The sequence below is a fragment of the Lactuca serriola genome, chromosome 1 (assembly GCF_051521515.1).
Source record: "Lactuca serriola cultivar US96UC23 chromosome 1, Lser_US96UC23_V15, whole genome shotgun sequence".
Classification (NCBI taxonomy): Eukaryota; Viridiplantae; Streptophyta; class Magnoliopsida; order Asterales; family Asteraceae; genus Lactuca; species Lactuca serriola.
This window is the reverse complement of record NC_136408.1, coordinates 85038143-85110231: the sequence shown is the minus strand read 5'-3', so window position 1 is coordinate 85110231 and position 72089 is coordinate 85038143. Positions and strand designations below refer to the sequence as shown.

The 72089-nt window shown below is 39.2% G+C and overlaps 1 pseudogene; it reads right to left on the bottom strand.

Moving 5' to 3' along the window:
• Positions 1-26984: 26984 nt before the first annotated feature.
• LOC145058012 (G-type lectin S-receptor-like serine/threonine-protein kinase LECRK3) lies at positions 26985-43113 on the bottom strand (annotated as a pseudogene).
• Positions 43114-72089: the final 28976 nt, after the last annotated feature.

Here is a 72089-nt window from a genome sequence, read left to right as displayed (position 1 = left end):
TTGTATGGTATTTGTGGTTGGTATTTTGGGGGTATCTCACTAAGCTTTCGGGCTTACAGTTGTGGTTTCATGTTTTTCAGGTTCTTCAGGAGATCGTGACAAGCCGAAGGCGTGATCGTACCGCTCCTCATAATTTTGTGGTGTTATGATTCTGGGAATACGATAAATATTTTGTATTGAAAACCTTTTTGTAAAGAATTATTGGAATTGAGATGTTTTTGAAAAATTTAAAATTGCTTGTGTTTTTCGGTCGTTACAAGTTGGTATCAGAGCCTTGGTTTGAGTGAATTGGAGAAACACTCGTGTGACTCCAGTCTCAAATCGAGGAGAGTTTTTGAAAGAGTAATTAAAAACGGTTTTCAAAAATGAGTAAAGGAGGACGCGGAGGTACGATCAGCCGGAGCCAGTAAGTAACCCCAAAATACCATGCATGTTATTTGTTTTTGAGCTTTGATAGAACAGCATGCTAGTGTTAGGCTAGGGATCTTCAGGATTTCATGATATGTTGCCTGATTTGTGATGCCTGTAGCCTAGGGTCCCTTATGGGAGATTCTCAGTGTTTCTCTAGTGGTGAGGGTTGATTATTGTTATGCTTGTTCTCTAGGGTATTGTGGCAGTACTTCATACAAATGTGGGTAGGTGTGGAAGGTAGTATGGGCCCGTACTACTGAAAGCACAGGACCCATACGCGTATCAGGGAAACCATGATCTCTAGGGTGGGTTGAGTGAGAGTTGGATCCCAGGGTGTGGGAAGAGTCTGAGATTTTGTGTGGTGTTTCCTTTCAGTATGGAGATTCCGAGGCATGATGAGAGTGGATCCGGGTCAGGATCGGGAGCTGGAGAGAGGGTTCCGGGTGAATCGGTGTCGCCCGAGATTGTCGTTCAGATGAGCACGAGCGAGTTGGACGCGAGGATTCGTGAGATCCTGCGTGAGGAGATTGCGGAGTTGTTCCGGGCTGAGTTGCCAGAGCTATTTGGGTCGATTAAGACCGCCATGGTTGAGTATTTTGATGAGCATTATGCGGCTCTCACCGAGACAGCTACTGCGGCGGCTACAGCAGCTGTAGCAGCGGCAGGGGGAGGAGCTAGTCGGGGTTTTCAGTATCGGGACTTCGATAGGACGAAGCCTCCCACATTCGATGGAGTTCAGGACCCGATTGTTGCCATGAGGTGGTTGTCCGACGTGGAGGGATGTTTCTTCACGTGTTCATGCCCTGCTGATCATAGGGTGAGGTGTGCTCTGAACCTGTTGAGGCTCGGGGCGAAGGATTGGTGGAGATTGACCACGGGGTCATTTTCGGAGGCGCAGAGGGCTGCGGTTTCATGGGATCAGTTCAGAGGAATGTTCAGTACTCGTTATGTTCCGTAGGTTGAGAGGGAGAGATTGGCTCGGGAGTTCCTTGAGCTGAAGCAGGACTCAGAGTCGGTGACTGAGATCACCAGGATGTTCACTGAGAGGGCGATGTTTTGCCCAGAGTTCGCTTCAGAGCAGGCTCAGATGTCTCGATATCTGAGCATGCTCAAGAGGGATATCAGGCAGTTTGTGTCTGCGCAGAGGTGCGAGACCTTGTTGGAGTTGCAGGAGGCCGCTAGGCGGCGTGAGTTAGAGATTGAGTTGCAGATGCGTGAGTTGAGGCAGGCTCCGGTGCAGTCGCAGCCGGCGCCGAAACGGTCCAAGACCGTTGATGTTAGAATGGGGGATTCGAGCAGCCACACTTGTGGGAAGTGTGGGAAGGGTCACATCGGGTTTGTAGGACCGGTGGTGCATGCCGCAAGTGCGGAAGGGATGGGCACTATGCGAGGGATTGTCGGCAGTCAGCGTCAGTTCGGGATTTGAGGATCTGCTATCATTGTCATCAGGTTGGACATTTGAGGGCCAACTGTCCACAGTTTGCTGCTGGGTCGGTGCAGGCTCCAGCACCGGCCACTTTGAGGATCACAGGTGGAGGTCAGGGTGGAGCGGAGCCCCCAAGGGCTCAGGGTCGTGTTTTTCAGCTTGTTGCAGAGGAGGTCAGGGCAGTGCCAGAGACAGAGACAGCTGCGGGTATGTTTCTTTCTTGATGTCTTGTTATCTTGTGATTATTGTGGTGTAATGTTCATGAGCCGGTAATTGTTTGGTTTTCGTTGTGATATTCTTTGTTTTTCGGGTTGTGGTTTGGGTTATGGATTTGTGTTTCGGGTGTTCGTATTGGTATCCGTTGTTCCTTGAGGGTTTGATATGATTATGGTTAGTGTTTCGGTGCTTTCGTTGGTTATCATTCGTAAGGGTTGTTAGTGGAGATGCGGCATTGGGTTATACGTCAGGTAGCATCTTCGTTCGTGGAAGGGATAATTGGAGATCAGATTCTCCTTGAGCGGATTGATCAGTGAGGAGATGTCTTTTGCTAAGGGTTGTTTATGCTTGTGGAAGCGGCCCGTGTGTAAGTGGTCTTTTGGTGCAGGGTTGTTTTGGAAGGTCGTTGATGGCGGCTGGCGGGTGTTAGTCAGTTCTATAGTGGGGGAGAATTAGAGAATTCTCCGGGAGATCGATGAGTATCTGAGGGTGCTTAGCTGTTGGGATTCAGCAGTGTTCTGTCAGCCCTGAGTATAGGCTGATAGGAGCGAGTGTCGGGCATGCGGGGCGGGATACAGACCTAGGGCACTGGTTGTGGAGGCCTGGAAGCAGGCCGGGACCGAGTATGTCGATGTAGCTAGAGTTCGGAACCCCTAGAGGGATAGAACGGTATGCATGGGAGGAGTTCCGAGGGGGATAGCATGGATTGTTGATTGATAGTGAGCGGTCCGGATAGACTGAAGGCCGGAAGGCGTACCAGTTAGACCGAAGGCTCGAAGAATGGTCCAGCCAAACTGAAGGCTCTGAGAGCGGTCCAGATTGGCTGAAGGTTCTGAGAGAGTGGTCCAGATGGACCGAAGGCCTGATGAGGCGGTCCAGTCATGCTGAAGACTCTGTGGGTATTGTTGGATCAGTTTGAGATTGCGGATTGTGTATGTTGCAGTGTGATTGCATTGGAAGGTCTGGCCCCGGGTAGTGATTTTGATGAGTCGAGAGAATGCATGGGCTTGAGAGCCCCTGCAATGAGAGCCAGAGTATGTGAATCGCGGTTACGCAAAAAGGGTGGTGTCGCATTGGGCGAGCACCGTGGCACGCGTTGGAGTGGCAATGTGGCCAAGTGGATTCCTTGGAAAAGGAAGAGAGAAAGGTGTGTAACTCCGAAGGGAGTGCAAGTTCACGAAAGTGAAAGCTGCAGAGCAGAGTTATGATTAGAGTATTTCGAGTATGATTTTGGGCATCGTGCTCGTGGCAGTGAAGTAGGAGCTCATCCGGTTTGGGATGTCTGCTGAGGTTGCGGAAGGAATTCCGCAGGTGTAGAGGCCAGAGGCTTGAAAAGGATGCAGGGGGAGAGTCCTGGACTCTCAGTATGAATCTGTTCAGGGTATTGGTTATGTATTAGTGGTTCATCCTGGGGGATGTTTGAGGGTGTCATCAGTGTGTCGGGTTTTCCAAACCTGAGGATACTGGAGCTAGTTCAGCATGTGTATGTGTTTGTAAGAGGAGGACTCGTGGGAGTGCTCTGAGATAGAGAATGGGTTTTCCGTCGTCACGGAATGGATAGAGTGGGATTCGGATCAGGGATCCGATGGTTCATGGTTTTCTAGCCATTATGAGTCGAGTGATGGTTGGGGTTTGGAGCAGTGTTACATTATGGGTAATTCTCAGGGGTTAAGTGAAGTTATTAGAGGGTGAATCCGGTGCCCTATTTGAGACGGTGGCCAGGACACCGTGAGGGAGGGAAAGTGTGTTCGAGTTTCGTTTGGGTATGCCTTGTGGGACCTGGTCTAGTTGGGGCCAGGTGGCGCGTTGTGGGAAGTATCCTTGGAGTTGAGCTGCTATAGGCTTCGAGGGCGAAGCCTAATATAAGTGGGGGAGAATTGTAACATCCCGAAATAGCGAGAGTAGAGTTGAAGGGCCAAAAGTGTTAATTGGGAAAGAGTGACTCGGCGAGTCCATGGATGGACTCGGCGAGTAGAGTCGCGGCTTTACCGCGTGTTAAGTAGCCGACTCGGCGAGTCGATGAGATGGACTCGGCGAGTAGGCGCTGGGTGGAGAAAACCCTAATTCTCGGGGTTGAGCCCTATATAAGGAACATTATGTTCCTTCCCCAGCCTCTTTACTTCCCTCTTGAGTGCTAGAAACCCTAAATCGCAGAGGAGCTCCATTGTTGAGTGGATTGAAGCTTGGAGAAGTAATCTTTGAAGGAATTTGTGGGAATTGAAGGCTTGGGGCAAGGGGCTTTGCTTGGAATCAACTTCATTGCAGTTGGGGGCGTCCATTGGAGGTAATATCTCGTTCTTGGACTGATTGTATGTTGTTTCTTCATTTTGGGGTTTGTGGGATCATGTTTAAGGGTGTAAATGGATGTTTAGAGGGTAGATCTGAGGTTGCTACCTCAGATCTGGAAGGGAGGAGAATCAGAGAGCATGAAAGTCCCTGTGTTGGAGTGTTTAGTGAAGCTTGCAAGTCCCAAACCCTAGTTATGAGTGAATATGGCCTAGATCTCTATGGATTCACGTAAAGATTGCCACTTTACGTGATGGATGAGTTGTAGGAGGTTGGATCTATGTTTTGGATCATTTGCATGGCCTGGAATGCTTCTGAATGGATTCAGATCGGTGGTACTCGGCGAGTCACATGGGTGAACTCGACGAGTTGCTTGAAGATGAGCTGGGACTCGACGAGTTGGAAGAACAACTTGGCGAGTCGGATGATGATAGCCTTGAACTCGGCGAGTGGTATGAACAACTCGGGGAGTAGGTTGATGATAGCTTTAGACTCGGCGAGTCTGTTCTTGGACTCGGCGAGTCTTGTCGAAGAGTTCCGATATTCTCTGGTCGAGTCGAGAATCGGTGAGTCAAGGGATGACTCGGTGAGTTGTGTGCGAGTGGTCTCTGAGTTGTTGGACTCAGCGAGTCTCGGGGTGACTCGGCGAGTTAGGTCGCGGATGGAGTGAAGTCTGAGTATGGGAACTCAGCGAGTCATAGGGTTGACTCGGCGAGTAGGGTCAGTCAGGAGTTGACTTTGACCTTGTCTTTGTCCAAGGGTTGACCAATGGTGTCCAGGGGCATTTTGGTAATTATTGTTTGTTGTTTTGAGTTCAGCGCATTGGTGGTTGACCAGTGGTGGAGATCGTATCAGTGATCATAGTAGCTTGGATTATCTGTTCAGTCGGCAGCTTCGAGGTGAGTTATCCCCACTATATCAACAGGGTCTAAGGCACCAAGGCCGGCCCTTATCGGATTGAGATCCGGGTAGTTGTTTTTATGTTACTGTTTTATCATGTTGCATCCTGTGAGTTAGGATGGTATATGCTAGAGACCTGATTGAGATAGGTAACCAGAGAGATAGGGAGATGCTATGTTAGTGACCTGTTAGGTCGGTATCCTGGTTAGGATAGTGGCATGTTATGTGATTTGTTGATCTGCTTGTTATCTGTGAATTGTTAGATGATTGTATGTATATGTGCACATGGATGTTGGACTGGAGTTGGGTTGAGATGGGTCCTGCTGTGTGCAGTAGGCCAAGATACCCAGGGCGGACCGGTTGTCCCGTAGGCCCAGCGAGCGGTCCGGATAGGCTGTAGGTCCCGGTAGGGGCGGACCAGACGTGCCGAAGGCTCGGAGAGTGGACCAGACAGACTGAAGGCCCGATGCGGGCGGACCAGTCATACTGTAGACTCAGAGAGTGGACCATGTGGATTGAAGGCCCTGGAACGGGCGGACCAATCACACTGCAGACTCGATGGATGTGGATGGACTCATAGGGTGGACCATGTGGACTGTTGGCCGGTGCGGCGGACCAGTCACATAGTAGACCTGGAGAGCTTGGCTGTTCTATGATCGGATATGTTATGGCATGCTATGCGTGTATGGTATTTGTGGTTGGTATTTTGGGGGTATCTCACTAAGCTTCCGGGCTTACAGTTGTGGTTTCATGTTTTTCAGGTTCTTCAGGAGATCGTGGCAAGGCGAAGGCGTGATCGTACCGCTCCTCATAATTTTGTGGTGTTATGATTCTGGGAATACGATAAATATTTTTTATTGAAAACCTTTTTGTAAAGAATTATTGGAATTGAGATGTTTTTGAAAAATTTAAAATTGCTTGTGTTTTTCGGTCGTTACAATCTAGGAGGATCTTGGATTGCTTAGGGCCTAAGTTATTCAATTAGGGTTAAAGGTGAAACCCTAGTAGCTCATAGTATAAATTGATCCCTTGGGTGAGGGAAATCGGTATTCATGCAAGGCAAGAAACCCTAGATCCGATTTCTCGCCCTCCTCTCTCTCTCAAGAACATCCTCTTGCTATTTGGTGTTTGTAAGCCATTAGAGGAGTGAGAATTATGACTCTAAGCTCCAAGAAGAAGAAGTATCAAGCAAGTAATCCAAGGTATTGTTCTAGATCCGAATTCATATGATTAGATTCAATTTTTTACATTAGATCTAGTATTGTAAGTCTTGGATACAATGCATGTTCAATTAGAGAAACCTAGATCCAAGCATTAGGGTTTGCATGTGCACATAGGAAAGTTTTTTTGTCTCAAACCCATCAGTGGTATCAAAGCTTTGATTGATTTCTATTGAATTGATGCATTGATTGATTTCTTGTTGCTTGAAAAATTCGATTTTTGTGATTCTGCCTGATGAACTCGGCGAGTGCCACTGTGGACTCAGCGAGTTCGAGCGTCAGAAGGAGGTAGTTTCGGGATTTCTTGCTGTTTTACTTGAGGATACTTGCCTTAACTGTTTTGGGTCATTAAAATCCGATTTTAATCATATATATGAGTATATTCTTGACCAAGCAAAAGATAATTACCAATTAGTTAAATAATAATTTCCTTATATGATAATAATTGATTATTTGAATTGAATTGGTGAATTGTCTTGCAAGTAATATTGAATAAGATCAAATTGAGATAATCTAATTAGTTGATTTGCTATTTGATCCTTATGTTTTGAAAAGTTTAAAATTTGTCCTCAAGTTTTGAAATTTAAGTTTTGTGATTAAAAGTTTAAAAATTTAAATTTCAAACCCTAGAATTTTACAAGTTTAAAATTCAACACTATACTAATATATTATTACAAGCTTTATATATATATATATATATATATATATATATATATATATATATATATATATATATATATATGTATATATATATATATATGTGATTTAAAAATGCTAGTCTGACCGTTAGTAGGCCTCATTCACGAAGTCAGTCTATAAGGTGGGTATAAGGTTGCTGCCTATAAAATGACGCTTAATGGGTGTACACTCACACCCACCGCTTGCTTGACTGATGGAGGGTCGTTAGCCGAACGGGTAGGATAGGGCAAACCTCTTCTCATTAATAAGTATAATGAATCTATATAAAGTAACTAAACGTATTTTATAAAATTTCCAATCTTAGTTACTTTAGGAAAAGTGAATTGATGCAATCCCATGAAATTACACTTTGCATCCTTGTTAAGAAGTTAGTGGAGCATGTGTGGTTAACCGGCACACTAATTGGTTCTAAGCAAAGGTGGTAAGGGTGATTCATTCTTTGTCATAGTTTGATGGAGCGTGTGTGGTTTACCGGCACATCGAGTAGGTGATTGTAACAATGAAGGCACCATGTAGATTTGCATGGTTATTCACACCCGCTTTGTGATCCTCGGTATCCCAGTCACAAACTAGAGGGGAATATCGAGATTTAAACATGCCATTGAAAGGCTCAATGAATCTCAAATAAATCTAGGAATTCTCAATACATTTAAAACTTAAAGCTTATGTTTTTCATGGTGAAGAATTAGTGAATCGTCATTCACTTACCTCCAAATTATTTGCATGTTGGATCACGACATCCCTTTTCTAATGTGTAAATAATGTTGTTGGGTCCTAGCCCTAATTTTTCATTTTGGGTGTTGATTAGGGACTTAATTCTAATCAACCTTGTTCCTTTCTATTTGTAGATGTCTAACGCAAACAACGCTGCTGCTAGCTTATTCACGCTAATGAGCCTTTGTCAAAAAGTGACTTTCGATGGATCGAACTTTAGCGAATGGATAAGATACATTCGCACAATCGCGCGTTACGAGGACAAAGAGTATGTTCTCGATGAGAAGCTCGAGAAGATCAATCCAAAAACTGCTAATGGCTGTCTTTGAGACGCATGAGCGTGATGCAACGAAGGTTCATTGCATCATGATTGCCATAATGAACTCCGAATTCCAAAAGTCCTATGAGGACATGTATCCTTATGAGATGCATATAGACTTGATAGAGAAATATCACCAAAGCGCGAGGCAAGAGCACTATGAGATCATAACGAATATGATCACGGCTAAAATGGGAAGTGGAGAGTCTCTAACCGTGCACTTGCAAAAGATGCAAAGGTATGTCGATCGTCTTCGCAAGTTGAATGTCAACTTTGGGGAAGATTTGGCAATCGACACTGTTCTTCACTCCTTGACCTCATGCTACAACCAATTTAGGATGACCTACCACATGAACAAGGAAGAGGTCACCCTAAGCAAACTCCAAGGGCTCCTAAGGATTGCTGAGAGCAACCTCAAGGACAAGTCTGTTGCACCAACTCCCAATCCACCCGCTGTTCCTTTTTTGGTTGTTGGGAAGGGAAGGGGCAAGAAGAGGAAGGCTTCTTCGAAGAACCACCGCAAGGGAAAGCCCCAAGATGGTTCCTCTTCTAGTGGGACCAAGGTTGATCCTGCTAAGCCCAACCCAAACCCAAAGGAGGCAGAGTGTCATCATTGCCACAAAATAGGGCATTGGAAGAGAAGCTGCCTGGAATATCTGCAAGCCATCAAGGATGGGAAGATCAAGCCATCTTTTGCACGTATTTACACAATTAAATCTAATGATTCATCTCATGCTATTTCTTGGGTTCTTGATATAGGGTGTGGTTACCACATTTGTTCTGATTTGCAGGGACTAGGAAGAAATAAGGATGTGGAGCTTGGAAGAATAAATCTAATCATGGGGAACAGAAGAACGTCGCCTGTTACCAAGATTGGAGTGTATTCTTTAGTGCTTAGTAATGGATTGAATTTAGATTTAAATAATTGTTGCTACTCGCCAAATATGGCAAGAAACATCATTTCTTTTCATGGTTTATTTAGACAAGGATTTAGATATTCGGTTAATAATGAGAATGGTTCGATTTATGCTTATCTAAATGGTGTTTTATATTTTAAAGCAATGTCTTGTAATGGAATTTATGAAACTGTTTTGGTTGTAGATAACCTAGGAAATTATGTGTTGTGTATGGATTCTTCCAATAGTATGTATAAAGCATCCTTGTGGCATTGTCGTCTTGGACATGTCAACAAGAAGCGCGTAGCCCAACTCCAAAAGGATGGAGTGTTGGAGTCATTCGACCTTAGGGAATATGACACATGCGAATCTTGTTTACTTGGAAAGATGACCAAGTCACCCTTCACTAGCGCTTGTGAGAGGGTTGAGGGTTTATTGGATCTCATACACACCGACGTGTGTGGGCCCTTTAGATCCACCACAGAGGATGGAAACCGCTTCTACATGACTTTCACCGATGATTATAGTAGATATGGGTATATTTACTTAATCAAGCACAATTCAAACACGTTTGAAAAGTTCAAAGAGTTCAAACATGAAGTGGAGAATCAATTGGGCAGGAAAATCAAGATGATTCGATCTGATCGAGGAGGAGAGTACCTAAGTCTTGAATTCCACGACTATCTCAAGGAATGCGAAATATTTTCACAATTGACGCCACCTAGGACACCGCAGCTGAATGGTGTGGCAGAAAGGCGTAATCGAATCTTGTTAGACATGGTTCGTTCTATGATGAGTCGTGCTTCACTACCTATCTCATTCTGGGGGTATGCCTTAGAGACTGCCACCCATATCCTTAACCGAGTCCCTACAAAGAAGGTTGCCAAAACACCTCACGAGATGTGGACAGGGAAAGCTCCCTCGTTGGCACATATCAAGGTTTGGGGCTGTGAAGTTTTCGTAAGACAAGAAACTCACGACAAGGTTGAACCTCATAGTGAGCGGTGTATTTTCATCGGCTACCTGCAGAAATCCTTTGGATATCTCTTCTATAGACCGAGTGACAATGTTGTCTTCGTTGCGACTTGCGAGGAGAGGGGTTTTCCGAGAGCGAGAACTCATAAGCCAAGGAGACAGTGGCAGGCAAATCGATCTTGAAGAAATTCAAGAGTTGAGCGATGAAGGAACCTCTAACGCTGGCACTCAACCCGAGGAGGAAACTCCAGTTGAACCAATTGACGAATCCTTACCTCTTAGACGTTCCGAAGAGTTAGAGTTCAACCCCAGTTTTATGGTTTTCATATTACTACCGAAGGGGACACGTATATTAGTGATGGTACACTAATAAATTTAGATGAACCTAATAGCTATAAGGAAACCATGGCAGGCCCGGAGTCTGTAAAATAGAAAGAGGCGATGGATAGCAAGATTCAGTCCATGTATGACAGCCGAGTTTGGAATTTGGTTGAAAATGTGCCCGGACGTAAGACGATTGGGTGCAAATGGATCTTCAAGAAGAAGACCGACATGGATGGGAATGTACACACATATAAAGCACGACTGGTTGCGAAGGGCTTTACTCAAACTCCCGGAGTTGACTATGATGAGACCTTCTTGCCAGTTGCTAAGATAAAGTCTATTAGGGTGATGCTAGCCATTGCTGCATTTCATGATTATGAGATATGGCAGATGGATTTCAAGACCGCTTTCCACAATGGGAAGTTGACTGAGGATGTTTACATGGCTCAGCCAGAAGGTTTTGTCGATCTGAAGCATCCCAATAGAGTGTGCAAGCTTGAGAAGTCCATTTATGGACTTAAGCAAGCATCTCGCAGATGGAATCTTTGCTTCGATGATAAAGTCAAAGAGTTTGGATTTGTATGAAGTGAAGATGAATCATCTGTATATGTCAAAGCCAGTGGGAGTATAGTTAGCTTCCTCGTTTTGTATGTCGATGACATACTGCTCATAGGAAATGACGTCCCGACTTTGTAGAAGGTTAAGTCCTGGCTCGGGAAGTGCTTCACTATGAAGGGCCTCGGAGAGGCTTCCTAAATTTTGGGAATAAGGATAGTGAGAGAACGAAGTAAGAGACTAATAGGACTTAGTCAGAATACTTACTTGGATAAGATACTAAAATGTTTTAGTATGGAAAACTCGAAGAAGGAAGAACTATCGATACAGAGTAATGCCAAATTGAGTAAGACTCAAAGTCCGAGTACAAAAACCGAAATAGCTGAGATGAGCCGAGTACCTTACACTTCCGTAGTTGGCTCAATCATGTACGCTATGACTTGTACTCACCCTGATGTGGCCTTTGGTTTGAGCATGGTCAGCAGATATCAAGGGAACCCGAGCATAGCTCATTGGATTGCGGTCAAGAATATAATTAAGTACCTTTGGAGGACCAAGGAATGGTTTTTAGTCCTTGGAGGGAGTGATGACTTAAAGGTGTGAGGGTATAGTGACGCCAGCTTCCAGACCGACAAGGACAACTATCGTTTGCAGTCGGGTTGGGTCTTTACCCTTAATGGAGGAGCGGTGACTTGGAAAAGTTCCAAGCAAGAAACCGTAGCTGATTCAACGTGCGAATCAGAGTACATTGCAGCGAGCGAGGCGTCGAAGGAGGTGATGTGGTTGAACAACTTCATTGGTGATCTTGGAGTTGTGCCTACCATAAAGGAGCCTATGGAAATTTTCTGTGATAATGAAGGAGCGGTTGCCTTGACCAAGGAACCAAAGGATCATGGTAGATCTCGACATATCGACAGAAAATATCACTTTATTAGACACCGAGTAGAAGAAGGACACCTCGTAGTGAAGAGGGTATCGTTAGAGTATAACCCAGCAGATCCGCTTACGAAGGGACTGAGTAGGGTTAAGCATTTGCAGCACGCTAGGAGCATTGGGCTGAAAGACGATATTAGTTTAGATTAGGTAGTTTTGGAAACATGTAATAGATAAATGTAATTGACATTTGATGATTAAATAAAGGAGTATTATTTATGAGTAAAGCTACTGTCTTATGTTAATTGTTTAACTATTGTTTCATGTTGCATGTTTTGACTTCCTGAATAATTGAGTTATTAAGAATAATCGAATTATTCGAATGGTCCACAATCGTTCATATGTTGGAAGTAGGTATGAATGAAGATTGTCATGAATTGTTGTGTAGATTGTCTAAAAGGTATTAGACATAGCAAAGGTTTTCTGCAACATTCATGAGTGCTTATGAACAAGTTTTGAGCATTGGAATAAACCCGCGCTTGCTGGAATCACTTTATGGAATGTCAAATGTGACAAAAAGTTATCGCAAGACGATACTATCATATGGTCTTAAAACCAAGATATATGGTTTATTGTTTATTAATTGGTTGTGCATTGACCATGCGAAACCGCATCAGTAAATTGATGTCATAAAATGCATTGTTGTGTATGATTGATTAGTAAATAATAAATGCATATAAGTCAAAGTTTATCTGTTACTTTTATCCTAAGAGGATAAAAGCGATATCAGGGCCCCTCGATGATTTGATTTGACTTATGTGTCAGGCCCGGTCAGGACTGAATTGATGTGTTCAATTAAAGTTCTATGTCAAATGAATCTGAGATCAAGAAACCAACTGCTGGACAATAAGTTCCATGAGATTGTCCGCATAATATCTAAACAGAGGACTGTACGATCCCTTATCTAAAGGACAGGATACTTATAAGATCAGAGTTTGACAGCGTCTTTGAGAGCTACGATTTCTAATCGGATTGTGTTTGCGTATATAGTTACTAGACTTATCCAAGTGGGAGACTGTTGGATTAGTGTCTAAGGCTGTAACTATATTTGGTAAGTACTTGACCCGGTTGTGCATGGTCCTTTTAGGTTGCCTTCACCATAGCAACTTGACAAATTGATTTGTTAAGAGAGAAGAGATATTATTGTTAATATATTATGAGAATAATATATTAAAGAAATAATAATGATATTTGATTAATATAAATCATATATTAATTGACAATTAATTTGGTGACTTAAAGAGGTTAATTGAATAAAGGGGCATAAACTGTCAAATGTGTGATATTTGTGTTTTGGGCTATGTATCTTTATGGATATACTGGTGGACGGATTTTAGGGTTAGGAGATCATAAAATCGTCCAAGCCTAATATCTAGGAGAATCTTGGATTGCTTAGGGCCTAAGTTATTCAATTAGGGTTAAAGGTAAAACCCTAGTAGCTCATAGTATAAATAGATCCCTTGGGGTAGGGAAATCGGTATTCATGCAAGGCAAGAAACCCTAGATCCAATTTCTCACCCTCCTCTCTCTCTCAAGATCATCCTCTTGCTAGTTGGTGTTTGTAAGCCATTAGAGGAGTGACAATTGTGAAAATAAGCTCAAAGAAGAAGAAGTATCAAGCAAGTAATCCAAGGTATTGTTCTAGATCCGAATTCATATGATTAGATTCAATTGTTTACATTAGATCTAGTATTGTAAGTCTTGGATACAATGCATGTTCAATTGGAGAAACCTAGATCCAAGCATTAGGGTTTGCATATGCACATAGGAAAGTTCTTATGGCTCAAACCCATCAAAATCAACTCTAACTAGCACAAGATTCTAATAATGTCTTTTTTTCTTTCCTCATATCTTCCACCTTTAGTGTTGTGGAGCAAATTTGCTTGAAAAAACGTAAAAATATCTACAACTGGTAGAAGTTTCTTTGTCCAATAACGCTCTAATTCCAGTCGGTATCAAACATTGCATAAGAATGTGATAGTCATGGGATTTCAACCCAATAATGTTAGTATCATTATCCACCACTTTCTTACTAATGTTAGATCCAACCCCATCTGGAAATTTAACATATCTTATAAATTGACAAAAGATTTTGCGGTCAGGTTTCTTGAAGGAGTAGCTTGCATGTGGTCTAGTGAACTTGTTACCCTTTTTTGGTAACCATTGATTACGCCGGATATTCAAATTTATCAAGTCCTCACGTGCATTTGATGTGTCTTTACTCTCATCATTCATCATAGAAGTAGCCAAAAGACTCTCACCCACATTTTTCTCAACATGCATCACATCAAAGTTGTGCTTAAGCTGCAGAGAAGACCAATACTCAAGCTCTAAAAATATGCTACGTTTCGACCAGTTCAACTCGAATACTTGCCGATCCAGGTTTTCCTTGAGAGTCTTAGGATGTTTAACTGGTTTTCGAAGTAGTAGACGACCTACTTGCTCTTGTATATCTTCATCAGTAAAGTGTCTCAGAGCAGGTCTTGTCTATGGTTGCTTGTTAAATTTCAAACTAATCCTTAATGGATCATCAACATCTAAGAATCGATCATGGCCAATATAAACGACTTTATTTACTGCACGGTATGAGGGAGTGTCTTCATTGCAAGTCGGGCATGCTCTATACCCTTGTCCGCTCCAACCCGATAAACTACTACGAGCTGGAAAGTCATTTATTGTCCATAAAAAACATAGCTTTCATTGTGAAAAATGTGTTTGTCAATGCATCTTTAATACGTACGCCTGAGTGCCATAAAAACTTAAGCTCTTCCAATAACAACCTAAGGAAAACATCTATGTCCTTTCCAGGTACTTTAGGGTCGGGAGTCAACAAGACCAACATGAATGATGACTCTTTTATATAAATTCATGGTGGCAGATTCTATGTGGTGAGTACGAAAGGCCACGTACTATGCGGATTACACATGTTACCAAATGGATTAAAGCCATCAGCTACCAGCCCTAGGCGTACGTTGCAGGGTTCACTCGAAAAGTCAGGGTAATCTACATCAAACTTTTCCCAAGACTCTCCACCAACGGGATGACGCATCACACCATCTTCTGATCTCCCGGTACTATGCCATATCATATTATTGGAACTGTACCTTGAACAATACAATTGTCGTAGTCTAGGGGTCACTGGAAAATACCTTAACACCACCTTCTTACCCTTGGTGTTTTTATCAATCCACCGACTCTCTTTAAAAACGGGACAACTTTGCAATGACTTGTGTTCCTTCTAGAAGAGAAAATAATCGTTTTTGCACACATGTATAGACTCGTACCCCAAACTTATATTCTTCAGATCTTTTTGGCTAAATAATATGAACGTGGAACCTTGTTGTCTTTTGGAAATGTTGAATGAAACAACTCAAGGAGTTGATCAAATGAACTATCAGTCCATTTGTTGTTGACCTTGATATGCATCAACTTTGCTAAAAAAATCAAGGAAAGAAACTTACAACCAAGATATAACTTGGTTTCGATTGCCTCTAACAACTGTTCAAAATCATTATCGACACTGCTACCCCATGTATTCGAGGTTCCTTCATCGATGTTGGTATCATTTTCTCTTGACTTCCACATAACATCATCAATAACATCAGCCATCTTGTTACTTGGCAACTCGGCACCTATAACCGGAGGAATTAAAGGTTAACCGTGATATATCCACGATCCGTATGACCGACTGAAACCATATATATGAACATGGCGTCTCATTGATTTTGGATCCATGAAGTAACGATTATCACATTGCTCACACGGACATCTGGTTTCACCTGTACAATCTAGGTGTAACATGGATCTCTAGACAAAAGAGTCGAGTCCTAGCTGGAGCTTGGGAGATTGACGATGTGGATTGGTAGTCCAACTTTTATCAATAGACATGATGCAACTGAAACATAATTTAGTGTTAAAGGTTTACTCTATGGAAAATAAAAATCAAGTAGAGTATTTATAAAGTCGATGATTCAAAAAGTATCCCAACACGGGAACACATGAATAAAATAATCAGAAATGGATAGAGTATTCACAAAGGTAGGGTTCTAAACCCACTTTTTGAATACCTTATCTCATATGTGAACGTGTATTACATGATTGTATGCTTATGAAAAATTTGGCAGCATTTCCCCTTAGCTCCCAAGCATATATATATATATATATATATATATATATATATATATACATATATATATATATATAACCGAGGAGCAAAAAGAAAATTGTTTGGTTTTATGTACTCTAACATCCCTATGGTGCACATACAACCCTAATGCTTTGGATCTAAGTTTACTCTAATTATGCATGTAATATTCATTTTCGAAAGCATGAAGCCTAACTAACATGCAAGGGTGATATTTGATTCATAAAAAAAACTAGTTAGAAGATTACCTCTTATTTGTAGCTTGTAGTTCCTGGCCTTTCAAGTGCTTAGCACCTCATGTGTGATGCCTCAAACATTTAACAAGACACCATGAACAAAAGATGGATATGAGAGAAAAGTTATGAAGCTCAAATCGGCTAGGCTTAAACCTTAGGAGGCTTAGGGCCGATTTTGCAAGCTTAGGGGTTCAATATATAGTTTGGAATTCCTAGGGTTTAACTTGTAAACCCTAATTCACTTGGGCCTTTAATCCAATAGCTGATTAGCCTTATGGACTAACACTTCATGGACTCCCACAAAAACTTAGTCCATCACTAATCAATCATGGATCATTGGCCCAAACTATATGTATCACTGATTTACATAATCAGTCCCCGTTAATTTAATTAGTCTCTTTTGATCACTAAATTAATTATCAAGCAATACTAATTAAATAAAATGATTTCTCAATTAATATATTATACTTGTAATATATTAATAAATCACAAATAACTTCTTTGTCAAATATCCATCCTATCAAATTGTTTTGGTGAACGCAACCCGAAATGGATCATGCTACTATCGGGTCACGTACATACCAATTATAGTTATGGGCTTAGACACCTAATCCAACAGTCTCCTACTTGGATAAGTCTAATAACTATTATTGCAAGTACAACTCCAAAACCCGAATAGCAATCGTAGCTCTCAAAATCCGTTGTTAACTCTGATCAATAATGTGTCCATTAGATAAGGGATCATATATTCCTCCATTCTAGATATTGTATGGACATGAGATATGGATTATAATCATTCTCTCTTTCCATGTGTTGTTTCCCAGTTTCTAATTTATGACGACTGGCTAATTGAACAAATCAAATCAGTACACGCTTGGCCAAGCGCTTAGGGTTGTCATCACTAAATCATCGAGGGGCCCACAGATATTGTTTTTATCCCTCTTAGGGTAAAAGGAACGAATAATATGTTTTATAACACCAAGTTACTGGTGCATTTACATATTATCAATGTGCAACCGACTTGTAAACTGCAACTATATGTCTCCGTTTCAAGAATATAAGATATTATCGTCTCACTAATCACTCGTGATAAAATCCATGAATTGATTCAGACGACCATGGGTTTAATCTAATACTCAAATCTTATTACAGGAGTACTCATGAACACTGCAACAAACTTTGCTATGTCTAAACACTTTAAACAATCTATAGACGGATTCATGACACTCTTACCTTAATACCTACTTCCAAAGTATGATCGACTGTGGATAGTTTGAATAATCTTATTATTCGGGAAGTTAAAACATGCAAAATGAAACACAAGAATAATTGAATTTAATATGGTCTCAAAACTTTTAAATATAAATAAAACACCTTTTATTTAATCACCATATTGATTACACATTATTCATTGTTTAATGTTTCGATTAATCAACTTCATACTTGAATTAAAAAAATAGTTATCCCATGCTCGAAGCATGCACACTATGTTTACCTATGGTCGTTACTTTGTGAAATAGATCAATTGAAAACATTTCAATGATCCTCATTTCACAATTCCAAATCCTTAGTGTAAGAATACCTAATTCTTGCCATTATAAGAGTGTGTTAGATTCTAAACTATCATGCAATGATCCCTTTGTAATGTCGAGGTACCAAAGTCACAGAGACTTTGCGAACGATATTACAAAATTTTCCACTAGATATTGATAACAAACAATTCCAAGGAAGCGAAGTCTCAAATTTAAAGTACTTTCCTTTGAACATCTTTCTTGCATAAAGTTTCTAACCTACACATAGATTCTTAATATCCAACTCCTATGATGAAAACATTTCCATATTTCCCATATGACAACACATTATTAATAGAATATGTTTATTCATAATAATGTCAATATGGTCCATCCATTACTATACTTCCAACTGCCCTTAAGCAACCAATTCTTAGCGAACCTTAGATTGTCCTTGACAGTTGTTTAACCACTTTAGTCATATTCGGTTCTAGTCCTTTTCCCTCTTAATGCCCTAAGCATTTGGAAATTTAGAACAGACGAATATTATAGCATAAGCAATCGATCCTATATTCGAAACATATGGAACACGATTCATAATGTCATACATAAAGACATGATACTTGTCCAGTCTTTTGCTATATTATTTCCATATATAGAATTCCCAATGTTGAAATATTTCAACATGGTATTCATATATATCCATGACTAAGTTTGATTAATACTTCAATCTAAACATTTAGATTTGAAATAAAGTATAAGTATCCTCTCCCTTACTATAGCGAAACAACTTTTCAACCTTTGCAACTTTGAAAATTAGAACTTTGTTTCCTATTAATAGTATTGCTAACTCGCAACACTTACCATAATAATTATGCTCCCACTAGCATAACAATTATTTTGTTATTAGCATACCATTTATGCTCCCACTAGCTTTGACATGTATCCAAAATTAGTTGGACTTCTAGAAATCAATACTTTATTGACTTTCTTACCAAAGGTCAGATTTCTGATACGAGATGCTTTGATAAGCCTTTATCTAATCTCATACACCTTTTATTAGAAAGCCCTTATGTGTGTCTAAACTATTTCAGAACTTACAGTAATAAGTTCCAAATGTTCAAACTATTTTCCATTTCTCACAATTCGAACTATGAAGAGGGATGCCGTAATCATAATCAAATTTGAGACGCAATTAACACAACTGCTATCTCCTTAAAATATACTTAGTGAAAGTGTTTCCTCGTAATCATTTTTATGAATTAGAAGGAAACCTTTGTCACTTGGATTTTATGGTGTATGTGTTCCTATCCATGTGAATTTGTCATTATCAGAAGACAAGGTCTATGACAAATTTAAACTCATGTGGACTAAACCTGTTTAATCTTAATTTCCTGCCACTTGACAGCACAAGGGCCTACCATGTCTTCCAAGCTGTTGAGCAGATCACCCATACTGATCAATGAAATTCCACTAATCAAGGTGCCTTGCCATATGCAAACAATTGGGAGCACAAAGAACTCACATGCATAGTCAACTTTTAACTGGAATAGGCACAGAAACAAGAATATGTCAACACGATAGGTTACAAACCTCAAGCCATGTGCTAGTGAGAAACGATAGGTTTATTCTTGATTATTTCTTGAAAATTTTCAAGGTTTTTAAGACTCCCACTGACTTCTTAAAGTATAAGATTCTCTTGTCAAGAAACATTCCTGACAAACAAATATCCAACAGTTAGTGCGGATTCTTATCAAGAATGACACTTCATATAATTGGTCTTATTTGGTCTTTGTCTTAACCAAAACATCACAACTACCAATTTGAAATGTGTTATAAACCTACTTAAGATATGTCATTCAAGGAACAATCTTGGAGTATGAATCTAAGAATTGATTTTGGAACGAAGTATGATTCTCCTTAATTGATACCATTTCAACAATTTTCGATTCCTCTTCTTAGCCATATAAGTGCACTAAGGTGTCCTTAGAGGATCAATTGTGATATGGTTTTCATAATCATTAAGATGGTCATCAAAACACGATACTAAAGTACTCTCCTTTCCTTTCAGATTGGAGAAACTTTTATCTTTCTGCCTAATTTGATTCTTCTTATTCGTTCTGCTATACCTTGAAACGTTTTCAATGATTTAGAATTACACTTAAACCTGTAAGCATAACCATATTTACTAAACTTTTAGTAAATCCTGACGAATAGTCTTATCGTTCTTTGTGGTTGACCTGATCAATGCACAACAATTTGTACTAGATCTCCTAGTCCTTCACCTGACTTACATCTATATGTGAACAAGGAATTAGTCTTAATTTCCCAAAGATGAAGGTTCCCATTCATCAAACAATACAAGTTGCATGATTCCAAGTTTCTGTCCAATTGAAACTTGGTGATGAGAATCTTTCCTTATTTGGTAAATTTAGACACTACCACAAACGAAAGAATCAAATCCATATTGCTAAAAATAGAAACATACAAACATGAATTTTCACAAATTCCATTGCAAGGAAATATAAAATAAGATAAAATCAAAAAAAAAATCTTTATTTATAAAAATGCCGAAAATCTTGTCCTTACAATGCAAGTACATATGAAAACTATGTTTCTAAACATTCCTAAGCAATCTATCATAACTCCTAAGCAGCAGCTCAAAACTCAGATCATCGAATCATCCAATCGAAATCCATCTCTTCGCGATCAGACTCAGTCTGCTCTTTCTTTAAGCTTCCTTTCTCTTCTTCGATCGTACAAAACATCAAAATGTGATCTCACTACATCATGTATTAAGAATCTTCAATTAGGAACTTAATAGAGTTAGATAGTGGACTTACCTGAAGAAGAGCCATACATTTTGAATTTTCCATCCTTGTGGTCCTTCAGGTAGATACGACAGCTTCACATCCAATGCCCATTCTCTAGGCAGTAGAAACGAACAGACTCTTTCAGAATGGCACATGGGACAATCTGAGACTTAGCCTTTCTCTTTATCATTTGATCAAACTGTTTGACCTTGGTTGATCCCTTTCCATTGGGAAGAGAAGACTTTTATGGACTTCCAATGTTTCCATTGTCAATGTCCATGGAAGTTTAGGAAATAGATCTTTCATTCAAATTTGCTTAACCAGTGCGCCAAATCATTTCTGATTCAGCAACAATTATCAAATAGGTAAGATCGATGAAGGTCACGTCGTGGTCTGCCATATAGCAATCTTTAATGAACTCACTATATGACTTAGGAAGTGATTAAAGAACCAAGTCAATGGCCAACTTCCTCGACACAACGACTCCTAACATTTTCTAGCATGTCAATGTATGACTTCATCTCCAAGACATGTGCACACACAGACCTTCCATTTTGGTGTTTACTTGCCAATAGGGTTTAAGTGACCTTGAACTTTTCAAGTCTTCGAACATGTGGGTCAGGGAGAACTATTAGAGGAGGTGGAAGAAGTGAAGTATCATTTCCATTTCCACGATCCAATCGTAGGACATCATCTTCATGAGGAGAGTTTTTTCCATAAGATTCGGGAATACCATAGTTGTCAGAACTAGACATCTACAAGGGAGAAATACAAGTTTGGTTGATTTAAGTCCTTAATATAACACCCAAATGAAATATTAAGGCTAGGACCCGACACAATATTCTACAATTCGAAAGAGGAATGTCGTAATCCAATTGAAAATATTTAAAGGTAGGTAAATGACAATTTACCAATTTCCACCATGAAAAATGAAAATGAATATTAGGTTTTAAATGAATTGAAATTCTTAGATTCTTTTGAGATTCATTGAACTTTTCAATGGAATGTTTAATGTCGATTATGCCCTTCAAGTTTGTGACTGGGATACCGAGGATCACAAACAAGGTGTGAATAACCATGCAAATTAGCTTGGTACTCTCGATGTCATTAATCACCTAATCAATGTGCCGATTAACCACACACACTCCACTGATCAATGATAATTTGCAAGAAACCCATTGCCATCCTTCATTAGTCCACATTAGTGTGCCGTTTAACCATACACGCTCCACTAACTGATCAACAAGGTGCAATGTGCAATTTCATGGGTTAGCATCAAATTCACATTTTCCTAAAGTAACTAAGATTGGGAATTTATAAAGTGTTTAGTTATTTTGTATTTCATTATACTTTTAATGACGATTTAAGTGTCCTATAAAACCCATTCGGCTAACGACCCTCCACTGATCAAGGGTGCGGTGGGTAAGAGTAGATACCCAATGGCGGTCATTGACAGGCCGCTTCCTTAAACACCCTTTATAGACCAAATTTGTGAATGAGGCCTACTAACGGTAACACTGACTTTTTTACTTACTCATATATAATATATTAAAATTTTAGTTTTATATAGTATAAGGGTGTATTTTAAACATTTAAAATACTAGGTGGTTTATTCTATTAATTAAACTAGACGTTTAATTTAATTAAACTCAAACCATATACTTATGGATTTATTAATACTCTGTTAATTAATGTTTTAATTAATTATCAACAAAACCATAATTAAAAAAACTTTTAATTCTAAACTTAAGTTATAAAGTCAAAAGGTTTAGTATTTAATATTTCACAATTAAAACTTTTTTAATCAAATTTTAAGATCCAAAACTTGAGGGCAAGTTTTGTAACTCTTCAAAACCTTTTGGATTCCAAAACTTGATGACAAGTTTTGTAACCTTTCAAAACTCTTGAATTCCATAACTTAAAGAGTTAATTTGATTCATGAATGAGACTTTTCATGTTCCATAACTTGAGGACAAATTATGAAACTCTTCAAGAAACATTTAGATCAAATTTTAACTAATGCAATTATCATATAATTTATTATTACCAATTTGACCTAATACTTGTGTAGTAAGATAATTTCAAATTTTACAAATAGTTAGTTTTTCATATAAACTATCAATTATCTTAAAATTTTGACAATTATCTTTTAATTAAGATGAGGATAATTATTTTCATAACATAACAATCGGAATTTTTTTTATCAACAAAACAATTTATAGTAATTATCCAAATCCAAATTAAACCATGAAAATGTGATATTGGGTTGATAAGTTAGGAATTTAGCAAGAGTTGTGATGTCTTAATGGGTTAATAAGTTAGGTATTTAGCTTTTGGATCTTATCTAGCCATGGAAAGTCATAAAGGTGGAAACACTATGACTTAACACAATGTTTTGAGGCTAGATCTGAGTTAGGGTGAAAAGTCCGTAAGGGATTAATTGCTTAATGGAAAGGTTGGAACTAGATAGAGTACGTTGGGCATAATTTTCATACTTGGGCGTACTAAGCCATCCTATGTACGCGGGGAGTAAGTTGAATATGCATGGCGTACTCAACCAGCCTTGGACTTTGACTTTTGTTGACTCCGTTGATCATTGACTTTTTTACAAAGTTTGACTTTAGGTCAAACTTGAGGGTTTTGATTGGTGATTAAGATTTTATATGGTTCTGATGTTAGTGGATCCATGAGAGCAAGCAATATAGCAGGGAGCGTATCATAGTGTTCTCGGGTTTCTTCCTCTAGCCATGGAAAGTCATAAAGTTGGAAACACTATGACTTAACACAATGTTTTGAGGCTAGATCTGAGTTAGGGTGAAAAGTCTGTAAGGGATTAATTGCTTAATGGAAAGGATGGAACTAGCTAGAGTACGTTGGGCATAATTTTCGTACGTTGGGCGTACTAAGCCATCCTATGTACGCGGGGAGTAAGTTGAGTATGCATAGCGTACTCAACCAACCTTGGACTTTGACTTTTGTTGACTCCGTTGATCGTTGACTTTTTTACATAGTTTGACTTTAGGTCAAACTTGAGGGTTTTGATTGGTGATTAAGATTTTATATGGTTCTGATGTTAGTGGATCCACGAGAGCAAGCAATATAGCACGGAGCGTATCGTAGTGTTCTCGGGTTTCTTCATCTCAGGTGAGTTTCGCCTCACTATACCCGTGGGTTGAAGGTACCAATGCCAACCCATTAGTTCTGGTTCTCTGTTAGCAGAGGGGTGCCTTAGGGACTGTATATAGTCATGTAAGATAGATTGAGAACTCTTGATCTAGTCCCTTTTTCCTGTTCCTTTTTTGGTTCCTGTCCGAGTGTCTATCTTACCTCTGAGTATATACGGTCATACATTCCATGGATTGTTGATGTCGAGTATGCTGTTATGTTGTGGTGATCTGTTAGATTTGTATCATGGTATCGAGTATGTTACTTTGTTGTAGGGATCTATAGAATTGTATCTTGTCTGTACTTGTTGGTTATCATCTAGTGGAGTGCCCTAGGGACTATCTGTGGTCATGTAGGATAGTCTGAAAACTCTTTATCTAGGCTTTCTTGCCTATTCCTTGTTTGGTTGTGGCTCTAGAGTAAGATCATCTATTCGGGTAGCTATCTCACCTTTGGTTACTTATGCATTTAAATTTTTAATTCAAACATTCATGTTTGAGTTGTGATGAAATAAGAAGCATTCATTTTTATAAGCTAACAAACCATTCAATCTTTATTACATCGGACGATATGGGATAAATCACCGAATTGATATTTTTATTAGAACGAGTCTTAAGCCTTTAATATTAATAACTATTATTTTTAAACTATTATATCCTAAAAAATATATGGATTAAAAAGCTCCACCAAGCATTTAATCAACCCTTAACATAATGATAATCTTCATTATTCATTTTCTTTTTAATGTTTCCAGTAAATACGATAGCTTAAATTAATGCTTTAGTTTTATTTGGTCTTCATTTTTTTGTAGAGCGTACTCAAACTAATTCAATAAAGAGGAACATAGTAGAGTTTATTTAGTTTAAGAAAGAAAAAAAATAAACGGTGATCGATGATGAGTGTAAGAAGGAATGAATATATATATATATATATATATATATATATATATATATATATAGTTCCGGCGGGTACCCAACGGGTAACGGTTCCGAAAAAATGAGAACCGGAACCGCTTAAGGCTGTTCCAAAACATTAGGAACCAGAACCGGAACCAACAGTTTCTAGACGGTTCCGCTTTCGAAAACGGGTATCCTGTTCCGCTGCTCACCCCTAGTGGCACCACTCCTTGGGTGTGGCACGAAACCATACTTTTGTGGTAGTCGCTGACCTGTCGCTTGCGTGGCAGTAAACGGAATACAACTTTTGTGGCATCACTCCCTCCAACCTAATTTGGAGCTGACAATGACGAAAGAGAATCCATAGAGAAGTAAAGAAGCTCGCTTCTCCCCATATTCAACAAAACTTATGGATGTTGAAATAGTTTAATGTCAATGAAATACTTTAATTTCGTCACATAGTATTTTATGACTTCGAAATACTTTTAACTTCCTCATATATTTTTTGAGTGTGGAACTATGATGTGAGGAATTTAATTTGAATACTTTAATCTCTATGAAATACTGTAATGATATTGTTTTTTATGTCTTCGAAAAAACTTTAACTTCCTTAAATATTTTGTCAGTGTGGAACTATAATGTCTATGATGTGAGGGATCTAATTTTTCAAATTAAATTTGTGGAAAATGAAGTGTTTAATTTAATGTCATGGAAATAATACAACAAAACTTATTAGGTGAAAATCCTAAAATCGAGAAGAAAACATAACCCTTTTATATTTTTTTAAAAGGTAAATCTAATTTATGCCTTAATTGCTCCTGAATCAATTTATGCTCGAAAAAATGACTTGAATCCTCCACTTCAAGGAGAAAGACAGTATCTGATAACAAGTGTGAATCTACATTGATTGAAAGAAGGTCCATGGAACCATGTTTTTATAATAGAAATGTAATATAACGTTAATCTACACATGGAAAAAACTCATCTAACTAAACACGTAGAATCGACACCTGTTACCACTTATTAATCTTTTTAGAATGTTGGGTATGGGCAACGCACAAACACCGCACCCTTCATCCGTTTTTGGGCGTTATACAACTGCCGTTGCTTCCCGTTGACATCTCCACCTTCGTCTAATATCGTTTCTTTGTTTTTATCTAAAAACGTCGGTGTGACCGACCAGCCTTATGAAATAATTGTCCCCCATTTTAATTAATGGTGAGTTTGATTTCCCAAAGTAAATTCATCTTGATTTTCCATAAAACAATTTAATATATCTAATTCCAATCATCTTAACGAAGTAATTCATATATGGATACAAGAATTTGAGTCACGGCTAATGGAAAAAAATATTTAAAAAAAATAGTGATAGGCAAATTATATGGACCATCGCTTTTAAATTATATTTATTTTAATTGATATTTTTTTAAATTATGTTTTATTTTTGCTATTAAAATTATATTTGTCTTAGATGGTATTTTTTTTTTTTTAACTTATGTTTGATAGTTGGTATTAAAAGTTAAAATTATAATTATTTTATATGATATTATTGATAACCATACCTGATATATAATCAAATCTTTTCAACTATTTTATTTATCATCCTAACAAATTGGACTAATTGGACCCCAGTAAATTTGAATCCTAGATTTGCCCTTCTTTTTATTAATAACACATTCATATATTTGACATAATCAACTATTGAAAACAAAACTAGACATTTATTAAACACAACTAATACTAACATATAGAAATCTCACTATATTTTCCTAAACATCCGTCAACAATCAACACATACAAAAAGAACCTAATCTACTAAAAAGGAAAAAAAATATATAAAAAGAAACAAGAAAGTATCCGATGCGGGACTCAAGTCTCAACGATACAAACTAATATCTACAACACACTAGGTATAAGACCCACATATTATATTAGTTTATTTAAAAAAAAAAAACTAAATATAAAATTCTAAACATTTGAGAGTTTGAATTTATAAGAAAAATGAAAAAAATATTAAATTATAAAAAATAAAGTGTTTTTTTCTAAATTTAAACAAATAATTTAGATAAATAAATAAAAGAAATTAATAAAGCTGTAATATAGTAATTTTGAAATTAAAAAGAAAGTTCATTAAAGAAATTAATATGCATTTATTATTGCACTTAAATATTATGTGAAATTAATAAAATAGAAAAACCATAAAGTGATATGTGTAATAGAAATTAATTTAAAATAACCACAAAATAATATTTGACAAATTGAATGAGAAAGACAGGCAGAAAAAAAAAAACATTCATTTATCATAGTAGAATTAGAGTAGATTTGTATTACTAGTATATTAGTATCTAGGAAAGAGTACAATCAATAACTGCAATAGTACAACAAATAACAACATCATCCATAGTTTCAGCCTATTCATTTGTGCCATTGAATTTTATTTAATCTTCATGGCTATCCTTCAACTTTACTTGATATGACTCCAACAACAACATTTTTTGATTACTTTAACCTACAACCAAACATACCAAATTAGGTAGTCTACTTTATATAATTCCAAGTTTATGATTGAATCGAATTAAGAAATAAACATATTTCTCAACATCAACGTACATATAGGATTTACCTGGACATACTTCTTTTTCCCTATCACACCTTTATAGACTATCCCGAAAGCCCCCTTTCCTAATTCATCCTTGAACCCATAGGTAGCTTCAACTAGTTCTTGATATGTAAAATGAGGCAGATTGGTTTCAACATCTTTAATTATTGAATATGTGTTTCTGGGCTTCTTCTTGTAGATTACAAAAAAAAACCCACACAAATCACACCAATCAATACAAAGATTACAAACACAGACGTACCTAAAAGGACCGATACCACAAGTACCAAACTTGTTTGATCTTTTCTTTCTCTGGGAAGCCGATGAGGGTTTTGGAAAGGACCATCAGCTATCCGGGATTTCACGAACGCCTTCACGTTATCTGTAGCACCCATAATCCCGTTAGAGAATGGAAGTCTCTTCTTCCAGAATTTGGTGTCCTTGTAAATTGCAATAGCACAAAAACAATCTTCCAAGCAGATACTTTTGCAGGTCTGTTCAATACTTGGATCCAAGTTTCCATAGTCTGAATGTACCCAATTAGTATTATTCAGCTCGAAGAAACCAAGCACGTCTCCTCCATTATCAGACTTACCTTCATGATAACAGCTTGGAGTAAATCTGGCTTGCAACCACCATTTGGATCATCTGGATTAACAATTGAGAACCCCCGTAGACATTTACAGTTTGGCCGCCCATCTTGGAGTTTGCAAACATTGTTAAACCCACAAGCTCCACTATCTATATTCCCACGGATGTCCTCACATATGTTCTCTGGTATATACAATACAACTTCCCAGCTTGCATTGCCTTTTAGTGTTTGAAATTGGGTAAAACATTCAACTTGCATTAACGAAAAGCTATACAGAGTTTATATACAAGGATTAAACTACGCACTATCTTTTAACATAAACCCAACTAATAGCTAACAATCTAACAGATTAACAGCTAATAGTGTCTTAACAACATACTTAACATAAGACTAACATGGACTAACGTCCGTTAAGTTATAATTCTAATATGCCCCCTCAAGATGGAACCGTAATGCTGTGAAGGACCATCTTGGATATGATTAGCTGCAATTTGAATCTAGGGAATGGCTTAGTTAAAATGCCAGCTAACTGATATTGAGTTTGAATAGGCATCAAACGAATAATTTTATCAATGATTTTATCACGTATGAAATGACAATCGATCTCGATATGCTTTGTGTGCTTGTGAAACGTTGGATTGGTTGCCAATTTGATTGCAGAATCATTTGTCACAGTAAATCAAATAAGAAGTGACGATGGGAATCCAAAATCATGAAGTAAATGTCGCAACCAAATGAGTTCACTTGTTACAGCAGCAACAGCTCGATAGTCTGCTTCAGTGGATGAACGAGAAACAATAGTTTGTTTCTTAGATTTCCATGAAATCAACGATTCACCTAAGAAAACACAAAATCCAATGACTGATCTACGAGTGTCAACACATCCTGCCCAATCCGAGCCACTAAAAGCTTTGAGCTGCAAAGAAGGTCTTGTAGAGAAAAATAATCCTTGACTCAGATTATGTTTAATGTATCTCAAAAGATGATGAACAGCTTGTAAATGTGGTTGTCTTTGTGTAGTTACAAACTGACTCAATCTATTCACAGCATAAGAGATATTTGGGCGTGTGATAGTGAGATACAATAGACGACCAATTAACCGTCTATATTGGGAAGGATCAGTAATAGGGTCACCTTCAAAATTGGAGCTTTTTAATTTTGGATCCATTGAATAATAAGTAGATTTTGATGCTAAAAAACCAGTATCTTGTAAGAGTTCAAGAGCATATTTTCGTTGACAAATGGAAATACAAGATTTTGACCGTGCTACTTCAAGACCCAAAAACATTTTTAAATTTCCCAAGTCTTTAAGCTTGAATTGTTGATTGAGACTATGTTTCAAAGCATTAATGCCTTCTCTTGAAGCTCCAGTGATGACAATATCATCCACATATACTAGCAAAGCCACATAAGGGGAACCACTTCCTTTGTAGAATAAAGAATAATCAGCTTTAGATTGTGTAAAGCCTTTGGAAATTAGGAAAGATGAGAACTTGGAATACCAATGGCGAGAAGCCTGTCGAAGATCATACAACGATTTATTTAGCTTGCAGACAAGAGGGGTAGAATGGGAATTTTTGTGATCAACTTTGTAGCCTTTTGGAATATCCATATAAACATCCTCTTCCAAATCACCATTTAGAAACGCATTATTTACATCTAGTTGTATCAATGGCTATGATTGTTGTGCAACTATGGCTAGTAACATCTTGACAGTGACAAGTTTGGCTACTGGTGAATATGTATCAAGAAAGTCAACACCTTCAAGCTGACTGAATCCTTTGGCAACTAGTCTTGCCTTATATCGCTCAATTGATGTAACGCCCGCAGATTCGGGCTAGTCAATTTAGAGGCAATAGGGGTCGAAAACGACTTTTCGACAAAAAGATTATTTAGAATAAATAATCTTAACCAAGTTGTAGAATATGTCACAGGGTTTTCGTACATATAAAGAACGCCGAAATCCGAGTTATAACGAAAAAGTTATGACCCGTCGAAGTTTCGCGTCGGAACCGGCACGGCACCGGGAAGCGTAAATAGTAAATTTATGATAGAGCGAGATTTAGATTTAGCGCTCTAAACGAAAGTCGTAGAATATGTTAAACTAAGAACTTCGATAAAAAGAACGCCCAAATCTGACTTCGTATGAAGAAGTTACGATTTTTCGAAGTTTCGGATTAGCAATGTACAGTCCGAAATTCGAATATTAGATCGAGCGATTTTTAGCCGACACAACCTAAACGAGAATTGAAGATCTCATTATTAGTAGCGTAACAATAAAAAGACAGACGAAAATAGACATCGGATGAAGAAGTTATGGGATTATAACGGACCAATCCTGTCCCGGCCTGTTAAAAATATAACTTTAAAAATAAATTCAAAATTAGCCGAAAGAGTCTAAACGAAAGTTGTAGAGTGCGTCTCCACCTACGCATGGATATAAAGAACGTCAAAAACGGAGTTCGTATGAACGAGTTACAAATTATAATAGCATATTTACATATTAAAATAAAGTATAAATCATATATACGTACACATATATATACATATGTATATATCATTAGAAAGGTATCGACGATGCGGTCATTATAAGACTAATGTTGAGTTCTTTCGACATTAGTTTAGTACAAATATCTTTAAATCTATTTAAAATAGTATTATAACGGGGTGTTTAGTTGTTTATATAACTATAAGGTCATTAAGTAATTATGGGGGGTAGTTTTTGTAAATTCAATTACTATAAATAAGAGGCTTGGGCTCTCATATTTCTTGCACCATTCTCTTGATTCAAGAGTCTTTCTCTCCTTATCCCCGAGCATTTCGGTCCCTCGTGATTCGACTTCTCTTTCTGTAGTTTTAGTATAGTAAGGTGAGCGCTGAAGCGCTGCACGAATCTTTCTTAGAAAGATTCAGCGACGAAGTTTTGCCCCTACAGAGCCCGACTCCTAGCTAAAATCCCCCTTGTAAGTAAGTTATGTTTACCCTATTTTAAATATAGTTTATATTTAAAATTAGTATTGTTATTATAAATTTATAATAAATATTTGAGCTATTATTATGACTTATATAAGTGTCGTTATAATATCTTTTTAACTACTCGCGGTACGGGGAATCTGGTTTAAAGGGCCGCATAGGGTTGTTGGATTTCAGAAGTGCTATATGCCAAAATGGTCCTGCCCTCCGGTGTTTTATGTCTGGCCCCTGTCTGTACATAGTGGTTGGAAAGTATTGTTTAAACGCTTATATAATAATAATAATAATAATAAGACTAATAATTAGTCACGGTAAATATTAGACTAAAATCTAGTGGTAATAATACTGGGTTTCGTCGAAGGAAATTATTTTAAAGTAAACGAAGCGATGTCCGAGTACCGAGTCACCACCTTCTCAAGTGAGTGCATAGTTACTTTCATCTTACACATAGATATGAAGTATTTAATATATATTACGTGTTGTGAGTGCATAGTCCCTTTCATCTTACACATAGATATGAAGTATTTTATATAAACTACGTGCTATGTGTGCACATTATCTGAATACTTGCTGTCTATGCTGGTTGAACGTTTTATACATGTTTTAAAGGACTTAAACTGTATACGTATTTTATATATACGAAAATGTTGGGTATGAGATGGGTAGATGAATGATGAGAGATAGAAGATGACGTGAGTATACATTGGCAGCTACAGACTTAGTGCCTATGGGACAAACACCGGTAGCTATGGACTTAGTACCTTTTAGACGTTGGTAGCTATGGATTTAGTACCTGTTGGGAATTGGTAGCTATGGACTTAGTACCTATTAGTTAGACGCTGGTAGCTAAGGATTTAGTACCTGTAGGAATTGGTAGCTATGGACTTAGTACCTGTTGAACATTGGTAGCTATGGACTTAGTACCTATTAGATAAAGACTGGTAGCTATGTATTTAGTACCCGATGAATAGACTATAGCAGCTATGGAATTAGTGCTTTATGAACGAACATTGGCAGCTATGGATTTAGTGCCAGTCCCATAACCCTGGAAGTAAGGGACTTCGGAATAAACGAATGCAGGATAGATGACTCTTAGGTTAAATCCTTAAAGAGTAAAGAAGATAATGGGGATGGGTAATTGGGTCGATTGTTTGATTGAACATAATAATTATATTATTGTGGGTTGAAAACCCTATGTACTCACCAGGTTTCCCAACCTGACCCACTCAGTTTATGTATATCACAGGTGACGAAGTGAAGTGACATTACACTGAGAGATTTAAAAGAGATGTAGATCACTAGTGTAAATCATTGTAAGTTCTGTTTATGCTTATGTTTCGGTATTAACGATGACATCCCAAACATTTTAAAATGAAATAAATACGTTTCTTCGAAAATGTTTTAATAACGTATTTACCATGTTTTTCTGGGAACAAATTCCGCAACCTTTTTATAAAATGAAGTACTCTGATTTTTATAAAGCATAAACAAAATCGGTCTTTTCTGGCCGTGATTTTGGGGATGTCACAATTGAAACATCTAATTTTCGTTTAATTTTGAATACCCACCTACAACCCAATGGTTTTCTGTCATGAGGCAAAGGAACTACTTTCCATGTATCATTAACTTCCAAAGCAGTGAGTTCATCATTAATAGCATTTTGCCATTCAATTGACTTTATGGCTTCAGAATAAGCTTTTGGTTCAAGTTGAGATGAAACAGACAAGGTATTGTAACATCCGGATTCCCAGGTATATTATTTTATTCTTTTATTTTTGGAGGTTGTGAAGGGACTCGGCGAGTCGGTGCTTAGACTCGCCGAGTAGGGTCGCGGATTCTTATCCGGGTTCATGACTGGACTCGACGAGTCCATGCTGTTTAATGAAACCCTAATTTCCTGGGGTTGGGACCTATTTAAAGGCCCTTAGGGCCGTCATTTTCGGCTACCAAACCCCAGAGAGAAACCCTAAAGGAGCTAGAGCGTTTGTGAGAGGAAAGGAGCCATTTCTTGATCTTTGAAGTTGATTCTTGCAAGAAAGAGGTGATTCCAACTTAGAGGAGACCAAGGAGGTTGTGCATCTGTGGATTTCGAGCAAGAGACTTCATCTTTGAGGTATTATATTGCCCTTTTAACTGTTTTGTTGAAGGAATTCATAGATGTAGAGCTTTATGACCTTTATTGGAAGAAAATTGTGAGGATATGGCCCTTAATCACTTTGAGACTTCAGATCTGGACCCATAGCGGTCTAAAGAGCTTATCTCAGCTTGCTTTATGTTGAGCTATGGAGGTGTTGAGCTAAGGATATTACTTTTAGGGCTAAATCACCAAGTGAAGCCTCCTAGACGCCCCATGAGTGTCAAGATTCGAACTTTACGTGTTTATCAGGCTTGGGAAGGTCAAATCTATGGATCAAAGGAACAGATCTGACCTCAGGAGGCCATTTGAGTTTGTGCATGGCATGAACTCGCCGAGTCCAAGGGCATACTCGGCGAGTAGGGTTGGGGTTTCCCGTAAATCACTCAGTGAGTGGACTTGCCGCGTTGGGTGAATAACTCAGTGAGTCAGAGGGGGATTAGAGGACTAGAGTTCAAAGCGGAACTCACCGAGTTGATCTTGAGACTCGGCGAGTTGAGTCGTGGTGGCCCCGTGATTCATGCCAGGTGTGACTCGTCAAGTAAGGGGAGGAACTCGACGTGCCAAGCGAGACTAGAGAGTTAGTGGACACGTGTAGACTCGCCGAGTCGCCCAAGTGCACTTGACGAGTCGGGTTAAAGTTTCACCATTGACTTTTGTTGACTTTTAGGATTTGGTCAACAATGTGGCCTTCGAGCCAAAAGAGGGGTAAAATGGTCTTTTGCCGTCTGAGGGTGCCAAGAGAGGGTTGAATCTAGTCCCAAGAGTTATATTTATGAGAATATTTACTTTATGTGATTAGGCGGAGGCTAGATCATATTTCTACCGAGTCAGAGATTTACCGAGACATCTGAGGTGAGTCTTCTCACTATACTTTACCTAGTGTGGTATAGAGATATGTGACAATGTATTTTAGAGTTATGTGCCAATATATTTGCATGATTATTTATGTGTTGAGATTTATTGTGATATGTGATATGTGATATGCATGATTCAGAGTATACAGAGTAGGACCAATGGGTCCATAGAGTTAGGGCTAGAGGGCCCATAGAGAGTTGGGACTAGAAGGTTCCACTGAGACACATTGACCAGAGGGTCAACAGAGTTATAGTCTCGAGTGGCTAATATGTGTTAGAGTGGTATTTTGGGGAACTCACTAAGTAATTATGCTTACAGTGTTATATGTTGTGTTTCAGGTACTAATGGTGATCGCGGAAGGCGCCGGCATGACTCGTACACACTCACAATGGAGTTCATATGTTTTGATCTTAGGGTTTTATATTAAGATAATGAAGATACAATGTTTTAAAATGTGGATGTGAATGAAATTATGTGGTTTTTAAGATGTGAAAAATTGTTTAAATTTTTACGGTGTTACAGGTATAAACTTTATGTGTTGAAGAATGTTTGTCATATGAAATGCCATCTGATAAAGGATAGCGAGTATTATGTTAAGGCAAAGGTATTCCTTGTAAAAGATGACAATGCTAATCTTGTAAATAGGCTAGAGGAACACGATTACGAACAGGTCTATTTGGTAAAATGTGTTCAGGTACAAGTTCAGGCTGAGAATTATGAGAATTTGCATAATCATATTGTGGTGAATGTGGCTCAGGTGAAACAGGTGAAGAAGGTGAATTTGGTTCAAATGAATTGTCAATAAAAGAATCAAAAACATTTTATAGAACAATTGGAATAACATGTTGAGCAAAAGGATCAATTTGATCTTTGAAAGCAGTATGTTGATAAGGGAAAATTGTTTCATGGAAAATTACATCTCTTGACAAAAATACCCTTTTTGTTTCCAAATCAAGTAATTTGTAACCTTTGACACCAATAGGGTAACCAAGAAAAACACAAGCAGTGGCATGTGCTTCAAACTTTGTTCTTGCAGCTTGTAATGTGGATGCAAACACAAGACATCCAAAAGAGCGTAGAATAGAATAATCTGGTTTCACATGATAAAGCACTTCAAAAGGAGAAAGATGATCGAGAACTTTTGAAGGTGTTCTATTAATCAAATAAGTAGCACATGATAAGCATTATGTCCAATAATCAACAGGAATCTTGGATTAAATGAATAAAGCACGTGCAACATTATATAATGTTGATGTTTACGTTCTACTACTGAATTTTGTTGAGGTGTTTGAACATTTGAACACTGATGAAACACACCTTTTTCATTGAAAAAATCAACAAACTTTAACTCATGTGCATTATCAGAACGAAACACTTTGATGTGAGCTCCAAATTGATTCAAAACCATTGAAAAGAACTTTGGTATAACATGTTGAACCTCTGATTTATGTTTAATCAAATATATCCATGTGAATCTTGAATGATAATCTGTTAGTCTATATTATTAGCCCGCTTGTTTATGGGCCCTTTTTGTCTTTAGCCCATTAGGGTTTCTGTCTAGCTAGTATTTATATTCGCTTTATTCCTTTTAGTCTTTATGCTTTTCTCTGAGAACCCTTGTAATTTCTCTTTGATATAATCATATGAAAATGTTATCATGGTATCAGAGCTGAGGTTTGATACGTTGTTAGAAGTCTTTGTAGCAGTCAGCTGTGGCGCGGATCAAAATTTTCTAGGGTTACTGTAGCATGCTGTTTTCGTTCATTATCACTGGTATTCATCTTTTTTGATATGTTGATTCGTTGCTGCTGTTGATTTGTTGCTGCTGTTGATTCGTTGTTGCTGTCGGTTCGTTGCTACTGTCCATTCGTTGCTACTGTTGGTTCGTTGCTGTTGTTGGTTCATAATTGCTTCGATTGCTTCTGCTGGTTTGTTACTCCTTTCATTCTCAGATTATTATATTTGTCATTGTGGTTATTCATTCACTATCAACATGACTGGAAAGGATGATTCCCTTCAGTCAATTAGTACTCGTTTGGATGGAAAGAATTATACGTATTGGAGTTCTGTTATGAAGAACTTCCTTCGTGGGAAGAATATGTGGGGCTATGTCACTAGAACTAAAGCCAAACCCTCAGTGCCTCAAACTGAGAATTTTGATATGTTGCTTGATGCTTGGGAGACTGATAACTCCAAGGTTATTACTTGAATCAATAACTCTATTACTCAGTCCATTGGTATGCAGTTGGCTAAGTATGATACAGCAAAGGAAGTTTGGAATCACTTGGAGAGACTGTATACTCAGTCCAATTTTGCTAAACAATACCAATTGGAATATGATATTCGTGCCCTTCAACAGAATGACTAGAGCATTCAAGATTTCTATGCTGCTATGTCTGATCTCTGGGATCAATTGGCTCTTACTGAATCTAAAGAGTTAAAAGATTTTGAGCCTTACATTGCTAGGAGGGAAGAACAATGCTTGGTTCAGTTCTTGATGGCCTTGCATTATGATTTTGAAGGTCTTCGTGGAACGATTCTTCATCGCTCTCCTCTTTCTTCAGTTGATTCAGTTGTCCATGAGTTAATTGCATAAGAGACTCGTATCAAGTCCCATGTAGATAAAGGGTTTAAAGCAACCTCTACTCCTACTCCCACTCCTGTTATGCTTCCTATCTCCTCCAGTCAATCTCGACAACCTTCAAGAGTCGCTTATGATGAGTGTGCATTCTGCAAACAGAAGAATCGTTGGAAAGCTCAGTGTCCATTGTTAGTTAACAAGGGTAAATATGGTCAATCTCAGCCAGGGCAACAAAATAGGTCTGGTCAACAGAAGCATCAGTCTCATTCCTCTGGTACTCCACCATAGATCCCTCGTCCTCCACAGTTTGTTACTGCTGCTGTTCCACTAGTTGACACAGAATCTGTTGAACATATGCCACCATCTGCATTGGATCCCAAGGTGTTTGAGAGCTTTAGACAGTATTTGGCTTCTAATCCCACTGCCATGTCTGCATCTATGTCTCACTCTGGTCCTTCTTCTTCTGACACTTCAGGTATTCCCTCATCGTTGTGGATTTTAGATTCTGGTGCAACCCATCATATGACTCCTCATTTGTCATCATTTACTTCATTGTCGCAAGTGTCATCCATTTCTGTTAAGTCTTCTAGTGATACATCTATGCTAGTTGAGGGTGTTAGGTCTATATCTGTTTCTCATATTACTCTTCATGATGTTTATTACATTCCCAAACTAACTTTGAACCTTGCCTCAGTCAGTCAGTTATGCAAGTCTGGTAACTGGGTGTTCTTTTCTGATTATGTCTGTGTTATACAGGATCAACACACCTAGAAGGTGAGTGGGATCGGTTGTAGGGTGGGGAAACTATATGTCTTGGAGGTCCTCAAAGTATCTGCTGTTGTTGCTTCCAGCATTGATTTATCTTCTTTTCGTTTGTGTCCTTTGTCGTCTGAGTTTTATCTTTAGCATTCTCGTTTAGGACATGTGTCTGTATCACGGTTGAATTTATTAGCATTTAGTGGTGTTTTGGGTCATTTAAACTCTTGTGATATTTCTGATTGTAGTGGTTGCAAACTAGAAAAATTTTCTGCTTTACCCTTCAATAAAAGTATGTCTTGTTCTACTGCTCCTTTTGATATTATTCATTCTGATGTGTGGGATCCTGCACCAGTATCCACAAAGGGTGGGTCAACCTATTATGTATCTTTTATAGATGATTATACTCGATATACATGGGTTTATCTTATGAAACACAGATCTGATTCCTTTGGTATTTACAACAATTTTAGAGCTCTTGTTAAAACTCAACATTCGGGTGTGATTAAGTGCTTCAGGTGTGACTTAGGGGGAGAATATACCTCTAATGATTTCACTCAATTACTTGCTTCTGGTGGTACCATACACCAATCTTTGTGTACTGACACACCTCAGCAAAACGGTGTGGCAGAACGAAAACATCGTCATATTGTTGAGACTGCCCGCTCTTTGCTCCTGTCTGCACAGGTCCCTAGTGCCTTTTGGGGAGAAGCAGTCCTAACTGTTGTGTATGTGATTAATCGTATCCCTACTTTATTGAATTCATGAATATCTCCTTTTGAGAAGTTATATGGTCATCCACCAGACTACTCTTCCTTACTATTTTTTGGATGTACTTCTTTTGTTCTTCGTCCTCATGTTGAAAGGAACAAGTTGGGGTCGAAATCTGCTATTTGTGTATTTTTGGGGTATGGGATTGGTCAGAAAGGATACCATTGCTATGATCCTGTGAGTCAGAAGTTATATGTTTCTTGGCACGTTACTTTTTTGGAACATATTCCTTTCTAATCGATTCCTGCTACAGCCCACAATGTAACAAAGTCTGATCTTCTGCGTATTGATCCTTTTAATGAAGATATAGAGGTTCAAGACTCATCTATGCCACATGATCCCTCGACACATGACACACCCACTTCTTCAGAGGGTGCCTCAACTCCACCTGTTCCTGAGCCTGATCCTCCGATTATTGAAGTTGAGGATCCTCCTCCACCACCACCCCTCAGGAGACCTTCTCGTCATGTCAAGTCCACCAAGCTACCAGATTTTTCTTACTCTACATATTTAGGACCGTTTGCTTCATTTATAGCAAGCATCCATCATCTGTCTGAACCTGAATCATATAGAGAAGTTGTTTCAGATCCTCTTTGGCAGAATGCTATGGTTGAAGAACTCACTGCTCTTCATCAGACTCATACATGGGATTTGGTTTCTCTTCCTCCCGGGAAACATACGATAGGTTGTCGTTGGGTGTACAAGATAAAAACAAAAGTTGATGGCTCTGTTGAACGATATAAGGCTAGACTTGTAGCAAAAGGGTATTCCCAACAGTATAGTTTTGACTACGAGGAGACATTTGCCCCAGTTGCAAAGATGACGACAGTTCGTACTGTGATTGCAGTTGCATCCGTTCGACAGTGCAAGAACTTTCAAATGGATGTCAAGAATGCCTTTTTGAATGGTGACCCTCATGAAGAGATTTATATGACCCCTCCTCCATGAATTCAACATCGACCAGGCGAGGTTTGTCGGCTTCACAAAGCTTTGTATGGGCTCAAGCAAGCCCCTCGTGCTTGGTTTGAGAAATTCTCCATAGTGATTACCTCTCTTGGATTTGTCCAGAGTAATCACGACTCTGCTCTGTTTGTTAGATGCTCGAGTGCAGGACATATTCTTCTGTCCTTATATGTGGATGGCATGATTATTACAGGTGATGACCATGGTGGTGTTGAGTCTTTGAAGCATGATCTAGCTCGTCGATTTGCTATGAAGGATTTGGGCTTGCTGCGTTATTTCTTGGGTATTGAGGTCGCTCAGTCTAAGAAAGGGTACCTTCTTTCCCAGACTAAATATATATCTGACTTGTTTACACGGGCGGGACTTTCTGACAATCAGACTGTTGATACCCCTCTTGAAACCAATGCTCGATACTCTCCTACTGATGGTATTCCTTTGTCTGATCTGAATCTTTATCGTACTGTGGTGGGAAGTTTGGTTTATCTCACAGTCACTTGTCCAGATATTGCTCATGCTATTCATATTGTCAATCAATTTGTTACTGCACCTACTTCTGTTCATTGGGGAGCTGTTCTTCGTATTATGAGATATCTTTGTGGCACTCAGTTTCAGACTCTCTTGTTTTCCTCGACATCTTCTCTTGAGTTACGTGCCTATAGTGATGCTGATTGGGATGGTGATCGTCATGATCGTAAGTCAACCACTGGATTTTGTGTATTTCTTGGAGAGTCTCTTATTTCATGGAAGAGCAAGAAACAGGATGTTATCTCTAGATCTTCCACAGAGGCTGAATATCGTGTTATGGCTGTAACTACATGCGAGATTATCTGGTTACGATGGCTGCTTGCGGATATGGGAGTTTACATTTCTTCACCTACTCCCTTGAATTGTAATAATAAAAGTGCGATACAAATTGCGAAGAATTCTATTTTTCATGAGCGGACAAAGCACATTGAGATTGATTGTCATTTTACTCGTCATCATCTGCAGCTTGGGACCATTTCGCTTCCATTTGTTTCATCAACTTTGCAGCTTGCAAATATTTTTACGAAGGCTTTATCAGCTTCTCGGTTTCGGTTCTTATGTGACAAACTCTCAATGCTTATTGCTGCGGCATTGTGAGTTTGAGGGGGGGGATGTTAGTCTATATTATTAGCCCGCTTGTTTACTGGCCCTTTTTGTCTTTAGCCCATTAGGGTTTCTGTCTAGCTAGTATTTATATCCGCTTTATTCCTTGTAGTCTTTATGCTTTTCTCTGAGAACCCTTGTAATTTCTCTTTGATATAATCATATGACAATGTTATCATAATCAACTATGGTGACAAAATATCGATGCTCTTGATATGAATTAACATGATAGGGTCCCCAAATATCACAATGAATATGATCGAAAGATTTACTAGCAACATTGTTTCTACATACAAAAGGAGATCTCTTTTGTTTTGCTAATGGACAGATCATACAAACATGTTTATCTGCCTTTTTATTCAATGATAACTCATTACTAATATGCATGAGTTTCTTATTTGAAGGATGCCCAAACCTTTGATGTTATTGCTGTAGAGAAATAGTGTTGATAGAACTAGTTTGTAACTCTTGATCAAGCAGATATAGACCTTCCTTCACACTACCCTTGCCCATCATCATCTTGTTGTTTATCTGTTGTATAAGGGCATAATCATGATAAAGAGCAACCATGACATTTTTGTCCTCAGTTAGGGAAGTAACTGAATTGAGATTCAACTCAACTTGAGGAACATAAAGAACATTTTTGAGGATAAGATGATTATTCAGTTGTAAATTACCCACTAAATGCACTTGGATAAGCATTTGATTTGGTAATTTGACACGAGTATTAAAAACCTTTTTAGTATTAATAAAAAGTTTTTCATCATTACAAATGTGTCTAGTAGCTCCAGAGTCTATGATCCAAACAATAGACTTATAATTGCCAGATGCAGTATTCAGAATATAATGGTTACCTGCTTTAAATTCTTGAGTAGTAACTGCATTGGAAGAAGCTAATTTCCCTGAAAACATAGCAATAAATTACTTGCACTTCTCATCACTTAGCCCGGTTACAACATCATTAAAACCAAAGAAAGAAGAACCGTTCACTTGATCAGTAGAAACAAAATTAGCTCTTGAATGGTTATTACCATTTGTGAACTTGAAACCAGGTGGAAATCCATGCAATCTGTAACATTTTTCTTGTGTATGACCCGATTTCTTGCAATGAGTGCAATAAACTTGATTCTTTTTGAAATTCTTATGCTGATTATTCTTAACAGATTTTGATCCATTTGTGTCTCGAACATTAAAAGCAACAACAGATTGAGACATTTGAGAAACACTTACAGACCTCTGTCGCTCTTCTTGAATGATAAGAGAAAAAATGAGATTAACACTTGGAATAGGATCCATTAATAAGATCTGACCACAAATTTGTGAGAAATCATCATTCAGACACATAAGAAAATTCATAGCCTGCTCTGTTTCTTTGGCTCCACTACAGGTGCATAAACCACAAGTACGATGCCTATTGTAATTTACCAATTCTTCCCATAGCACCTTTAATTTGGTGAAGTATGTACTTATAGTATTTCCTCCTTAAGTAACATTCATGATATCATGTTTGATTTGGAAAATTCTAGGGCCATTACTTTGCTGAAAACGATCATTAAGTTCTTTCCAAATATCCTTTGCAGTCTTGAGATAGATCACTGATGCTGCAATTTCTTTCGAAATCGAATTGAGGATCCAAGAGATAATAATGTTGTTGTTACAAGACCAGGATTTGTATCGGACAATATCTATTGTAGGTGGCTGATTAATCGTTCCATCAATGAAATCTAACTTGTTTTTCACTGATAGAGCTATGGTCATAGCACGACTTCAAGAACTATAATTGTCTCCAGTAAGAATTTGAGAAGCAAGAACGGTTCCTGGATTGTCTGAATGGTGGATCCAGTAAGGATCATCTGAATTCTCTTGAATATTGCATTGCTTTGTGCCTTCACTCATGATGAAGATCAAACAATCGAAACCTAGAATTCAATGAGAAAGGAATTGAAAATTTCAATTAACAGAGTAATCGAAATGAAACAAAATTGAATCCGATTGAATAAAATCGGATGATGAATTGAAAAAGAAAACAAGATGAATGATCGATGAGATGAACAATCTATGAACGAATAATATTCATTGTAGATGGGGAAACTGTTCTGATACCATTTTAGTGTTTCAAATTGGGTAAAACATTCAACTTGCATTAACGAAAAGCTATACATAGTTTATATACAAGGATTAAACTACGCACTATTTTCTAACATAAACCCAACTAATAGCTAACAATCTAACAGATTAACAACTAACAGTGTCTTAACAACATACTTAACATAAGACTAACGTGGACTAATTCCCGTTAAGTTATAATTCTAATATTGCCAGTGGAATTCTTAGGGTAGTAGTATTGTCTAAAGACTCCATCAGAATCGAGTGTGGCTCTGTGATAATAATCTCCAGAAGGAACTGAGCCCCTTCGAGTAAGATACAACCTTTCGCCATTTCTTCTCAAAATATACATGTACCCCATTACATCAAAGATCACTCGTTTGCCAGAATTTGTTGAGTTGGAGTCATCACTAGTACCACTACGATATATAGTAATCAACTAAAGGATTACCTGAAAGTATATTTCATGTATTAAGAAGAAGATTTCCATCTTGAAGCAGACGTAACTGGAATCGTCCACTAGAGAAGTTTGTTGCACTGATTGTTGAATTCATCCCTCCGCCTCTCTCTATAACCTGAGTAGGCAACAGTGTGTCTGCCGGATAATCAAAACTATCCTATATCTTGCGAGAATTGCTACCAAAAATTACGAACTTACCTGTATCATTCATAAAACCTGATGCAATAGCGGAAATGGACCCAGATCTCCATACCTGTGTACCCTGAGGATGAGTGAGTACGAGTCCACTTTCACCAAGTAGCTCAACTTTGGATCCTGTAGGCACCATTTGACCTTCTTCTAGATACCAAATGATCGTCTTGTCAGGTATCTTGTCATACCTTATGGATAACAAGAAATTATCGGTCCCTTGAACTTGTTGGAACCCAAAGGCAAATTCACCGGAAGATGAAAGTCATGGTTTGACATCGGCTGTGGCGGTGTGTTTCTGCTGTGCAGCTATGAAATGTAGGAAAATAGTTACAAAGACAAGACGCAGTAGGATTAGAGCCATATGTAACTGGTGGAATCAGGGGCGGTCCTAGCTAGGTGCCCGATGTGGCACCGGCAACACCTAGCTTCCGCACACGTAGTAGAAAAAATTTCGTTTTATTTTTTTTTTATTTTTTTTTTAATTTTTCCTATTGTGCCACTACGTAAAAAAAAACCCTAAACCCTAAAAAAATTCATGCAACTACTAAAAAAGTTTTGTGCAACTAGCCAACTACATAAAAAAAATATTGTCACTGTATCGGGAATTACCAAACGAAAAAAAAAAAAATAATAACGAGCCCAAATGCCCAATGTTTTAATCAATTATTGTCTAATAGTCCAATTGCCCAAAGCCCAAAATAAAACTTAATTGGATAAATTAGCAATTGGGCTAATTGCTTGTAAAAAATAGCCCAATCTTAATTAACTGAGTGTTAATTTGAGTTTTATCGGTAGAAAAAAAAATCACGATTACAAAATCCAAAATTCGACTACTCGTCTACTCGACTTCCTGATTTGTGTGACCTCACAATCGTTCATGACTTGATCGTTTTGATTGTTGGATCAATCACAATCCTTGTCTCCTTGATCGATTTCAACAATTGTCTTGAAGACTTGAAGCATTGAAGCAAGTATCGACTAATCGACCCTTTGGCCTTTTCTGTCTTTTTTCAATTTCTACACTAGAATGAAACAAGTAAGTTCTACTACCAATTCATTAAGATATTTGAAATTGATATGTTTTTTAGAAGTTATTGATTGACTTGGGTGAAATTGATTTGTTTTATTAAAGTTATATTGTTTGCTTATGTGCAATAGCTATGTTTTTTATTGAATTGATTGTTTGATTAGGTGAAATTGATATGTTTTATTGAATTTATTGTTTAATTAGGTGAAAGCAACTTATTTTATTGAATTGATTGTTTGATTAGGTGTAATTGTTATGTTTTTATTGAATTTATTGTTTGATTAGGTGAAAGCAACTTGTTTAATTGAAGTCATTGTTTGATTAGGTGTAATTGTTATGTTTTTATTGAATTTATTGTTTGATTAGGTGAAAGCAACTTGTTTAATTGAAGTCATTGTTTGATTAGGTGTAATTAACTAATTGTTATGTTTTTATTGAATTCATTGTTTGATTAGGTGTAATTGTTATGTTTTTATAGGTTAAACTAAGTGGTTTTTTTTACCAAAAGACAAAGACGTAATCCTAATGAAAGTGGTGAAGAATGTTCCCAAATATCAATCACCAATCAATCAATCCCTTCCGTTTCTAATCCTAATGTAACTCCACAAACACCAATCACCAACCAATCAAACCCTTCGGTTTCTAATGCAACTCCACAAACACCATGCTCTAACCAACCTAATGATAATCTTTACTTGAAAGATCTTCCAAAGGACTTGGCGGATAGGCCATTGATTACAAGATACAAACCAAATATAAGAGATGATGTAAGAAGAGCATATTTGCTTCAAGGACCGTGTCAAGTAAGGGCACGTAAGTTTCCTAAAAAAAATAGGTGATAGATTTAGAAGATTCGTTCCTTCATGGTTTGATGACTTTGATTGGTTGGAATATAGTGTGAAAAAGAATAGTGCATATTGTTTATATTGTTATTTGTGTGGGGACCTCATGGGACAAAAAGGAGGGAGAGATGCATTTGTTTCCCAAGGTTTTGATACTTGGAATAAAAAAGATGCATTTCGGACTCATGTGGGTGGTGTTGATAGTTTTCACAACAAAGCAAAAGAAAAGTGTGAGTTTTAGTGCACGTGAAGTTATTGAAGTTGGGTAAGTTATGCAAGTATGACTTTGATGATTCAGATATGATAGACCTTGAAGGACAACTTGAGATATTTTATCATTCTTGCATCAAAGATGAGCGTTTCACTAGTTTGAAAGGAATTTCCGACCTTTCTCGTTTGATGGTTAGTACGGGGAAGCATCGGTCTTATCCTTTGGTTTATAAGCTTTTAAAGTTGGCTTTGATATTACCCGTAGCAACCGCAAGTGTAGAAAGATGGTTTTCAACGATGAAGCTCTTGAAGACCGACTTGGGTAACAAAATTGGCGATGAATTTGTGAACCATGCATTGCTTTGTAATGTTGAGACCGAAGTACTTGCGAAAGTTGAGAATGAAAAAAATAATGGAGTGGTTTCAAAAGAAGTCCGCACGAAGAGGACAAATTTAAATTCTAATAGATCGTTATTATATTATGTTTAACCAAAAAAATAAAATTATATTAGATGTTTTTTATTATTTTTGACCGAATTTTATTTTTAATGTTTTATATTATATTTGACCGGAAAAAAATTTTATGCAACCCCTACTACTAATTCTTGCGTCTGCCCTGGGTGGAATGATAGGCAACAATGAGGAAATTAGGATTTATTAAATAATAAATCATTGCTTAAAGGTCTACAAATAATGCAAACAAGTCTATTGTGGATCCTTTCCTCGTAATGACAATTGTTGACCATTTCCTTTGATTTTTCTTTGGTGTCATGTCAACAACGGAACAACAACAAATCTATTAAAAAAATAATAAATAAATAAATAAATACACGGCAGGAGACATACAATCAGCAAACTGGAAAAGCGTTTTGATTTCATAATGTTTGAAAAAAGGGAAAACGGAAAAAAGGATATCCACAAAACCATAAAAAAATCGAGATGTTCTATACATATATAAAAAATGATCATATTTTATATATTTATTACTGGTATAAGATAATACAGTATTTTATAAAAGTATCTTGTCGAAATTATATAATCTACAAAAGTGAATTTTTACATCTTGAAAAAAGGTTGATACCCACAACTCTAACCGGGCCCACCTAACCCTAGCCTCCAAGGGGCAAATTGGACGGGTGCTTAATGGCTTACTTAACAGTTGTGGCTAATGGAGAGGCAAGGGTTTGAACCACCGACTTGTGTGATATCTTGCTATTGTGCAACCCTTGTGCTAGAAAACCAGCAAGGTGCGAATCCTGCTAACATCTTTTCCAATCGATATGGTTTCATTGGTGTGTCGATTCACAAAATCTTCATCTAGTCTATCTCTCGCCGTTCTCTAATTTCTCTCCCGGTTACGGTTATAGTCGCACTCACACTGTCACACGAGGATACTATTCCTTCCTAACCCTAATGATACCTATATGCAATGATTATAGGGTCGTATACGTTACGTAAATATGCAAGAAACTGAAGACAAACCAAACTTCGGTGCCATCGACGTTTATAACACAAAGTTACAACTTTGGTCTCTGTGTTATACTCATTTCTCCGTTATCACTCCAACAACATTTTTTTTATATGTGTTATACCCTAGTTCCATTATCTCCCTCCCCCTCAACTCCTATAATTTAATGTGTTTTATTTTAATTATCTAGGTGTGAAACCCGTGTATTATATGAGTTAAATAAAAAAATTAAATATCAAAATATAAATATTAAGTATTTTTTAAAATTAAATGTTAAAATAAAAAAGGAAAAGATATATTTATTGCAATTTATGATCATATTTATTTATTATGTGGCTTTTTAATTTTAAAAATTAAAAAAACATATAAATTGACATGTGAATATTATTTATTTTAAGAATACTATAAAATGACAAGTGTCAAAACTTATGAAAAATTGTCATATAGCAAAATGAATCTTCATTTATTAGAATAGATTTAAGACTTGCATCGTAGTTCCCTTTATGACATCTTAACCACTTTAGTTTAAATTAACTATCACATAAATTCCTTCACTAACTTAATTGTATTTTTCTCTTTTATGGTTTAATTAAAACTTTATAATTCACTTCAAAGGCAGATAAATCCTTATTTTATTTTTGTTTATTTCATTTTATACCTTGATTATAACATAAATAAATTTAAGCTGAATTATCTATGTAACGGAAAACTAACCTCATTAACGAATGGATTTTCAGGTCGTTACAGTTTAGTCAATTGTATGTGTTGTCGGATTGTTTGTGTGTTTATTTGTTATATTTGTCAACATATTTCATAGTGAGTTGATGGTGGTTCTGTTTTGTACGGTAGGCCAAGATACTCATGCGGGCCAAAGCTATGCTAAAAGCTAGGTGCAGACCAGCTGTATGCTAAAGACAATAGGGGCGAACCAACCATGGACTTAAAGACAATGTTTGTATGCTTGCATGTATATTGTGGTGTATTTTGTTTTGGGCTAATCATTAAGCTTTGGTTTATAGTTGTGGATTAAGTGTTTCAAGTGATCATGAGAAGGAGAAGACGTGAGTTGTACATACATTGACAACTTTCGTATTTTATGATTCTGCACTTATGAACACACTCTGATTTTTGGGTTTAACTTTCAAAACAAATGGTTTTTATGAGGCTGATTTATGACAATAACTATGTTATTCAAATTAAAAATTAATTTTTTTTAAACAAATTGGTATGTTTCGTAGATTGTGGTGGTGAGTTCGAAGTCCCCTTTCATTCTTGATTCTATTGGAAAAGTCTTTGCGGATTTACATGGTGGATTACATTCTATCCGGATATTAGTAATCTTTTATGTAAGCTTATTGTACTTGTAATTGGTTGCGTGTCACATCGGTGACAATCAAGGTTTGGTACTATTCACCATTTAACATTCGCAAAAAAAAAAAAATACTTACCTTTGGCGACGACAAAAAACGTCGCAACTGATGGCTAGAGTTGTCGCTATTACCTCGTACCTAATACTCAATTGTCGTTGCACTTAATTTCGTCTCTAATAAGTGTCATCGCTAAAAGCCTTAAAAGTCGCTACTAGCATCGTCTCTATTGATACTTCGGCCACAGGCGGCAAGGCTCCTCGGAGGCAGGCGTCGTCGCAATTGGTGCATGGCATCGTTAAAGGTGTCGCTGCTAATACTTTTTTTTTAAAACGATTTATATATAATATTTGTTTATATATTATAAAATACAGATTTAATAGAAAGACAAAAATAATGCATACCACATTACATTAAATATAAAATATACCACATTACATAAACTATCTAATAAATCCAAAATAACATCATCCATAACATTAATATATATATATATATATATATATATTGTTGGGTTTTAGCCATATGAACATTCCTATGTGCATATACAAAACCCTAATGCTTGGATCTAGGTTTCTCTAATGAACATGCATTGAATCCAAGACTTCTAATGGTAATTCTATCATAATAACACTAAGAAATCAAAGTTATAAGTTTACCTTGAATCACTTGCTTGATCTTCTTGTCCTTGGAGCTTTAGAGTCACAATTGTCACTCCTCTAATGGCTTACAAACACCAACTAGCAATAGGATGATTTGAGAGAGTGGGGAGGGATATGAAATTCGGCCAGGGTTCTTCTAAGTGCAAGAGTACCGACTTCATCAACCCTATGGGTCTATTTATACTTGTAAGGCTCCTAGGGTTTCACCTTTAAACCCTAATTGGATAACTTAGGCCCTAAGCAATCCTAATCCCTTTCATGATAAGCCTTGGACGATTTCAAGGTCTATCCAAAGCCTCAAACCGTCCACCCCTTCATCTTAAAGGAATTACGGCCCAAATTATAACTATCACACATTTGACAGTTTATGCCCTTCTATTTAATTAATTTCCTTAAGTCAGCAAATTAATTCCTAATTAATTTATGACTTATATTAATCAAATAACAATATTATTATTCCTTATATTATTCTTATAATATATTAATAATATTCCTTCTCTCATTATAAATCATCCTGTCAAGTTGCTATGGTGAAGGCAACCCAAAAGGACCATGCACAATCGGGTCAAATACTTACCAAATATAGTTGCAGCCTTAGACAATATTCCAACAGTCTCCCACTTGGATAAGTCTAGTAACTATATAAGTATATTTCGATTAGCAATCATAGCTCTCAAAGACGCTGTCAAACTATGATCTTATCAATCTTGTCCTTTAGATAAGGGATCGTACAGTCCTCTGTTCAGATATCATGCAGACATTTCTATGGAACCAATTGTCTAGCATTTGGTTTCTCGATCTCAGATTTATTCGACATAGAACTTAATCGAACACATCAATTCAGTTCTGACCGGGCCCGGCACATAAGTCAAATCAAATCATCGAGTGGCCGTGATATCGCTTTTATTCTCTTAGGATAGAAGTAACTGATAAACTTCGACTTATATGCATTTACTTATTCACCAATCAATTATACACAACAATACGTTTTATGACATCAATTTACTGATGCGGTTTCGCATTATCAATGCATAACCAATAAGCAATTAATAAACCATATATCTAGGTTTTAAGACCATATGATATTATCATCTTGTGATCACTTTTTTTCATATTCCATAAAGTGACTCCAGCAAGTGCGGGTTTATTCCAATGCTCAAAACCTTTTCATGAGCACTCATAAACGTTGTAGCAAACATTTGCCATGTCTAATACCATTTAGACAATCTACACACCAATTCATGACAATCTTCATTCATACCTACTTCCAACATATGAACGATTGTGGACTGTTTGAATAATTCGATTATTCTTAATAAACTCAATTATTCTAGAAGTCAAAACATGCAAAGTGAAACAATAGTTAAACAATTAACAGAAGACAATAACTTTACTTATAAATAATTCTCCTTTATTTAATCATCAATTGTCAATTACTTTTATCTATTACACGTTTCAAAACTATCTAATCTAAACTAATACCATCCTTCAGTCCAATGCTCCTAGCATGCTACAAATGCTTAACCCTACTCAGTCCCTTCGTAAGCGGATCTGCTGGGTTATCTTCCGATGATATCCTCTAAACCACGATGTGTCCTTCTTCTACTCGATGTCTAATAAAATGATATTTTCTGTCGATATGTCGGGATCTACCATGATCCCTTGGTTCCTTGGTCAAGGCAACCGCTCCTTCATTATCACAGAAAATTTCCGTAGGCTCCTTTATGGCAGGCACAACTCCAAGGTCACCAATGAAGTTCTTTAACCATATTGCCTCCTTTGACGCTTCGCTCGCTGCAATGTACTCTGATTCGCACATTGAATCAGCTATAGTTTCCTGCTTGGAACTTTTCCAAGTCACTGCTCCACCATTCAGAGTAAAGACCCAACCCGACTGCGAACGGTAGTTGTCTCTGTCGGTTTGGAAGCTGGCGTCACTATACCCTCGCACCTTTAAGTTATCACTCCCTCTGAGGACTAAGAACCATTCCTTCGTCCTCCGAAGGTACTTAAGGATATTCTTGACCGCAATCCAATGGGCTCTGCCAAGATTCCATTGATATCTACTAACCATGCTCAAAGCAAAGGCTACATCAGGGCGAGTACAAGTAGTAGCATACATCATTGAGCCAACTGCGGAAGCGTATGGTACTCGGCTCATTTCTGCTATTTCAGCTTCGGTACTCGGACTTTGAGTCTTACTCAACTTGGCATTACTTTGTATCGATAATTCTCCCTTATTCGAGTTTTCCATACTAAAACGTTTTAGTACTTTATCTAAGTAAGTGTTCTGACTAAGTCCTATTAGTCTCTTACTTCGCTCTCTCAGTATCCTTATTCCCAAGATATAGGAAGCTTTTCCGAGGTCCTTCATAGCGAAGCACTTCCTGAGCCAGGACTTAACTTCCTGAAAAGTCAGGATGTCGTTTTCTATGAGCAGTATGTCATCGACATACAAAACGAGAAAGCTAACTATGCTCCCACTGGCTTTGACATATACACACAATTCATCTTCGCTTCGTACAAATCCAAGCTCTTTGACTTTCTCATCGAAGCAAAGATTCCATCTGCGAGACGCTTGCTTAAATCCATAAATGGACTTCTCAAGCTTACGCACTCTATTCGGATGCTTCGGATCAACAAAACCCTCTGGCTGAGCCATGTAAACATCCTCAGCCAACTTCCTGTTAAGGAAAGCGGTTTTGACATCCATTTGCCAAATCTCATAGTCATGAAATGCGGCAATAGATAGCATCACTCTAATAGATTTTATCTTCGCAACTGGTGAGAAGGTCTCATCATAGTCAACTCCGGGAGTTTGAGTAAAGCCCTTCGCAACCAATCGCGCCTTATATGTGTGTACATTTCCATCCACGTCGGTCTTCTTCTTGAAGATCCATTTGCACCCAACGGTCTTACGTCCGGGCACATTATCAACCAAATTCCAAACTTGGTTGTCATACATGGACTGGATCTCGCTGTCCATTGCCTCTTTCCGTTTTACAGACTCCGGGCCTGCCATGGCTTCCTTAAAGCTATTAGGTTCATCTAGATTTATTAGTGTACCATCACTAATATATGTATCCCTTTCGGTAGTAATATGAAAACCATAAAACTGGGGTTGAACTCTAACTCTTTCGGAACGTCTAAGAGGTAAGGACTGGTCAATAGGTTCAACCGGAGTTTCCTCCTCGGGTTGAGTGCCAGCGGTAGAGGTTCCTTCATCTATCGACTCTTGAATCTCTTCAAGCTCGATTTGCCTCCCACTGTCTCCTTGGCTTATGAGTTCTCGCTATCGAAAAACTCCTCTCCTCGCAACGAAGACTACATTGTCCTTCGGTCTATAGAAGAGATATCCAAAGGATTTCTGCGGGTAGCCGATGAAAATACATCGCTCACTGCAAGGTTCGAGCTTGTCATGAGTATCTCGTCTTACGAAAGCCTCACAACCCCAAACCTTGATATGTGCTAACGAGGGAGCTTTCCCTGTCCACATCTCGTGAGGTGTTTTGGCAACCTTCTTAGTAGGGACTCGGTTAAGGATATAGACGGCAGTCTCTAAGGCATACCCCCAAAAAAGAGATAGATAGTGAAGCACGACTCATCATAAAGCGAACCATGTCTAACAAGGTTCGATTATGCCTTTGTGCTACACCATTCAACTGCGGTGTCCTAGGTGGCATCAATTGTGAAACTATTCCACACTCCTTGAGATAGTCGTGGAATTCAAGACTTAGGTACTCTCCTCCTCGATCGGATCGAAGCATCTTGATTTTCCTGCCCAATTCATTCTCCACTTCATTCTTGAACTCTTTGAACTTTTCAAACGTTTCTGACTTTTGCTTGATTAAGTAGATATACCCATATCTACTATTGTCATCGGTAAAAGTCACATAGAAGCGGTTCCCATCCTTTATGGTTGATCTAAACGGTCCACATACATCAGTATGTATGAGGTCCAATAGACCCTCACCCCTTTCACATGTACTAGTGAAGGGTGACTTGGTCATCTTTCCAAGTAAACAAGACTCGCATGTGTCATCTTCCCTAAGGTCGAATGACTCCAACACTCCATCCTTTTGGAGTTGGGCTATACGCTTCTTGTTGACATATCCAAGACGACAATGCCACAAGGATGCTCTATCCATACTATTGGAAGAATCCATGCATAAAACATCATTTCCTAAGTTATCTACAATCATAACAGTTTCATAAATTCCATTACATGGTATTGCTTCAAAATATAAGACACCATTTAGATAAGCACAAATAGAACCATTCTCATTATTAAAAGAAAATCTAAAACCTTGTCTAAACAAACCATGAAATGAAATGATGTTTCTTGCCATTTCTGGCTAATAGCAACAATTGTTCAAATCTAAACATAAACCATTCCTAAGCACTAAAGAATACACTCCAATCTTGGTCACAGGCGACGATCTTCTGTTCCCCATGATTAGATTTATTCTTCCATGCTTCACATGCCTATTTCTTCTTAGTCCCTGCAATTTAGAACAAATATGGTAACCACAACCGGTATCAAGGACCCAAGAAATAGCATGAGATGAATCGTTAGATTTAATTGTGTATATACCTGCGAAAGATGGCTTGATCTTTCCTTCCCTGATGGCTTGCAGGTAGTCTGGGCAGCTTCTCTTCCAATGCCCTATTTTGTGGCAGTGGTGGCACTCTGCCTCCTTTGGGTTAGGGTTAGGCTTAGCGGGATCAACTTTGGTCCCACTAGAAGAGGAGCCATCTCGGGACTTTCCCTTGCGGTGGCTCTTAGACGGAGCCTTCCTCTTCTTGCCTCTTCCTTGCCCAATGGCCAAAACAGGAGCAACGGGTGGATTGGGAGTGGGTGCAACAGACTTGTCCTTGAGGTTGCTTTCAGCAACCCTAAGGAGACCTTGGAGCTTACTTAGGGTGACCTCTTCTTTTTTCATGTGGTAGGTCATCCTAAATTGGTTGTAACACGGGGGCAAGGAGTTAAGCACCATGTCGATCGCCAAGTCTTCCCCAAAGTCAACATTCAACTTGCGAAGACGATTGACATATCTTTGCATCTTTTGCAGGTGCACGGTTAGAGATTCACCATGACCCATTTTGGCGGAGATCATGTTAGTGAAGATCTCGTAACGTTCCTGCCTCGCGTTTTGGTGGTATCTCTCCAACAAGTCTTGGTGTATTTCGTACAGATACATGTCCTCATAGGACTTTTGGAATTCGGCATTCATGGTGGCTATCATGATGCAATGTACCTTCGTCGCATCACGCTCGTGAGTTTCAAAAGCAGCCATTTCAACCGGAGTAGCGATTTCTGGGTTGATTTTCTCGAGCTTCTCATCGAGGACATACTCCTTGTCCTCATAGCGAGCAATTGTGCGAATGTATGTTATCCATTCGTTAAAGTTCATCCCATCGAAAGTCACCTTTTGACAAAGGCTCATCATTGTAAACGAGCTAGCAGCAGCGTTGTTCGCGTTCCACATCTATAAATAGAAATGACAAAGATAGATTAGAATTTGAATCCCTAATTATTAGGGCTAGGATCCAACAACAATATTTACATATTAGAAAAGGGATGCCGTGATCTAACATGCAAACAATTTGAAGGTAAGTGAATGACGATTCACTAATTGTCCACCATGAAAACCTAACTTTAAGTTCTTAATGTATTGAGAATTCCTAGGTTTGGATGAGATTCATTGAAACTTTTCAATGGCATGTTTAAATCTCGATATACCCCTCTCGTTTGTGACTGGGATACCGAGGATCACAAAGTGGGTGTGAATTACCATGCAAATTCACATTGTGCCTTCATTGTAACAATCACCTATTCGATGTGCCGGTAAACCACACACGCTCCATCGAACTATGATAAACAATGAATCACCCTTTGCCACCTTTGCTTAGAACCAATTAGTGTGTCGGTAAACCACACACGCTCCACTAACTTCTTAGAAAGGGTGCAAAGTGTAATTTCATGGGATTGCATCAATTCACTTTTCCTAAAGTAACTAGGATTGGGAATTTTTTGAAAAAAAACATGTAGTTATTTTATAGGTTCATTATACTTATTAATGAGGAGAGAGAGTTGCCCTATCCTACCCGTTCGGCTAACGACCCTCCACCGATCAAGCAAGTAGTGGGTGAGAGTGTTCACCCATTAAGCGCCATTTTATAGGCAGCAACCTTATACCCACCTTATACACCAGCTTCATGAATGAGGCCTACTAACGGTAAGACTAGCATTTTAATTATACATACATATATATATATATATATATATATATATATATATATATATATATATATATATTAATCTTGTAATATTATATTAGTATAGGGTTGAATTTTAAACTTGTAAAATTCTAGGGTTTGAAATTTAAATTGTCTAAATTAAACTTTTAATCACAAAACATAAATTTCAAAACTTGAGGGCAAGTTTTAAACTTTTCAAAACATAGGGGATCAAATAACAAATAATCTAAATCACATAATTATCCATATGTGATTTATTTAATTATTTCTTGCAAAACAATTTACCAATTTAATTAAGATAATTAATCAATTATCACATAAGGAAATTAATATTTAATTAATTGATAAATATCTTCAATTAGGTCAAGAATATACTCATATATATCTCAAAATCGGATTTATATTGACCTAACAAGATTAAGGTAAGTTTCCAATAGATAAACAGCAAGAAATCCCGAAATTAGCTCTTTCTGACGCTCGAACTCGCCGAGTACCACAATGGACTCGCCGAGTTGAGGCCTACTCGCCGAGTACCACCATGGGACTCGCCGAGTTCATCAGGTAGAATGACAAAATTCGAATTTTGCAAGCAACAAACAAGCAATCAATGCATCAAATCAATAGAAACCAATCTAGGCTCTGATACCACTGTTGGGTTTTAGCCATATGAACATTTCTATGTGCACATACAAAACCCTAATGCTTGGATCTAGGTTTCTCTAACGAACATGCATTGAATCCAAGACTTCTAATGGTAATTCTATCATAATAACACTAAGAAATCAGAGTTATAAGTTTACCTTGAATCACTTGCTTGATCTTCTTGTCCTTGGAGCTTTAGAGTCACAATTGTCACTCCTCTAATCGCTTACAAACACCAACTAGCAAGAGGATGATTTGAGAGAGTGTGGAGGGATATGAAATTCGGCCAGGGTTCTTCTAAGTGCAAGAGTACCGATTTCATCAACCCTATGGGTCTATTTATACTTGTAAGGCTCCTAGGGTTTCACCTTTAAACCCTAATTGGATAACTTAGGCCCTAAGCAATCCTAATCCCTTTCATGATAAGCCTTGGACGATTTCAAGGTCTATCCAAAGCCTCAAACCGTCCACCCCTTCATCTTAAAGGAATTACAGCCCAAAGTATAACTATCACACATTTGACAGTTTATGCCCTTCTATTTAATTAATCTCCTTAAGTCACCAAATTAATTCCTAACTAATTTATGACTTATATTAATCAAATAACAATATTATTATTCCTTATATTATTCTTATAATATATTAATAATATTCCTTCTCTCATTATAAATCATCCTGTCAAGTTCCTATGGTGAAGGCAACCCAAGAGGACCATGCACAACCGGGTCAAATATTTACCAAATATAGTTGCAGCCTTAGACACTATTCCAACATATATATATATATATATATATATATATATATATATATATATATATATATATAACATTCATAATTTGGTATGTTTCCCTTTTAGCCCTTTAATGCAAAATCTTTATCTTTTGGTCCCTGGATAGTACGTGGGCCGTACTCGATGTGTACACTTAGCGTACTAGCTCTTTTCTGGACATGAGATTCACCCACATACGTGGGGCGTAGGTGGACTACGCATGGCGTACGTGGTGTCGGGGAAAACCCTAATTTTTAGCTTGAAAGTGAGATTTGGTGGTGTTTTTAGTGAAGAAGAAGAAGAAGAAGAACACTTGGTGGTTGCTTGGGAGTAGCTTGGGCTTCTAGATACAGGGTCATCTTCATCTTGGCAACTCATTTGACGTCAAAAGCTCCCATCTTGATGATTCTTTATGCTAGATCCAACTTAGGGTGTTATTTATGCATTGTTTAGTCTTTTGAGCTAAAGTCGAGGTTTTTATCTACTCTAGAAGTCATGGATGTTAGATCTTTGCTCCATTGAGGTCCCTTGTTTATAAAAATGTAATTTTATGAGAGATTTTGGTCCATGAAAGTCTTAAGATTCTTATTAAGCTTCTTTTTGAGTGTTGGGTCCTATTAAGTCATTCATGGGTGTAAAGTTTTCAACTTTACGTGTTAAGTCACCTCCTAGAATCAGATCTGAGAGTTTAGCATGTTGACTTAATCAAGTAAGTGCTTAATGGGTTGGGTTGGTAATCTAGGGAGTACATGGGGCGTACCCAACTGGTACAATGCATGTACTGACCCTGGAAAGAGTACGCTAAGCGTACAAGCTTAGTATGTCCCACGTATTCAGTAGCTTGACCTTCAGATTGACTTCTTCGAGTTTGGGCCATATTTTTGGGCATTTTGGATTAAGGCCTTATTGGGCGATTGGAATTCTTAATTTGGGCCATAGATAGGCTATGGGCTTTCTTGGGATTAGGTCCATGATAGTTTTTAGGCCCAATTTGGAAGTTGGGCCACATTAGGCCTTAGGATGCCATTTAAGGAATTAGGGCCTTTTGAGTAGATGGGTTGGGCCTTAGTTTTGGGTCAAGTAAGAAAGAGGGTAAAATGGCCTTTTACCCTAAATACTGGAGAAGTAACATAGATTCTTGATTATGGGTTGAGATCCAATTATTAATTAGGTACTATTTGATGATGTTAACACATGGATTTTCTGGGCCAACAGACTGAGATGTTACCTGAGGATTCTACAGCTTGAGCTGTTTAGCGGGTCGAAGGCACCAATGTCGGCCATGGTTTATTATGATTAGGATGCTAGTTGTCTGCGTGACTCTTGCATATATGATATTGATATGTATACCGGGTAGGGCCGGACGACTATCATGTATTCTATTTATCTTTGTGATTATTGCTTGTGTTTATATGATTATATGTTTATATGTTTATATTTATATTGGGTTGGGCCTAACGCCAGGCCGTGCCTAATGACTAAATGATCTGTTCCGAGTGGGGCTCGATATCGAGTGGGACCCGATGCCGGGCAGGGCCTGATGCCGGGCGAGGCCCATTATATGTTTGATATGTATGGTATGTGGTATTTTGCGGAACTCACTAAGCTTTGTGACTATGGTTTTGAATTTATGTTTCTGGTACGTCTAGTTTGAATGGGAAAGCCCGGGAAGATTGTAGTGCACACACCACATCGTTCCGTATTTTTATATTACTTAGATGTACTTGGTTGTTATTGATACACTTTGATTCACCACGTTTTCTATGATGTTTTTATGGATAACGGTTTTATTAACTTAAAAGAGGAAATTTTTAGTCTTACTTGTAACATTCGTAATTTGGTGTGTTTCCCTTTTAGCCCCTTAATGCAAAATATTTATCTTTTGGTCCCTAGCTAGTACACGGGGCGTACTCTATGAGTACGCTTAGCGTACAAGCTCTATTCTGAATGCAAGATTCATCCACGTACACGGGGTGTATGTGGAGTATGCATGACGTACGTGGTGCAGGGGAAAACCCAAATTTTTAGGGTTTGCACCTTATTTAAGCAACTTATACCACCTTAGGACATTCTATTGATCAACCTCCATCACTCTCTACCCTAAAAACAAAACCCTAAGTGCTTTTGGATGAGCGTTTGAGTGCTTTTTGGTCTGGGATGGTGGCATTGATGGGAGCTCGCACGTTGACCTTACGGGAGTACCGAGCATGTGGGGATCTGGATTAATTTGGGGGGAAGTGATGTGATTTATGAGCATTGAGTTGGCATGCTGAATTAAAGAACATGGTGATTTTGTCACACCCCCAAACCAAGGATGGCGGAAACGTCCGAGGGTGGAAGACTTCATGTATAGTATCACAACAAGAGTATAATAGTGCTCAAAGTAAACACAACCAATATAAATATAATTGAAAAAGTTACACCATAGTATAAATTTACATGTTTCTAAATCAATTACATTATGTTGACAGAAATGAAATGTTTGACGCCTTAGCGTCCCATCCTCAAAAGCAGCTGATTACCTGATTTACTGATTTCCTGAGAATATAAGTAGTTTTGAAAGAGTGTCAACAATTAAGTTGGTGAGTTCATAAGTTTTTGAATGAAACGTTGAAATCCTTTCTTTGTAAAAGTATTGTTTACTCCAGAAAAATCCAGAAGTTCATGAGAATCTCTCATTGGTGTCCTTAATAGGGTAAAAGCACTAAATGATTTGTATAGTTTCTTTTCTTCTCATCTGTTTCTCTATCAGAATTCTCCTAATGAAATTTTGTTGGATCCTCCTTGACTCTTCTATTGATTGCCGGAGGATCTATCTAAGGGGTTTATACAAGAATGGGAATGTCTAAAGAATCTATAAGAAGATTTAAATTTTTACGAAGGTGATCCTTTTTGGTCCTTCTATAATCACATGGTGTGTACCGATTATATATAATCCAGATCAAATAGACCTTCGATGTAGCACCTAGTTCATGGTACGTAAAATTTATCTTTGTGTTTTTCATTTTTTTAACCTTGGACTCGGCGAGTTGTAGGTCCGACTCGCCGAGTAGAGACGGGACCCGGAGCATGTTTAAGTTGGCGACTCGGCAAGTCCCCGCTGTCTGATGAAACCCTAATTCCAAGGGTTTGCACCCTATTTAAGCTAGCTTGTGCGGCCCAAGCTCACCCCCTTTCACCCTCAGAGCACTCTACATCAAACCCTAACTCGTTTCTTGTGAGATTGAAGTGTTTAGAGTGATTTCCTTGAAGTTTTTGGGAGAAGAAGGAGAGTGGATTAAAAAGAGGAGAAGGAGACCAGATATAGTTCTCTGAGGTATATCTCTGCTCCATTCTGTTTGTTTGCTTAAACCCCATTAGAGCACCTTTTGAGATCTTCTTGAACCTTTTCCAAGCTTGTGCATGAAGTAGAATCCGTTATAGGTTGATTATCTACTAGATCTAGTCATGTTTGAGCTCCAGAAGCTCAGATCTATAACCTTTATGGGAGTTAATTGCTTGAATGTCCTAGATCTACCTTCTTAGCCCCTATTTCGCCTTTAATCCCCATTCTATGAATTTCTACACGTAAAGTTGGAAACTTTACATGAAAATCCTGCCCTAAGAACTCAGATCTGTAAATGGCATGGACTGGATTCGAACAAAATCGAGTGTATAGTATTTGCATGTGGCAGACTCAACGAGTTGCTCATCGAACTCGGCGAGTCGGGTCGTGAGTCCTCAAGTTTTCCCCCTTTTTGTTTATGCCGAGTAGAGTAGTGAGTCCTGGGAGGATTCGGTGAGTTGGAAGCTGAACTCATCCGGGAAGGAACTCGGCGAGTCAATTCCCTGACTCGGCGAGTTCAAGGCAACCTTCTTAGATCAAGAACAGACTCGATGAGTTGTTCATACAACTCGACGAGTCAAAGCATAAAGTGTTCATCGGATGAAGATGAACTCGGTGAGTTGTTCATACAACTCGGCGAGTAGGATGAAGGACTATTGGCCTTGGGTATAGAAGGAAAGCTCCTCGATTCAACGTCTAACTCGACGAGCAGAGACGGATTTATGGTCAGACTAAGGGAAAGGGACTCGGCGAGTTGGCAAGCCAACTCGGTGAGTCTGGTCAACTGGTAGTTGACTGTGACTTGACTCTTGATTTGTAAGGGTAAATGGTCAATTTACCCTGAAGTCGGTTAGCAGTATTTGACTCAGGGTTTTGTAGGAATTATAGCCGGAGGATCTCCGGAGCGGCAGTAGCAGTAGACAGTCAGTTCCTACGCAAATCGACAGTTACTTTGAGGTGAGTTTCCTTCCAGTAGGAACGGGTCTAAGGCACCAAGGCCGGCCCGTATAGACGAGATGTTAGTATTAGAGTGTGGTCCGAGCCCGTATCTCTTGGTTGAGTTGATTATGATATATGCCAGTATGATAGAGTTTTCTATACTTGTTGTCTGCGTGATACTTGTATATTATGGGTTAGCGGCTGAGTGTGGGCAAGGCCCGTATCTCTCTGAGAGTGGAGTGTGGGCGAGGCCCGTACCTCCCAGATAGTGGAGTGTGGGCTAGGCCCATATCTCCCGGCTAGCGGAGTGTGGGCAAGGCCTGTATCTTCATGAGTGTGGGAAAGGCCCGTATCTCCTAGCTGTATGTTGTATGCTTGCATGGTATGAGGTATTATGGGGGAACTCACTAAGCCTCATGCTTACAGTTTTCAGTTTTGGTTTCAGGTACCTCTTTGTCGAAGGGGAAGGAGTTGGCGTGGTAGCGATACATCACACACACACACACCTGTTTGTATTCCGCATTATGACATCTACTTGGGAGATTGTACTCTGACATTTTTTTGATTATGACAATGTTTTCTGACATGCAACATCTTTTGTGAAATGAAATGGTTGTTGAATGATTATTTCTAAATGTTTTGCTAAAGTACATGTTTTAAAAACGAAATTTTTGGCTCGTATTTTTGGGATGTTACAAGTTGGTATCAGAGCCCTGGTTTGAGGGATTCGAACACACCTTCGGGGGTGTTTGAACTCAAATCAAGGGACTAAAAGATTTTGGAAAAAGGAAATGTTTTCTAGAAGGCTACTAAAGGGCTCCTAAGAAAGAACGAAGTGTGTGATGTGCGCGACCGGCCAAGCTCAAGTAAGTATTCCCCAAAGTACCCATACAAGTTTATGTTATGCTTATCAGTTTCAGTAGAACAGCATGCTAGAATAGGACTAAGGATCTAGGAGTGATGCCTTATGTGCCTGCTTTATGTGCTTTAGTGTGTGAAAAGTTGCATGCTAGGATTGAGTAGTCAACATTAGGATGGCCTGTTTAGGTTATGCCTGATAGTGTGAGTTTAGCATTGTATGCTAGTCCAATCTCTCTCTAAGAGGATAGAGTTGCTTGAGATTGTTTCCTTTATGTCCAAATGCTGTTTTCTTTGTGCTATGTGGGCTTTGAAGTGATGGGAGTTAGCTGTTAGGTGAATACGATAAAGTCACATGTGATCAGGGTTGAATAATCTTAGAGTGTTGGATTTGACCTTATTGCGTAGCTCTTGTTTAAGTCCTAACCATGGTAGGGATGAGCCCCTTACTCGAAGGATTATCCGAGCCTCATCACATGTGATTGTATTCAGGTAATGGCTAATTGGCATCACCAAGAGGCCTTCAGCAGCTGAGGACTAGGTTGGGTGAAGTCAGAATTTTCCTAGGGTAAGCCTAGGATAGGAGTAGTAGAGATCAGCGGTAGTGAAAGGGACCTAGTGGAGTCAAGGCAGTCCTTGGAGAAGGTACAGATAGATGTGGAAGGTAGTATGGGCCCGTACTACTGAAAGCAGAGGATCCGTACCTGAATCGAGGAATGCCAAGATAAGACCAGGGAACTTGTAGTAATTTTGATCCCTCCAGAGGTATCAGTATCGCTAACAGTTGTCATTTCTTTTGTATTTCAGAATGGTGGTACTACGTTCGAGGCCAGCAGTTGGCAGTACAGGTTCGGGATCAGGTTCCGAGCGAGTGGATGAGGGGCTACGCGAGTTCATCGCGTCTGAGATCACTAGAGGCATCCTTGAGTCGACCCCCATCATCTTCGGGTCGATCAAGGAAGGGATATTGGAGTTGATGGAGGATCGCCTCCGGGCATTCAGGAGCGACATGGAATCTCGTTAGTCGGGATCTCGCACGCTGTCCTTCAAGGACTTTCGGGGCAGTGGTGCGCCGGATTTTCACGGGGCGAGGACCCCATAGCTGCCAGACGATGGATTGCCGACATTGAGTCTGCCCAGATGATTAGCTTCTGCCCTGAGGGGTCGAAGGTGAGGTTCGCAACAGGGTGTTTATGAGATCGAGCTAGGGAATGGTGGGAGTCCGTGGGGGACTCATTGGGAGCCTCGGCTGTCGAGGCTATGACTTGGTCGGACTTTGCGACCAGGTTCAGGGCGGAGTTCGTGCCAGCTGTCGAGCTTCAGCAGCTGGCCAGGGAGTTCTTGGATATGAGGTAGACGACGGAGACTGTAGTGGAGATCACTACCAAGTTCCGGGAGAGGGCATTATTGGTGCCCCAGTATGCGGGCGACGAGGATATGAGGAGGACCCGTTACCATGACATGCTACGGGCTGATATCCAGGAGCATGTTAGCTTTTCAGCTTGCCCTGCCCTGGAGTCCATGATTGCCAGGGCAAGGGAAAGGGAGATTGATTTAGAGCACATTCGGAAGAGGAAAGCAGAGGCGGGGCAGGTGGTTGGGGCTTCGGGGAAGAAGCCCAGGGGATCAGATGGTAGGCCGAAAGGCCAAGGAGGGCCGGGCCACTGCGGGGAATGCGGCAGGAGGCATGAGGGAGCATGTAGGATGGGATCAGCAGGCTGCTACAAGTGCGGCAAGGCAGGGCACTTTAGCAGGGATTGTACTACTCCTGCTTCGGCTATTCAGACATCGGAGTTGCTGTGTTTTCACTGCAACCAGAGGGGCCACAAGAAGGCCAATTGCCCCCAGTTGATAGCATCAGCGCCGGTTCGGGCGTTGGCTCCAGCTACCCTGCGGATTACGGATGGCCGGCAGGCCAAGGCAAAGGCTCCAGTGGTGAGGAGCTGGGCGTTTCAGCTGATGGCAGATGAAGCACGCGCCGCACCCGATGTGGTGACATGTATGATTCTTTCCCTCTACTTTATTTTTATGATGTTATGATATTGATATGTGCTCTGTGTATATGTATTAGGATCGTTCCATGTGAACGGTATTCCTGTCCACGTGTTGTTTGACTCGGGTGCAACCTGATCATTTGTTTCCCTTGCGCTAAGCAAGAGGTTTACTGAGTCTTCGAGCATGTTGGATTTCCCTTTAGAGGTAGAGATTGCCGATAATAGATCGGTGCGAGCGTCATCAGTATTCAGGGATTGTGTCTTGAGGCTTTTCGAGGAGCGCTATTTGGTGGATTTAGTTCCCATCCCGTTGCGGGGGAACAAGGTAATCATAGGCATGGATTGGTTGAGCCCTAATGGGGGGGTGATAGATTGCGCACATCAGCTAGTGCGGATCAGGACCCCGAGTGGGGGAGAGTTGGTGATCCACGGTGAGAGGCCACAACATGGACCTATAATGTGTTCAGCAGCGACATCTAGGCGCTACCTTCAGCAGGGATGCGCAGGGTATGTCGCGTATGTTATGGATACCCGGGAGACGGGTAAGGCGACAGTGAGCGAGGTACTAGTAGTGCGAGACTACGCTGATGTGGTCCCAGAGGAGCTTCCTGGAATACCTCTGGAGCGTCAGGTGGAGTTCAGGATCGATCTAGTTCCTGGTGCGGCTCCAATAGCCAAGGCACCCTATCGGTTGGCTCCTCCTGAGATGCAGGAGTTGTCTACGCAGCTGCAGGAGCTGCTAGACAATGGGTTTATTCGACCAAGCAGTTCACCTTGAGGAGCCCCGATCCTATTTGTAAAGAAGAAGGACGGGTTGCACCGGATGTGTATAGACTATCGGGAGCTGAATAAGGTAACGGTGAAGAACCGTTACCCACTCCCGAGGATTGACGACCTCTTTGATCAGTTGCAGGGAGCATCTTGGTTCTCCAAGATCGATTTGCGTTCCGGTTATCACCAGATGAGGGTCAGGGAGGAGGATGTAAAGAAGACCGCGTTTCAGACGCCTTATGGCCATTATGAGTTCGTGGTGATGCCGTTTGGGCTCACCAATGCTCCTGCCGCGTTCATGGACCTCATGAACCACGTGTGCAGGCCGATGCTGGATCGGTCTGTGATAGTTTTCATCGATGACATCTTGGTTTATTCCAAGACGCAGGAGGAGCACGAGGAGCATCTGAGAGAGGTTTTGGAGACCTTGAGAAAGGAGAGCTTGTACGCTAAGTTCTCCAAGTGTGAGTTTTGGTTGCGCGAGGTGCAGTTTCTTGGGCACCTCGTCAACCAGAATGGGATTTCAGTAGACCCGGCCAAGGTGGAGGCCGTGATGAGGTGGGAGGTTCCGAAGTCTCCATCCGAGATTCGGAGTTTCCTAGGATTGGCAGGCTACTATCGGAGATTCATTCAGGATTTCTCCAAGATAGCCGTACCCCTGACACGGTTGACTAGGAAAGCCGTGGTCTTTTGATGGGGGCCTGAGCAGCAGGCAGCGTTCGATATTCTGAGACAGCGATTGTGCGAGGCGCCGATCTTAGCCCTGATCGAGGGCGTAGAGGATTTTGTAGTATATTGTGATGCGTTGATCTCAGGCCTAGGTGCAGTATTGATGTAGAGGGGGCATGTCATTGCTTATGCCTCGAGGCAGCTGAAGCCTCACGAGGCAAACTACCCGACGCATGATTTGGAGTTGGAGGCAGGTGGTTTTCGCCCTCAAGATTTGGCGTCATTACCTCTACGGGGTTCGATGTACCATTTACACGGACCACAAGAGCTTGAGGTACCTCATGGATCAGCCGAATCTGAACATGAGGCAGCGTCGGTGGTTGGATGTGGTGAAGGATTACGATTGCGAGATCCTTTACCACCCAGGGAAGGCCAATGTGGTGGCCGATGCGCTTAGCCGCAAGGCGGCACCGATCAGGGATATTTGCACGAGGATGACTGTGGTGAATCCCCTGTTGTAGCAAATTCGGGAGGCTCAACAGGAGGCTATGAAGGAGGAACATCGGAAGAGTGAGCGAATAGTGGGTCAAGTCACCTCCTTCGATTATGATAACCGGGGGTTATTGACACTACACCGCAGGGTGTGGGTGCCATATCTTGGAGGCGTGCACCAGATTTTGATGGAGGAGGCGCACAAATCCCGATTCTCTATTCATCCAGGGGCGACGAAGATGTATAGGGATCTTCGTCTAGACTATTGGTGGCCCCGTATGAAGCGGGACGTGGCGTGGTACGTCGAGCGGTGTTTGACCTGCAGGAAGGTCAAGGCTGAGCATCAGAGACCGCACGACAAGATGCAGCCGTTGGATATCCCGTTATGGAAATGGGAGAATATTACGATGGATTTTATCACAAAGCTTCCTCGGACGGCGCGAGGAGTGGATTCGATTTGGGTCATCGTGGATCGATTGACCAAGAGCGCCCATTTTATTCCGATTCAGGAGAGTATCTCGGCCAAAAAGTTAGCCGATATCTACATCAGGGAGATAGTGGCACGGCACGGGGTGCTAGTGTCAGTGATATCGGATCGAGATGTGCGGTTTACTTCCAGGTTTTGGAAGAAGTTTCATGATGAGTTGGGCACTCGTCTGCACTTTAGCACCGCCTTTCACTCGCATACGGATGGTCAGAGTGAGCGGACCATCCAGACTTTGGAGGATATGTTGCGGGCTTGCGTGCTAGACTTTGGTGGTAGCTGGGATACCTATCTTCCCTTGGCTGAGTTCTCATACAACAACAGCTACCATGCGAGTATTGACTGTCCTCCATTCGAGATGTTGTACGGTCGGAGGTGCAGGACCCCGGTATGCTGGGGTGAAGTTGGCCAGAGGGTCATGGGGAGCACCGAAGTGGTGCTCAAGACGACCAAGAGAATCCAGCAGGTTCAGAGCAGGCTTCAGACTGCGCAAAGTCGGCAGAAAAGTTATGCCGACAAGCGTCAATCAGACCTGGAGTTCCAGGTCGGGGATATGGTTCTCCTGAAAGTGTCGCCTTGGAAAGGCGTCATTCGATTCAAGAAGCGGGGCAAGTTGGGCCCGAGATATATTGGTCCATTCAGGGTTGTAGCCCGGGTGGGAAGGTAGCATATAGGCTGGATCTGCCAGCTGAGCTCAGCCAGATCCACAACACCTTCCATGTCTCCCAGCTGCGGAAGTGTCTCGTGGATGATTCAACGGTGGTACCGTTAGAGGATATACAGGTTGATGACAGCCTGAATTACATTGAGCGCCCAGTCACAATCCTCGACCGGAAGTCGAAGGATCTACAGAACAAGAGAGTGGAGTTAGTAAAGGTGCAGTGGCAGCACCGAAAGGGGTCCGAGTAGACTTGGGAGCCGGTGGAAGAAATGATGGAGCATTACCCCGAGCTGTTTTAGGATCGGGCACCAGACTTCGAGGACGAAGTCTAAAATAAGTGGGGGAGATTTGTAGCACCTAGTTCCTGGTACGTAAAATTTATCTTTGTGTTTTTCATCTTTTAAGCCTTGGACTCGGTGAGTTGTAGGTCCGACTCGCCGAGTAGAGACGGGACCCGGAGCATGTTTAAGTTGGCGACTCAGCGAGTCCGTATTCCGGACTCGGCGAGTCCCCGTTCTCTGATGAAACCCTAATTCCAAGGGTTTGCGCCCTATTTAAGCTAGCTTGTGCGGCCCAAGCTCGCCCCCTTTCACCCTCAGAGCGCCCTACATCAAACCCTAAATCGTTTCTTGTGAGATTGAAGTGTTTAGAGTGATTTCCTTGAAGTCTCTTCTCCATTCTGTTTGTTTGCTTAAACCCCATTAGAGTACCTTTTGAGCTCTTCTTGAACCTTTTCCAAGCTTGTGCATGAAGTAGAATCCGTTATAGGTTGATTATCTACTAGATCTAGTCATGTTTGATCTCCAGAAGCTAAGATCTATAACCTTTATGGGAGTTAATTGCTTAAATGTCCTAGATCTACCTTCTTAGCCCCTATTTCGCCTTTAATCCCCATTTTATGCATTTCTACACGTAAAGTTGGAAACTTTACGTGAAAATCCTGCCCTAAGAACTCAGATCTGTAGATGGCATGGACTGGATTCGAACAAAATCGAGTGTATAGTATTTGCATGTGGCAGACTCAGCGAGTTGCTCATCGAACTCGGCGAGTCGGGTCGCGAGTCCCCGAGTTTTCCCCCTTTTTGGTTATGCCGAGTAGAGTAGTGAGTCCTGGGAGGACTCGGTGATTTGGAAGCTGAACTCATCCGGGAAGGAACTCGGTGAGTCAATGCCCTCACTCGGCGAGTTCAAGGCAACCTTCTTAGATCAAGAACAGACTCGACGAGTTGTTCATACAACTCGGCGAGTCAAAGGATAAAGTGTTCTTCGGATGAAGATGAACTCGGTGAGTTGTTCATACAACTCGGCGAGTAGGATGAAGGACTATTGGCCTTGGGTATAGAAGGAAAGCTCATCGAGTCAACGTCTAACTCGATGAGTAGAGACGAATTTATGGTCAAACTAAGGGAAAGGGACTCGCACGAGTTGGCAAGCCAACTCGGCGAGTCTGGTCAACTGGCAGTTGAATGTGACTTGACTCTTGATTTGTAAGGGTAAATGGTCAATTTACCCTGAAGTCGGTTAGCAGTATTTGACTAAGGGTTTTGTGGGAATTATAGCTGGAGGATCTCCGGAGCGGCAGTAGCAGCATACAGTCAGTTCCCACGTAGATCGACAGTTACTTTGAGGTGAGTTTCCTTCCAGTAGGAATGGGTCTAAGGCACTAAGGCCGGCCCGTATAGACGAGATGTTAGTATTAGAGTGTGGGCCGAGCTCGTATCTCTTGGTTGAGTTGATTATGATATATGCCAGTATGATAGAGTTGTCTATACTTGTTGTCTATGTGATACTTGTATATTATGGGTTAGCGGCTGAGTGTGGGCAAGGCCCGTATCTCTCTGAGAGTGGAGTGTGGGTGAGGCCCGTACCTCCCAGATAGTGGAGTGTGGGCTAGGCCCGTATCTCCCGGCTAGCGGAGTGTGGGCAAGGCCCGTATCTTCATGAGTGTGGGCCAGGCCCATATCTCCTAGTTGTATGTTGTATGCTTGCATGGTATGAGGTATTATGGGGGAACTCACTAAGCCTCGTGCTTATAGTTTTCAGTTTTGGTTTCAGGTACCTCTTCGTCAAAGGGGAAGGTGCTGGCGCGGTAGCGGTACATCACACACACACACACACCTGTTTGTATTCCGCATTATGACATCTACTTGGGAGATTGTACTCTGACATTTTTATGATTATGACAATGCTTTCTGACATGCAACATCTTTTGTGAAATGAAATGGTTGTTGAATGATTTATTTCTAAATGTTTTGCTAAAGTACATGTTTTAAAAACGAAATTTTTGGCTCGTATTTCTGGGATGTTACATTCGAATAAGTAATCCTACTCTAAAACCACATCCAAACAAGGAAAAGGAAGTAGAGTGAAAATCACATATTCTAAGTCTATAAAATCTCAACTATATATAACATTAACGTATCCACTTAGTAATGATAGACATACAAGAGAAGATCTTTTTAACATTTCCCAAAAGTTTATTTAAAATATTTCCATGGTATTTTAATTATAATTTTTATTCTTGGACTTCTAGATATAAGAAGTTGATAAGTTTTCAGTTTTCTTGTTATAGCATCCTAAAATACTCCTATAGTATTTTAACCTTTATGTTTGGTTCTATAATTCTTCTGGTACCTAGGTAAGTTTTAGACTTGTTGTAACACTACAATCACTCCCAAACATATGTTGGTCATATCTCAAATGAATATAGTTGATCAGACTATATTGATCCCAGATATGATTACATAACTGTCCAAGTTTAACTGTAATGTCCAATATCCAAATACTTTTGTTTTGTTTCTCTTGTGATATTCATTCTAGTATATATATTCTGCATGTACTTATACTTTTATAAAATGTTGTTATATTTTTAAAGTATGACTCTTGGTCAGAGTGTTTTTATCTCAATTGGTTTATAGTTGTATATATTTTATGACTGATATACTGAGTTTACTATAAGCAATGCTCGGATACCAATCTGTCACACCCCCAAACCAGAATGGCGGAAACGTTCGGGGGTGGAGGACTTCATGTAAGTATCACAAAACATGCAATATAGTAATCAAAGTACAAACAACCATTGCATTAATAAGTATAAGTTTCACATAAGTGTTTAAACATTACAAATTCAAACACCAAAGTAGGTACAGTAGAAGACAAGAGTCACAGTACGGTACTAGGTAGTCTTCTCAAAAGCTTTGGGAGTGAACCTGTCTACTGGATTCCTGAGAATACAAGTTATTTTGAAAGAGTATATCAGCATTTAAGCTGGTGAGTTCATAAGTATTTTAGTTCTATAAAGTATACTCTAAGTTCTTGGAAAAGTTCGTTGATTCCTCAACAAAATCCAATATTTACTGAGGTGATAAACTGATAACCTCAATAGTTCCCTCTGCAATTACTTAGTTTATACTAATTATATATAACCTAATATCGAATAGACAGTTAAATAGGTGTATCTGCCCTAAGCTCACAACCAAACAAGGAACAAGAAGTAAGGCGGAAGTCACACATTTCACTGTCAATCGGATATTACTTATTTATAACTCTGAGGTAAAAACTAATGAATTATAGAATTAACCACTAAATGTCCTTTATGTTATACTAGTTTACAGAGAGTGAATGACTAAGTTCCAATTGTAAAAGTAGTTTAATCCCATAAACCGTTTCATTTGTAAAAGTAGTTTAATCCCATAAATTGTTTCATTTGTAAAAGTAGTTTAATCCCATAAATCGTTTCATTTGTAAAAGTAGTTTAATCCCATAAACCATTTCATTTGTAAAATTATTCTTAGTTATATCCGTTCTACATTAAAACATTAGTATTAATCCTGGAAAATATTATATTATCCATAATACTACTTTGTTGTTTTAAATGTTCCAAAACCATAAGTACAAGTATATTTGCCATACCTGATTTCATGATACGTAGTTTATACTGTAAGTAAAAACTAACAGATGGTATATTTGGTTAGGATGTAATTATCTTTTCTTACTGTTTTAAGAGAAGTATATTACTAAGTAATTTACTCGTTGTTTTATCCATGTGAGTTCTATTAACCATACTAATATGACTGATGTGCTAGATGCGACGTTCTTCAGGCGTCAGAAACGATATGACATTTGTCACCCTAGGCCTACCGGCCAAACTGTAGCGAACTATGAAGGTGTGGGATTGTCAGTCCCATATAGATCTATACACAAATTCACGCTCTCCTTCCAGGAGATTCTGGTTAATAAGTCACGACTTAAGGTCATACTTAGATAAGTACACCATGAAGAGTCTCACAAATTTATTGTTTCAACGAGATTATGATGTATTATTACCCCGTGATTGCTAACCTTGGTACGTTGTATAGTACCCTTGTTAAATGCAAACTCGGTATGATGTATTATTACTTCTTTAATATATTATCCATATACTAAAAGTATTATACATATCTTGGTATAGATAAATGAACTGTTAGTAATTTCCTTGGAATAAAAAGTATATAATCGTGAATCATACTTGTATATTTAGTTTTGAATCATAAATTATACCTATTATAATTTATACGTTCTACGTGATTAGCATGTTCTCTCCTGAACGTACCTCTTTGCTCAGCATGATACAAATGCAATGATACCAACTGAAGTAACCTTTTGTATTCCCATATGTGTAATGTATATAATTAAGAAGGAAACGACTTTTGGACAATTAAGCTCACCTAAAATCCACATCCAAATACGAAAAAAGAATTAATGCAGTTCCTTAGTCCTCAGCCCCTTTAAGTTATATATATATACTTATACATATATGAATATGATATCGATAATTATAACTTGAAATAGTTTATAAAACCCTTTTTCAAAGAATTTAATAGTAATAAAAGAGTACACATGACTTTAAAGATTTAACATGGCTTTAAGTCATTTTGGAAGTATTTGGAAATCCTTAAAAGCATAAGGAAATCCTTTGTGTAATTATTATAACATACAATTATTAACACAATTTAGACTGTGTTCAACTTGTATTGCCCCCCTAAAAAGCATTTAAAAACCATTAAAAAGGTCTATTATAGGGGTATGAACTCACTTGATAAGTGGTGATTTGGGCAGCGTTTCGTTTCTATAGAAGATCATTCTCGAAGAAACCGCGAGTTTTTGAGTAAAAATCGGGCTTTATGCGGGCAGCACTTCGACCGGAAAGAGGTTAACTTCTTGAGAATTCCGGGGCTTCGGGGCTTGCTTCGGGTTTTAGATACGATACCGGGGCCTTGGGGGTCGTAAGAAAGTTTAGGGGGTGAAAATGTGAAGAAGGGTGAAATTTTGGGTGAAAAACATCAAAAATCCGAGAAGTCTCACACCCTTTATATAGGGGTGCGAGGGTGTGGTCTGAAGGGTGAGTCAGCAGCCACGCGTCATCAGCTGTGAAGCCCACGAGGCCGAGGTTCGAATGCGAGGCAGCAAGGCAAGGCGCGTGTCAGATCCGGGGGAGGCGACTACAGTTCATGTGAGGGGTGTCAGCCGGCTACTGGACCTCGGATGCGGTCCAATCAGAGTGCAACACAGAGAACTTTGGTCCAATCAAAAGGTGACAGGTGGAAGCCTCGCATGCAAGGTGAAGTGGCCGAAATGTGACCATGCGATTTTTCCCGGTTTTCCATATTTTCTCGGTTTTTGAGCCAAAAACTTGTAAAAATCATAATTTTTGCATACAAACTCCGTTTTTAACGTTCTTTATATGCACGCGTAGGTAAAATTATACTCTACGACTTTTGTTTAGACTTCGTTGGCTAATTTTGACTTTATTTTTAATATTATTATTTTTAATAGATCGGGACAGGAAAATCCATTAAAAAATTCATAAGTTCTTCATCCGACGTCCGTTTTTGTCTGTCTTTTTACCGTTGTAATA